The sequence below is a fragment of the Rhinolophus sinicus genome, linkage group LG03, assembly GCF_036562045.2.
Source record: "Rhinolophus sinicus isolate RSC01 linkage group LG03, ASM3656204v1, whole genome shotgun sequence".
In the NCBI taxonomy this organism is placed as follows: domain Eukaryota; kingdom Metazoa; phylum Chordata; class Mammalia; order Chiroptera; family Rhinolophidae; genus Rhinolophus; species Rhinolophus sinicus.
The window spans coordinates 10,924,138-10,979,052 of NC_133753.1; the positions used below are offsets into that span (position 1 = coordinate 10,924,138).

At 35.9% G+C, this 54,915-nt stretch overlaps 1 protein-coding gene across 1 annotated transcript; it reads left to right on the forward strand.

Annotated features, from left to right (window-relative positions):
• The first annotated feature begins 11,217 nt into the window (after nt 1–11,217).
• Nucleotides 11,218–52,018, forward strand: TC2N (tandem C2 domains, nuclear). The gene is made up of 12 exons (XM_019745207.2): nt 11,218–11,355; nt 25,352–25,474; nt 26,988–27,221; nt 32,898–33,065; nt 34,098–34,186; nt 35,388–35,463; nt 36,010–36,110; nt 36,412–36,528; nt 39,236–39,427; nt 45,610–45,724; nt 48,494–48,693; nt 50,851–52,018. Exons 2-12 carry the CDS (start codon nt 25,408–25,410, stop codon nt 50,959–50,961), a joined length of 1,470 nt encoding a protein of 489 aa, XP_019600766.1. The 5' UTR covers nt 11,218–11,355; nt 25,352–25,407; the 3' UTR covers nt 50,962–52,018.
• Nucleotides 52,019–54,915: the final 2,897 nt, after the last annotated feature.

Consider the following 54,915-nt stretch of genomic DNA (forward strand, 5'->3'; position numbering starts at 1 on the left):
TGTTCCTTTATTTCCCCATTCTGTCATTCCCACAGTACTCTCTTTGTCAACCAATCACTATGGTTAGCCTTGATACAGGAGAGAGAACATACAAGACCTTTGATGAGAGGATATTCAAAGAATTATGAACATGATTAAGCCACCACACCAGCTAATACATGTCCTTGTTTTTATGACCAGTTGAGGTGAGTTTTCTGTTGTTTGTGACTGAAAGCATCCTTATTGATACAGTTAGCACCCCCTCAGCTGGGGACAGAGGAATGGAATGAATTACCAGTTCTCCGTCACAATGCCAATTGTAGCATGATTACCAGTCATTTACGAGTAATTTAATACCAAGGTTTTGAAGCTATTTACTTTCTTCTTTTACAAATTAGAGCAGAATCAAGTCTACCATTATAATAGCATGAGAGCCATTTATCTTAATGCTAGTAGACTTCTCTAAATGGGTGATAAGGGGATGGAATCAGAGCAAGGATATGGTACATGGGAACATTACTCCTGGTTGAGTATTACTGGCCTGGATGCCTCTTTTAGTAAAAGTTGGTAGAATTTCAGAGTTCATGTGCTCAGGGTCAAATTCTTTTCCTTCTCCACGTATGCTCCAATTAAGCCAGTGAGGTTAAAGAGTTGTGATCACTTGTGATAGTCTCTTTATATTTCTGATGGCCTTTCTGTGGGCAAGTGAAGGAATAAAGAAATTCTTTATGACCGTCTGCATTGTCCTGCCCACAATGAACTCTATCTAGTAAAACAAATTGTGTGTAAGTGTCCACTGCGTAAGTCTCAGCACTTGGTCAGGCATTACAGATATAACGACCTTAAGGGGTGGTTCTCTAGGAACCCCAAAAAATAACTAAGAGGCAGTTGTATATCGATGGGGGGAGGGGAGCACGCCTTAAAATTAAGTATATAAATCAGCCTTTTAAAGCAAAGGGGAGTGAATGAGAGCTGAGCATTCAAGATGCTTCCCCACCGAGAAGGGGCAGCTGCAGGTCACTTGATCCTCTCCTCCCAGCCACCTCTGACTGGACCAGGGTGAACATCTGACCCAGGGGTGCCCAGCCATAGACCAGCCAGCGACCTGTGCCTTGTGTTTGGTCCAGCTGAAAAATATTAGCTGAGCCCATCAGATTTCTCTCCTAGGAATCCAGAAAGTGAAAAGCACTTATTATTCTTAGGTGGTAGGTCCTGAGGGCAAAGGTCTAGTAGATTTGCCCTTAAGGAAGTCATTGTGGAATTGGATGTGGGCTGCAGCTTTGTGAGGGACTAGAGACTCAGAGAAGCTGGTGGGGATGTACAGGTGTGCAGAGAAAAATAGCCTCTGTGAGCTGACAGGCTGAGAATTGTCTGGGCTGCCTCAGGTTCTGGAATCTTGTTCAGATTCCTGAATTCCTGTATGTTCCTATCGTTTCCTTACCTATGTTAGGGCTGGGATGAGAATACCCCGCTTGAACTAATTTGAGTGGGTTTCTGTTACTTGTAACCATCAGAGATCTGTTCAGAACGAGTCAAGAATTCATAGAAGAAATGGTGACTTCAATAGGCCTTGAGTAATGAGTTGGTTTTATGTAGAAATAGTTCCTGTGTCCGGACTTTTTACCAACCAGGCCTGTGGTTTCATGAAAGAGCTTGACCTTTAGAGTCACACACAGCCTTGGGTTCCAATCCTGCCCCCCTTGATCACTTCTTTGCGATCTTGGAAAGTTACTTATCTGTAAAGTTTAGATAATAATACCTACTCTGCAGGGTGTATATATAATGTTTTAACACGGTGCTTGGCATGTGATAAGCCAGTGAAGAATGGATGCTATTATCATTCCAAATATATTTAGATGGGAGAAAGAAAGTAATTTTAAACCCTGTTCTCAATAGTGTAAAGTGGTTTTGATTGAGCCATTTTGTATTTCTCAACATTTTTAAGTGGCTTTATATGTTTGGGGGGTGTGGGTGTGTGTGGGGTGCGGGTATGTGTGCTTGCATGTTTGTTTGGCAAGGGTATTGTTTGCCTCCCCTCTCCCCCTTTCCTATTGAAGCTGTAGTCACTATGTTCTTGGCCTCGTTATCGATATTCATCAGGCATGTGGTATGAGACGAACAGGGGCGATGAGTTGGTCAGACTGCCAAGCGTGTTCATGTTTTGCAGGAAACGCCAAATGGTTTCCTGAGGGGATGTTTTTCAGAAATGGCAGGGTATGCTTCACTGGCCCTCCCCGACCCTGTCCTGTCCCTCGAGTGCTGTCACCTTGTCGGGCACGATGATAGCTCTTTAAAACCAATGCATGGAGTGCTGTCGAGCTAGGCTGGAAGGGTGTTTGCATTGTTGTTGGTGGTTTTTTTTCCTTCTGGTAAATGCAGCCCACATCAAGTAGGAAATCAGTGACAGACCTCCCACATTTCCTCAAAAACTATCCCAACATCATCAGTCTGTCATAAACTGGAAGGGTGGAGGAAGCTAGTGAAAGGCGGGGAGGGGTGGGGAAAGAAGGAATGTCTGAAAAAATAGGATTATAAAATGTTTTGAGGACCACCCCCCACCAATGCTTCTAATTCATATAAAGATATGAAAAATACATACTTCAAACTAACAAATTAAGATATAATTGTCATAAAAATGTGTCTTTGGGTATTTGGTTCATCTGCCAACCACATTTATTCATGAATTCTCCTTATGGAGTTGGAGCAGATTTAAAGGGAAGGGAAGAAAGTCTTGGCATCCTAAGCTGCCTAGGGATTTTGCTGGGCGTATGAGTTTTCCTAAAACTCTGATAAAAGCAAAAATCACAGATGATGGACTTCAGTTTTTTTGTGTGTTTTTTTCAGATAGTGCTTTAGAGTTTTATTTGCAAACAACCATTAACATTGAGAAGTAGCCTTCTGAAGAATTTTTAAATCTTTCCTCTGCTGTGACAAATATTTAGATTTTACATCTACCCAAAAGGATAGAAAATGTCGAATAGAATTTTATTGAGGGTCCAAAGATGATCCTCTAACTTCCCACTAGCCCAATTGGTGCCTTCTAGTGACCTGGGAGGAGACTCCTGGGCACACTGTCTGGAACGCTGGGGCCACAATGGGGTAAGAGCACCTCCTCCACCATCCCAGAAAATCACATTTGGAGGGTATGTCAGGTAACTACTGCTGTGTAACAAACAGTCCCAAAATGCCATGGCATAAAGCAGCAACCATCTATTATTTCTCACCTGTTTGCTGGTCAGCTGGGGATTAGCTGATCTCGTCTGGGCTTATCTGGGATAACTCTGCTCGATGTCCCTTGTCCTCGTTGGACCAGCTGGCTGGCCCAGGCAAAATATTCTCATGGCATTGGCAGAGCACAAGAGGGCAAGCAGAAACATTGTAGCCCTCTTCCAGCCTAAGCTCAGAACTGTAACACTGTTACTTCCGCCAAAGTAAGTCCCAGGGCTGAACTCATAATCAAGAGGTTGGGAAATATACTCCACTCCTTGATTGAAAGGAACTTCAAAGTCATAGCAAAGGGTACGGATACAGTGAGGGATAAAGCACTGGAGCCAATACTGTAACCTACAGATGGATGCCTATCACTATGACGTACCCTTCGTAAGCGGAACCACACAGGTTGTCTGCAACTGTGACAGGCCAGTCTGTTCTGTGCTATTGATGGTGGCTGTCATAACTTGATGCTATTAATCACTCAATATTCCTCCCAGCTCCTCTAATTTTTGTTCCACATCCCTCCCCAGGCAAGCTTCTGATTATCATTTCGCTTCCTATATGACTGTTTCTATAGCATGTACTGCTTTGAGCATAAGATGCAAAGGTCTGGAGCCTGCAACAGTTCTATTCCTCATGCTATATTAACAGACAGGCTCTATTAATATTAATAGACCTTACTGTCTATGTCAGTGTCTAGTGAGACGGACAGAGTCTTCTTCAACAGAGTTTAATTTAATATGCAAAAGGAAAAAAGAGGCAGGTTTCTAAGATTGAAAAGCTGAATGTCAGTTTCCCTACTATGGTAAATTCACACTAGGAAGCCAGGGGGTAACTTAACTAATCACTCTCTCTTGGGGAGACCTCTGCCAAGATATAATCTTTACCCAGATTTCTGTAGTTCCTATCTACGACCTTTTTCTTTAATAGTAGAAGGGAAGGGAGGTACAATTCTCGTACAGGTACATCTTCCCATTGGACAGCCCAGCATGTGCAAGGTGATTCAGAGGGCTTCAGTCAGGGAAGACGACCCACTGGAGTATTACTGATATAAGAATCGAAGATCTTACAGAGTTGTGGGAGAAACTGGGAAAGTAAAGACCTGGAAGTGGGAAAAGGATCAGAGAAAAGTCACTAACCAGGTCCCAGGATGGGCTGGTGCAGGTAGACCTGTAGGGTCAGAAATCGCAATGAATATAGGAAGTTCGGCACATCTAGCTGCTGGAGTGGCACCCAGGAGAGCTGTGGCAATTCTATGGGTAGCTGTCACCTCTGTAAGTCTTCAGCCGGGCTCAGGAGGTGGGCCTGGGACTCTAGTGGTCGGCAGAGCCAGCATTTAGGAAGAAGAGCGAGACGTCGGGAGCAAGGACAAGCCCAAGCTGGCCCCTGCCAGCATCTCTGTGTCTGTGCACCACGGTATGTACTCAAGGGGATTTTCAGAGTAATAGCTGTGTTTCACGTCTACCGTCCACATCTTGTCCAAATTCCTCTGTTTGGTTCCAACATAGAAACATGGGAAAGAAGGGTAGTTTCAGCTTAAGCAAGTTGACACAGTTGAAACCATTGCACACAGAGTCCAGAAAAATGCAGTTATTTATTTCATATGTGAATTATTTCTTCCAGTCCAGGGATTTACATGTTTCTCTACTTTATTCAATGAGACTGGGGGCTTTTAGGCTGGAATCCTAGGGCAGAGGGCAGTTTCATACCACATGTTCCATGCATCTCTCATCGTCTCTCAGACCGGCTTCCCAGCCTGTCCTGTTGGTCTTGTAGTTGGTAGAAAATCCTCTCTCTCTATTTTTTTCCCGAATCTTCCTTCTTCTTTTCCTCCTTTATAACCTTCCTTGGACCCCACTGGTTCTATTGCCTCCTGTCCTAGGGGCCGAATATTTTTTGTGTAGGCCTCCACTATCAGCCTTCTGATGCTACCGTGTTTCCCCAAAAATAAGACCTAGCCAGACCATCAGCTCTAATGTGTCTTTTGGAGCAAAAATTAATATAAAACCTGGTCTTATTTTACTATAATATAAGACCGGGTATAATGTAATATGATATGATATGATATGATATGATATGATATGATATGATATGATACCAGCTATATAATATACTGAAATAAAACATAATGTAACATAATACCAGGTCTTATATTAATTTTTGCTCCAAAAGATGCATTAGAGCTGATTGTCTGGCTAGGTCTTATTTTCAGGGAAACAAGGTATTAATTTTTGCTCCAAAAGACACATTAGAGTTGATTGTCCAGTTGGTCTTATTTTTGGGGAAACATGGTATGAAGTTTCATTGATTAATGGGATTTGGAGGATGGAAGGGCTGTGGGGTGAGGGCATTGAGAAAAGAGGCCCTCATCATGATTAGGTCTCTTGGTGGAGCATCTATGACCAGCCATTTTTCCGTTGGTACCTTAGCTTCAGTGGGTGTCAATTACCCAGAAAAGAAGATGATAGAAGGGGAAGAAAAGAAAAAAACTCATCCCACCACAAATGCCCCATAGTTTATTCAACAATGCGTCCTGTAGATTAACATACAAACTCCTTCGTAAGATTTTCAGTAGCCTACAGAGCCTCTTTTCTCACTCCTGTCTTCGATCACTCCTCAATACGCACTCTATTGTGGGAGACACTGGACCTCCTGAAGTCCATTCAGGGAACCGCCTCAAAGTGCAGGAAATAGCTGATAAAGATGATGAAGATGTTATGGTGACTCTATGCTTGTTTTTAGGTCAAGATGTCAGCATTCTGATCAGGTGGCCACCTGAGAGAGAGAACAAAGAGCTATGTATCCATAAAGGTGTTTTTTTTTTGAGAATATTAAATCATGTGTTGATTATACATGATAATGGATGATACACAAGCTTCATTCTCATTTAAAATTTTATCTAGTACCATAATTCAATTTAATATATCGCATAGTATGTGCCAACAATCATTAATAATCAAATAAACTCCATGACTCTGCTTGGGTGCCCCTTTTAATGGTGAACTCCAGGTCACAATACAGTAACTATCAATTCAACTACACCAAGGTTTTTGAAGACAATGGCTTCTGTGCCCAAGCACGTTGTAAATAAATTTCAAATGGAACCTGGCATCACCCTGAAGGAATTCTAACTTCACACTGTTGGGATAATTTACCAAGATGGCTTCAGCGTCTAGACTGACTTTACATAGCACATTTTTAAAAAGACACGTGATCAGCCTTGTGATCAGACTGTTACATTTAGCAATCAACAGCATGGGTACAAAAAAATATCTACATTAAAACCCCGTTTTGGAATGCTTTACACTTTCCACAGAACAGAAACTAAAATAACCTGTTACACAATCAGTCACAAAACCGTCCTTTAGTTTTTTGCCCATACACATGAGTACAAGGTCAGACAATTAAATTCACAAACTTGTTGCAACGATGTTGCTAATCTTTTTTTGATATCAAAGGGGTTATTCATTTTGAATTTGTACCAACTGGAAAACAGTTAACCAAGTTTACTATTTGGAAGTGCTAAAAAGGCTGCATGAAAAAGTTAGACGACCTGAAATTTTTGCCAACAATTCATGGCTCTTGCATGACGACAGTGCACCAGCCCATATGGCACTGTCCGTGAGGGAGTTTTTAGCCAGTAAACAAATAACTATATTGGAACAACCTCCCTACTCACCTGATCTGGTGCCTAATGACTTCTTTCTTTACCTGAAGATAAAGGAAATGTTGAAAAGAAGACATTTTGATGACCTTCAGGACATCAAGGGTAATACGATGACAGCTGTGATGGTCATTCCAGAAAAAGAGTTCCAAAATGCCTTTGAAGGGTGGACTAGGTGTTGGCATTGGTGCATAGCTTCCCAAGGGGAGTACTTTAAAGGTGACTGTGGTGATATTCAGCAATGAGGTGTATGTAGCACTTTTTCTAGGATGAGTTCGTGAACTTAATTGTCAGGCCTCATATTATCTAAAACATATCTTCTTTGTAGCAGCTAGTCAGTCCCTGCCACCACTGTGCTCAGCTGAGTTCACAAATCTGTTGTAACCTGTAGCTTTCCTGTCACTTCTCTGGCTCTCCTCTCCTGCTAAGCTTTGTTTCCTGGCAGTGATTAAAACCTTCTGCCACTGCCATAACTACTGCTGCTGCTGGAACTGCCATAGCCACGTAGGTTTTGTGATTTGGCAAAGTACTGGCCTCCACCACCATAGGAACCAGAACTTCTGCCTCCAAAGTTTCTTCCTTCCATAGGTCCAAAATTTCAAGACTGACTGTTGTAACTGCCCAAGTCACTGTAGCTTCCATCACCTCCGAAATTGCTTCCATCATTACCAAATCCATTTTAGCCATCGCCACTGCCCCCATAACCCCAAGTATTAGTAGTTCACACAACAAAGTTCATTTTTCACTCACATCACAATCCATTTAAGATTAGTGAATGGTGGGGGAGCTTTATTCGATGAAGTTAATCAGGGACCAGAAATTCTTCCATCTGGTCTCATTATCAGCTTTAGCAATAGTTAGCAATGGTTTAGCAATGGGCCAAGATGGTCAAGGAATGGCAAGAGGGAGAGAGTGGGGAGAAGGCTCACTAGTTCTTAGTTGCCTGGATCCAGTAGTGAAACTCAACTCCTGCTCAAATTCCATTGGTGAGATCTAGTCACATGACCTTACCTAGATGTAAGGGGAGTGGACAAAGTAGTTTAGTTTTGTGCCCAGAAAGAGGAATCGAGGTTTGGTGAACATTTATGACTCAGCTGAAATGTCACTTTCTCTCTGAAGCAAGTGCTTAGAACTCTACCTGGTACACTATAGACACTCAAAAATGTTTGTTGAACAAGTGAATGAACGAATGAGTGAACACCTATGTCTAAGCTTTTGCTGTTATGTTTTTCTAAGGCAGAAAATGGGAATGGAATAATTTGAGGGAAAGCAGAAATCTGTCCGCCCCTCCCGTCGCCACATTGTATTTATATGACCATTTATTTATATTTGTGAAATTATTTCACAAGCACTGTAGGAATTCATATTCTTTTAAAGATTTGTTTTTCCTTCATTCACCAAATTAAATGCCTTCTATGTGTCAGGTGCTATGCTATGTGCTCAGGAAACAGCTGGAAGTCATAATTGCTGTCCATTGGGAACTCGCATGGAATGAGTTTAGTGGGAAGAGGGAAAAGAAGCCAATAATCAGAGTTATTGTGTAGGTGCCATGATAGAGATATGGACGGATTGTGGCAGGGCTGCTGACGAAGGGCAACTAACTCACTCTGGGATGGGTGTTGTGGAGTTTTATCTTCCGGAAGAGGTGGTATTATACTTCAGCTGAATGAACATGAATTTGCCAGTTGGTACCAATAAAATAGAGGTAAGAGGAACAGTAGTGCAAATTTGGTGATGTAGGGGACTGCAATTGATTCAGAAGGTCAAAAACGTGTGGTGGGGATAGTGGGAGCTGAGGCTGGAGAGGTAGAAATCAGTTGTAAACCGCACTGAATGAAGAATGAAAAGGGATTAGGACAGAGATTAAGTGAGTCGTCTTTATCAAAGAATTAATATGCACAGCAAAATCTAAGGAGCACAGTTATCTACATCAACCCAAATCTCTTTTTTGCCTCAGATCTGCCTCAAATAATATGACATTAATATTTAAAAATTAATGTTTAACATTAAAAGGAAAATAAACAACAAAGAAAAACCCACTCAGAATGTTGCAACAACCATCATTTTGTGGGAAGAGGTTTAACACTGGAGCACAAAGAAAGGCATACAATATCCACCATTCATATCAACATAGCCTTGCCTCTGAAAGTGGAACAGGAAGGAGGCCCATTTCAAGAAAAACAAAGGAAGTGGTTTCATTGTTTTCAAAGAACTATATCTGTTAACAGTGGATTTTTCTAAGGAAGCCTTTTTAGATGGAAGATGGAAGAAAATTAAGAACAATTCGGGGAGCTCTTGGGACTTGTGCATCAGTGAGGAGGTTGTTCAGTTAGGGAAGCAAGGACTCAGTCACATCCAATAAGCATTACTGAGCATTCACACGTTCATTCATTCTTCATTCATTCAGCACATTTGAGTGACGCTTTTGTGCCCTGCACCATGATGTCAGGTGATGCAGATAGTAAAAGATACGAGTAAAGGTCTTTGCCCTTGAGAACTAACACATGAATCTAGAGTTTCTAACCAAGGATGTGCTGTACTTAAGAGTCAAATGGGAGAGAGAGATATCTTCCATTTGACGCTTAAGTAGAGCACATTATATATATTTTTTATATAGTATATATTTTAAAGGCCTTGGAGTCTGAAGTCCAGAGTCAATCTTGACTCTGTACTTGGGCAGCTACTGTTTGTTTGACCCTCAATATTTTCAATTGTAAAATGAAGATAATGACAATTACATCATAATTGTGAGGATTGGGATGACTCATGTGAAGCTTCGTGTAAACAGTACAGAACTTTGCAAATATTTGTGATAGAGTGCAAAATTATTGAAAGTGAATGTACTAGGACTTTAAAGCGGTGTTTATCAGAGTGTGTTGGTTGAAACACTAATGCCCCAGAATGAGTTGTGTGGTGTGTAAGGGAAGCACAACTTTACCCTCTTAGGGTTTCTGGCTGGAACTGAAGTAAAATGGCTTAGATAGGTTAACAGGAGCAAAGCATACAGATTTTTACATGTACATGGGAGCACCCATTGGAAAATGGAGACCCAAAGACGCAGTCAGAGGTGGACATTTATTTATACACTACGTTGGATCAAGAGTAGTAAATAGTGAAAATGGGACAAAACAAAGGGGCAATTTATTGTGAAGTGACTAAGAAGGTAAGGGTCAGTTTAACAAGGTTTGTTTGTATAGATTTCCCTCATCCTTGACTCCCATCTCTGGTGTAACGTTTCTTTCCTCTTGGTATCCAAAGGACAGAGGATGTTTCACACCAGAATTTCATCTGCTTTCAAGAAAAAGAAAAGTCAGCGGGCTCTTCTTGCATCTTCTGTTTTCCAAGTGCCTTTATCCCAAAATAATTCATATGGTAAAGTGGCATGTTTGGGGGTGGCATATTCTGCCACCCTTCAAGTCAAATAAATTTCGGAAATGCAAGTAAAACAGAACTCTTAGAACTCACGTAAATGCATCGTCAACAATGAGAGCAGCTATGTTTCTTTCCTCAGATTAATTTGACCTTGGGGTCTACACCACCCCCTTTCACCCCCTACTCCAGCATCTCAGAGGGCCTGGAGATTAACAAAACCCACTTTGGGAAAGACTGCTTTAGAAGAAGAAAAGTATTACCTCTACTTCAATTTACAATCCATCTGCCTTTAAAAGTCGAGCTATTCATCAACAGATAATGTAGAAGTTCTTTAATTTTCCAAGTACAGAGTTTAGATTCCCACCACGGGAGGCATGAAGAGTAAGGACCAGCCAACTCCTTGCTAGGGTGCTAGAGGGGATTCCAGCTCAGAATGGGCGCGGGGCTTTGCAGTGGATACCTTAGATTTCTTCCAACATACCTACTGCTGGCAAGGTAGTAGTAGATGCGAAACCCCAAAAGTGAGGAGATGCAGGCTGATTCTCAAAATCATTATAATTAGGATGTAAACACTAAAGTCCATTAACACAACTAAGAAAAGGTTCTCTGCTTCCAAGAGGGTGCAGAAATATCTCTGCGAAGAGAGCCTGCTCCTTCCTTTTCTATTCAGAGAGGCTCATCAGGTCAGTGGTTTTCCCTCTATACCCCTTCTATCTCTGATCTCTCTTCTGATCCCTCAACACACTCCAAACTTCGCCCGACTCCACGTTGGACCTTTCCAGAGGAAAAAGCAGAGAGTTGGAGCTGGAAGAGAGTATGCGAGGAGTCGAGGGCGCAAGCGCAGTGCACTAAGGTACGCGGGCGGAGGGCCCCGCCCACCCAGGGCCCCGCCCACCCTCCCGCGGCGAGCACATCCCGCCGGGCGGGGCCAACCTGCGGGAGGGGGCGGGGACTCAGGCGCTGCTGAGCGAGGTGACTCGATTCCCGCGGGCTGAGACGGCTCAGCGCCACTGCTTGGAGCAGGTAACTCGCCGCGGCCGCGCGGCGCCGCCTCAGCGCGGAGGGTGACAGGGGCGCCCCTGGACTGCGCGTGGAGCTCCAGCGGAGTAGGGAGCCGGCGGGCTCAGGTGCGTTGCGTGTCGCCGGCCTCGGGCGGCCGCTGCGCTGGTCTCCGGGAACCGGCTCGTGGGGTTTGGGTAGGTGGGTGGGGGGTGAGAGCGGTCCCAGCCTCATCGAGGTGCCCCCTTACCCCCAGCCTCGCGAGGCTGAATGTGGAGCGACGGTTCGGCATGTTTTTTCGTCTCCTTTTTAAAAATTATTTTAATGTCGCCTTGGTTGGGGGCCCAGGTGACTGCTCCCGCGTCTCCTCAGCGACGCCTGTTCTCCGGAGCCCTGAGGGACCGGACTCAGGACCCCTCGACAGCCGCGATCACCGTGGCCTGAAAGGCAGTGACTCTCCCTGTGGGGCAGGGTGGGCTGTGGGGCGATGCTGGGACCCCGCCCTGCCTTCTCCGGCCCGCCCGGTGGGACCCCCGCACCGGAGGGAGGGGAGACCCTGTGTCCCGTGGGGCCGGCCGCGGGCTGCGGACGACGGGCCCCCTGGTGGGCTCTGGCGATAGAGGGCAGCGAACTTCCTTTGCCAGGAGAGTCCGATGAGAACTGAGTAGCTGAGTGTTTTTATCTGTGATGTTTGTGAAACTTCTTGAAGAGGTGAAGGAGTGTTAAAATGTTACTTTCCTATGGTTTTTGCAAAGCATGAATTATCTACCGAGACAGATTTTAAATTTGGCGTCTATTCCAGTTTTTTTCTCTCTTGCTTTGCTATGGTTTCCTTTAAATAAGGGAAGATACTTGGATGAATTGTGGGGTGTACAACACACAGACGTCCAGTTATATAGGCAAGATAGATGCCAAGCCAAAAACATTGATTCCTTTAGAATATTTAAAATACAGCATGTGAAGAGTTTGCTTTTGTATTTAAAATATTATACTGATTCTCACCTCATGTAGACAGTTAATAGAGTTCTGTAAAAAAAAAAAAAAAAGCCTGGAAATATGAGAGTTAATAACAACACCCCTTGTTTACCGATTTCATATTTTGATATGTAACTTTGTCATGGTTAAAAATTGCTTTTTCTGGAAGGAAATGTTGATATTGCTTGCTTTTGAGAACTGGGATTCGAGATTTGCTTTTATTACCTTTTGTATTTTGTAGTTTTTGCTAATGACTACGAGTTACCTTCGTAACTGGAGGAAATAGACTTCATAAAAATTTGCTCTTTTTTAACCCTTTAAGAAACATAATTTAAGGTATCTTGTATTTTATTGGCTCCTCTTGGATTATAATAAATTCATAAATTTAATTTACAAGTAAAACTAACAAATTGAGAGACTAACTCAGGTTGAGGGAAAAATGAGTTTGAGATTCTTGCAAGACATCTGGCAGAGATATCTAGTTGGCAATTTAATACATTGGTGTCGGGATTTTCTGAAGTCAGGATCAGAGTTGTAGATTCTGGAAGCATCTGGATTGTGGTAGTTAATTTTGTGAGGCTGGAAGAAATTAATTTTTCAAGTAGAATACAACAGAGGAAAGCAAAGGATGAGAAACACCAATATTTAAGTGAGAGGTAGAGACAGTCAAGGAAACTGAGGAGCACTCAGGAAAGAAGGAGGAAAACTAGCAGACAGTGGTGTCATAAAAGCCAAGAGAGGAAAGAGTTTTAATGAGGAGAGAGATCTCAGAGTCAGAGGAATCAGGAAGATAGCTGATAAAGTGCCTATTGGCTTTGCCAGTTAGGAGAGGGTTGTTGATCTCAGCAAACATAATTTAAGTAAAATTATGAGGATGGAAGCCAAATATGAATGAATTTGAGGGTTGAATAGAGGATGAAGAAATAAAGATAGTGAGAGCAGAATCCTTATTTTGAGAAGCAAAGATTAAAAGGAGTGACAGGGTGGTGAAAAGGAGTTTGTATTCAGATTGGAAAGAATATAAGGAAAGTACCTTTATTTTAAAGTGCATTTCATAGCATTGTTCTCTCATGGCTAAGCAGCAGAAGCTGAGAGCCAGTCGCTGAGTGTATTGATAGAACTACAGGATACTATTATAAGAAAGTATTTCATCTCTCCCATTCAAATTATGAACACTATTTTAGGGTATTTTGGTCTTTTGGGTTCAGGTGTTGTTATCAATTTTAAAGCCACACTTTAACAAACTGCATTGGATTGTATTTCACCTGAGTTCTAGTACTTTGATACTCCCAACTCACTTAAGTCATATGATTCCTTCATGATATCTTCATAGATATCTCAATGACTCATCTAAAAATCTTATATAGGAATCATACACTTGGACTAAATCAGAACCCATGAGGCATACATCAGTTAGGGTCTTCGCTTCAGTTCTTATGCATTCAAGGGAAAATGCTCTGAGAGTAAACTTTCTGTATAATTAGAGTTCCACTTCAATCTTCATTGAAAGTTTAATTTTTTTTCAGATAAGTAGTTTTAGGTGTATGAAAATATGAAAAGAATGGTTAACATTGGAAAAGGCCAATAATCAAGGGTTGACGAGATTGTAGAGAAACTGGAACTCTCATACCTTCTTGTAGAAGTGTAAATTGGCACAATCATTTTGGAAAACTTTTTGGCAGTATCTCCTAAAATGAAACGTACACGTAAATTATGCCCAGACTATACCTGACAAAATTCTAAAAAATGCAGATTATTATAAAGTTTAGAAAACAGATCAGTGGTTACTCAAGGTTGGGGACGATGGAAAGTAAGGAGGGATGGGTTAAAAAGTGCTATGAGGAAACTTTGGGAGATGGTGGATGTATTTGTTGTCTTGATTGTGAAGATACTTTCATCAGTGTATACATGTGTCTGACTCATTTAATTACATTTTAAATGTGCAATTTACTATAAGTCAATTGTACCTCAATAAAACTATAAAAAAGAGTAAACAAAAATAGAGAGTGGAAGAAAACACACCACTTAAGTGTACAATTGACCCTTGAACAACGCTGGGGTTTTGACCACCCACACAGTCAAAAATCCACCTAAAATTTTTGATTCCCCCAAAACTTTACTAATAGCCTCCTGTTGGCCAGAAGTCTTGCCGATAAACATAAATAGTTGATTAATGCATATTTTGTATATGTACTATATACTGTATTCTTACAGTAAAGTAAGCTAGAGAAAAGAGAATGTTAAAATCATAAGGAAAATACATTTACAATATTTATTGAAAAAAGCCACATATAAGTGGACTTGTGCCGTTCAAACCAGTGTTCAGGGGTCAACTGTATTTCTTTTAAGTACTGTAGTTATCTTAGAGTGATGGGATTATTGGTATTTTTCTTTTTCTTCATATAGTTTTCTGTATTTATGATATTTTCTACAACAACCACGTATTTACTTAATTTTTAAATGAGAAATTATTTCTTATGTGCAAAACAGTACTTTGACACACCTACAGAATTAGGAATACAAATAAAATAAATGCTTCTGTACCCATATCATACTTTAGAAATAATACCTAGTCAATATTTTTGAAGGGCTAATTATATCTTTCTCCCTGATAGTGTCTTTCTCTTTCCACACTCCGTGATTTTCTATATAGTTTTACTATATACTCGTATGTATATCATTTAGTTTTGTCTATTCTATCACTTTTTTGGCACACATTATATTTGTGAGATTCATCTGTTGATGTGTATGATTTGTTTACTTTTAAATGCTGTACAGTCCCTTGTATGACTTTACCACTGTTAATCCATCCTCCCGTTAATGGATATTTGGGGGAGGGGAGGGGTTCAGTCTTCTTTTTTTAATTTAATTTTTACTTTTTGCCATTAAAAACTGTGCTGACCATTCTAATTGATGTCTCTTTGTGTACGTATGCAAGAATTTCCCTGGCTTTTTACCTGGGAGTAGAGTTGTGGATCTTTAGTTTTGCTAGATAATAAATTGTTTTATAAAGTGGTTGCACCAGTTTATACTCTGACAAGCGGTGTGTTAAGTGTTCACTTTGTTCCCCTTCTCAGCAACATTGAGACATTTGTACAACAACATTTGTAATTATCTGAATTTTTTTCTTTTCAACAGTCTTGTGGGTGACAAATGGTACCCCATTGGGAGTTTAATTTACATTTCCTTAATTACTAATCATTTTGAACCTTTTATAATTCCTCTTCTGTAGGATGTCTATTTATGTCTTTTGCCAGTTTTTTTTTTTAATCATTTAAAAATACCTTTTTAAAATTGATTTCTGGAAGTTTTTGTTTGTTTGTTTGTTTTTTAAATATGTATTCTGGGTACTAATCCTTTGTCAGTTAAAATGTGGCAAATATCTTTTTCCTAGTCAGTAGCTTGTCTTCTTACGTTATAGTGGTTTCTGATGGACACATCCGTAGTTTAATGGAGTTGAGTATGTCAGCCATTTTCTTATGATTAGTGCTTTTGGTATCTTGTTTAACAAATATTTCCCTTCCCTGAGGTCATAAAGATAGAGTCTGCTATTTTTTTCTAAAAGCTTTAAAATGTTGCCTTTCATATTTATGTCCTTAATCCATGTGGAAATGATTTTTGTGTGGTGTGAAGTGGGGGTTCAGTTTTTTTTTTCCCCATGTGGGTAAGCTTTTTTCCATCGTCATTTATTGAATATTCTGTTTTTCCTGCCAGTGGTCTGTATCATACGTTTTTCTCAGGTCTCCTTGCTGTAATCTTATTTACTTTAGTTGTATAAAGAGCCTCGATATTTAAGAGAACAAACACCCACCCATGCTTCTTAAAAACTAGACTCCCCTTCAAATCTATGTTTAATTTCTTTTCTGAAGTAAACTTTTAATTGTAGTATAATGTATTATTTAAGTCTTAAATATCTACAGTAATCACAAGTAGTACGGAAGCTGCTTTAATGTAGACTGTCTAGTTTTTGCAAATCCTGTCCTAGCTCACTGGAAAATTTTAACTTGAAAAGCTAATAGAGGATTTTCATTTTGGGAATATAGTTAAGATATTTGGGGAAACCTTCACACTGAAACTATAGCCAAGAATAGTGTATTTAAAAGAAAATGAAAAGGAATTGATATGTCAGAATCCAAGAGAAAGCTGAAAACCTGAGAGACTGAAGGAGCTCTTAAGTCTTACCTGTTCTGAGGGAGTTTGCTCAACTCCGGGAAGTTGATTGGGTTTGAGTAAGAACTTGGTAGATTTGCAGGACGGGAGGTAGAAGTCAGCCCGGGGCTCATTCAAGGTAAGCTAACAAGAGACTTTCTGCCCATAATTCTGGGATCCCAAAGGTCTGTGTTATCATGTAAAGGATGAAAACTCACTCTGTATCCTTCAAGGATCTGCAATGAAAGTTGCCTCGATGCCAAGTAAAACAGAGGGGGGGGAAAGCCTGTCCTTCAGAAGTTGCAGCCGTCAGACCATGAAAGAAATTCACATCATTGCGGTGGTCTAAAAAAGCTTCAAAATGTGAATTTTTGAAAATCTTTTTTTTTTTTTTTGGAGCTATAATTCACATACTATAAAATTCACCCTTTTAAAGTATACAATTCTGTGTTTTTTCATATATTCACAAAGTTGTACAATCATCATCACTAATTCTAAAACATTTTCATCACCCCCAAAAGAAACTTTGTACCCCATTAGAAGTCACTCCTCATTCCTCCCCCACCCAACCCCTGGCTATCACTAGTCCACGTTTTGTCTCTATGAATTTGCTGATTCTGGGCATTTCATATGAATAGAGTCATACAATATGCAGTCTTTTGTGTCTTGCTGCTTTCATTCAGCATAATGTTGTTAAGGTTTATTCATGTAGTAGCATGAATCAGTACTTCATTCCTTTTTATGGCTGAATAATATTCCATTGTATGAATATACCACATTTTGTTTTTCCATTCATTAGTTGATGGATATTTGGTTTATATCTATTTTTTGGCTATTATGAATAATTTGCTACGGACATTTGTATGGAACTATATTTTCCATTCTCATAGGTATATTTACCTAGGAGTGGAATTTCTGGGTCATATGGTAGCTGTTTAAATTTTTGAGGAACTGCCAAACTGTTTGCCAAAGCCGCTGTGCCATTTTTCATTCCCATCAATAATATATGAGGGTTCCAGTTTCCCAATATCCTTGCCAAGACTTATTTTTATCTGTCTTTTTAATTATAGCCCTCTTAATGTGTGTGAAGTGGTATCTCATTGTGGTTTTGGTTTGCATTGCCCTAGTGATATTGAGAACCTTTTCATGTGTTTATTGGCCATTTGTGTTCTTTGAAGAAACGTCTATTTACATCCTTTGCCCATTTTAAAATTGCGTTATTTGTGAAGGCATGAATTTAAAATCATCTGGTTAGCAAATACAAATATTCTCTGTAGGAACATACTCACATCTTTGGCTTAAAGTTTTGAGGTCAATGAATATTGTGAAAGATAGCCCAAATACACACGGAAATAAGACAACCTGAGCAAGAATCAGCAGAAACAATGGATAATTAGAAGTAAATTTACAAAAGCTTTATGTATTGGAATTTCCAGTCATAGATTATTAAAATAACTATGATGGGCTATTTTTAAGTAAATAAAAGACAAGTTTAAAAATACATGCAGGGAACAGGAGACTTAAAAGTAACAGAGATCCAGAGATTGTTGAAAAGAACAATAATTTCTGTCAATGAAAAATGCAGTAATAAAAACTCAAAACTCATTTTTCCTCCTTACCGCACCCCTAAAACTCATTTGTTGAGTTTCACCATAGATTAAGCAATTAGGCAAACCCCAAGAATGAGTGAACTGGAATATAGATCAGATCATTCAGAATACAGCGCAAAGAGACAGAAGTGAAAAATGTAAAAGAGATTGAGACACATAGAAATTAGAATGATCAGAATGAGAAGTTATAGTGAGAAAGTCTAATAAATTGGAATTTCTGAAAGAAATAGAGAATGGGCAAAGCAATATTTAAAGAAATAATGAATGAGGATTTTTCATTCCTGGAAAATCTACTAGTACTGGTGGAAAGACCAATCCACAGATTGGTTATTCCTTGATTGCTCAGTAGTATTTCATTGTATAGATAAAATGCAATTTGTTTATTCACCTGTTGATGGATATGTGATAGTTTTCAGTTTTTGACTATTTCAAATAGAGCTTCTGTGAACACTAGTGTACAAGTCTTTGGATATCTGAGTTCTTTATTCCTGAGTAAGTACTTAGGAATGGAATGTCTGCATCATATAGTAGGTATATGTTCAAGAAACTGCCAAACCATTTTATATTGCCACCAGTTGAATATGAGAGTTCTGTTTGTTCCACATGCTTATAAACACTTGGAATGGTCAGTCCTTGCATTTTTATCTTTTTAAAATAAACATTTAGTATTATTTCATTGTAGTTTTAATTTGCATTTTCGTAATGACCAATGGTGTTGAACATGCTTTCGTGTGCTTTTTTGGCCATTTGCATATTTCTTTGAGAAGTGTCTGTTCAAATCCTTTGCCTATTTTTAAATTGTGATGTTTTCCTTTTTATTGTTGAGTTGTGATAGTTTTATATATTCTGGATATAAACTCATTATTGGATTTATGATTTGCTTATTTTTTCTCTCAGTCTCTTAGTTGTCTTCATTTTCTTGATGGTGTCTTTTGAAGCACAAAGCTTGATTTTGTTTAATTTTGATAAAGTTTACTATATCAAAATTTTCTTTTATTGCTGTGCTTTTGGTGTTATACCTAAGAAATTATTGCCTAATCCAAATTCACAAAGAATTAATTACTCCTGTTTTCTTTTAGGAGTTTTGTAATTTTAGCTCTTACAATAAGATTTGTGATCAGTTTTGAGTTAATTTTTTGTGTGCAGTGTGTGGTAGTCATCTCCTCCAAATTCTTTCTTTCTTTTCCTTTCTCTGTCTCTTTTATTTTTTATTTTTTTGCATGTGGATAGTCAGTTGTCCCAGGACCATTCATTGAAAACACTGTTCTTTTTAAAGTCTCTTGGCACCTTTGTTAAAAATCAATAGACCATAAATGTAAGGGCTTATTCTGGGCTCTCAGTTTTGTTCCATTCATCCTTATGCCAACATCAGTCTTAATTACTGTAGCTTTGAAGTAAATTTTGAGTTCAAGAAGTATATCTTCCAACTTTGTTCTGCTTTTTCAAGATTGTTTTGGCTGTTCTGTGTCATTTGCGTTTCCACATGAAGTTTAGGATCACTGTAAACTTATGTAAAGAATCCAGAAGGGATTTTTGTGGGGATTGTGTTGAATCTGTAGACAATTAGGGGGAGTATTGCCATCTTGATAATATTGTCTCCCAATCCATGAACATGGGATATCATTCCATTTATTGAAGTCTTCTTTAATAATTTTCAATAATGGTTATAGTTTTCAGTGTACACGTCTTGAACTTCTCTTGTTAAAGTATTCCTAAGTATTTTAAGTTTTTTTTTAATGTTATCATTAATGGAATGGATTTCTAAATTTCAGTTTAGATTGTTCATTGTTAGTTTATAGAAATAAAACTAATTTTTGTATATTAATCTTATGTCTTGCAACTGTCAACTTATTTATTACTTCTAGTGTTTTTTTTAGTGAATTCCTTTGGCTCTTTTTATTAGGTTGTTGCAAAAGTAATTGTGGTTTTTGCAGTTATTTTTAACCTTTTAAACCACAATTACTTTTGCACCAACCTAATATTTGTAAGATCAAGTTGTTTGAATAAAGAGAGTTTTATTTCTTCATTTCCAGTATGGATGCCCTTTATATCCTTCTAGTCTAATTGCTTTTGCTAGAATCCTCAGTACAGTGTTGAACAGAAGTGGTGTGAGTGGACGTCGTTTTGTCTGGACTGAGAGGGAAAGCATTCAGTCTTTTAGCGGCTACTATGATGTTTACTGTAGGTTTTCATAGATGCTCTTTGTTATATTGAGAAGATTCTCTTCCATTCCTAGTTTGATTAACTTTTTTTCTTTATCACGAATGAGTATTGGGTTTTTTCAAACCTTTTTTGGGGGGCGAGGGGTATCTATTGAGATGATCTTGTAGTTTTTGTCCCATATTCTATTATATAATGTATTACATGAATTGATTTTCAGATGTTAAACCAATCTTGCAATCCTGGGATAAGTCTCACTCGGTTATGTACATTCTTTTTGTATATTCCTGGTTTGCTAGTATTTTGTTGAGGATTTTTGTGTCTGTATTCATGAGGGATATCCATCCTTTCACTTTTAACTTATTTGTGTCTTCATAAGTACATTTTTTGTAACCATCATATACTTGGGTCATTCTTTTTTTATCCAATCTAACTGTCTCTGCCTTTTAATTGTTAAAGTTAGAACATTTAAACTTAGTGTGATTATTTGTGTGATTAGATTTTAAATTAATCATCTTACAGTTTTCTGTTGATCCCACCTGTTCTTTGTTCCTCCTCGTTCAGTCATCTTGCTATTTGTTTTCTATTCATCCCAGCTGTTCTTTGTCCCCCACTTATTTTTTTCTGTTTTAAAAAAACCACTAATTGAGAATTTTTTTGGTATGATTTCATTTCATCAACTTTGGGCTTATTAGCTAAACCTCTGTTTTTTATTTTATTTTAGTGGTTGGTTTTGGGTTTTTAGTACATATCTTTCTTTAACTTTGCATGGTCTACCCTCAAATGGCATTTTATACCACATCACATCTAGTACAAGAACCTTACAATGGAATCCTTCTATTTCTCCCCACATCACCACGTTATTTTTGTGTAAGCATCAATAATCTTTTAAAGACATTTAAATAATAATCTTATACATTTATAGCCATGGTGCTCTTGTGTAGATTCACATTTCCATCTGGTATCATTCTTCTGCCTGAAGAGTGTCCTTGAACACTTCTTGTGGTGTGGATCTGCCGGTGGTGCATTATTTCAGCCTTTCTGTGTCTGGAAAAGGCTTTATGACCCCTTCCTTTTTGAAAGATTTTCTCCCGGTGTCAAATTCCACATTTACAGTTTTTTTCCTTTCAGTACTTTAAAGATTTTGCTCTACTCTTTTCTTGCTTATATTGTTTCCAGTGAGAATTATGCTGCTATTGTTTCTTTGTTCCTAAGGAGTATATAACACGTCTTCTTTTTTCTAACTGCTTTTAAGATTTCCTCTTCATCACTGGTTTTGAGTTGTGCTATTATGATGTTTGTTGGTGTAGTTTTCTTCGTAATTCCTGTGCTTGGTGTTTGTTGAAGTTCTTAGGTAGATCTGTGGTATGTAGTTATCAAATTTGGATAATAGTTTCCAAATATTTTTTTCTTTGTATTTATTCTTTCAGTCTCCTTCATGGACTTCAGTTACATGTATATTAGACTGCTTGAGATTGTCCCATGGGTCACAGATGCTCTTTACATTTTGCTTTCTTTATTCTTTCTTCTCTCTGTTTTGTTTTGGATAGTTTCTCTTACTGTATCTTTAAGTTCATTAGTCTTTTCTTTTGCAATAGCTAATCTGCTGTTAATCCTATCCGTTGTATTTTCCTGTCTCAGACAGTATAGTTTTTATTTCTAGAAGTTGAGTTTTGGATCTTTCTTTATATCTTTCATGTCTCTACTTTTTGAACATATAGAATCCAGTTATAACTGTTTTAATGTCTTTAACTGTCTGTCAATTCTGGGTTAGTTCCAGTTGATTAATTTTTCTCCTCATTATTGCTTATAGTTTTTTGCTAATTTTTTGTTAATGTTTTATTGGATGCCAGACATTGTGCATTTTACCTTGTGTACTACGTAGTTTTCAATTTCTGTAAATATTTTTTGTTTGGGGAGATAGTTAAGTTTCTTGGGAATAGTTGGATATTTTTGAGTCATGCTTTTACAGTTTTATAGGTGGAAGCAGATTAGTGTTTAGTTTGTAGTCTAGGGCGATTTATTCCCCACCACTGAGGTAAGACCCTTCTGAGTACTCAGTCACCTGTGAATTACAAGGTTTTTCCAGTCTGGTTTGTGGGAATGGCGTGACCGTGTTTTCCCGAAAATAAGACCTAGCTGGGCCATCAGCTCTAATGCATCTTTTGGAGCAAAAATTAATATAATACCTGGTCTTACTTTACTATAATATAAGACCAGGTCTTATATCATATCATATCATACCAGGTCTTATATTAATTTTTGCTCCAAAAGACACATTAGAGTTGATGGTCCTGCTGGGTCTTATTTTCGGGGAAACAGGGTATTACTGACCTTGGTGAGTGCTCATTATGGTTTTTGTCATCGTTTCTGGTGGTTTTCCTCCAGCCTTGTGTAGCTTCTTGGTAGGCATGCTCTGATCTGTGTTCTGCTGAATACATGAGGGGGACCCTCTGCTCATGTCAGGTTCTCTCTGTGTGCACCTCTGTACTGTTCTGTCATGCAAACTCTAGCTGCCTTATTCTTATGCATGCAAATCAATGTGTTTCCTTTTCTGCATTCCTCCCCCATGTTCACCAACTCATTTGGGATGACTTAACGCCATCAGCATGGAGGACCTTGCCCCCAGAAGTAGGAATCATTTTAACGAGTTGTCCCACATTCCCTTCATGATTAATGTGAAGTATTTGCAAGCTGACTGGGGTCAGATTTGTAGTCCGATGAGCATGTTACTTGTATTTATGTGAGCTGGTTATTGTACTTTGTTTCCTTGTCTATTGACTACATATTTGCTGAGTTCCAGCTATATTCCCAGCATCATACAGGGTGCTGAACGTTAAATAGAAAGTGAAACAATATTGTTTCTGGACACTTTATATTCTAGCAGGGGATAGAATATAAAGTCTCGGGTCTCAGGAATGTCAAAAAAAATGTAATTATTTTCTTAAGTTCACTAGATGTTTAGACATGAGAGAAATTTATATGACTTGAGTGGTGAAGGAGTGCTCTAAACTGGGGCCAAAAAGGGCTTTTGAAAATGTATAAATTTTTTAAAACAGAAATCAGTTATAATATGTAATGGAAGAAAAGGTGCTATTGTAAGAGCTAAACAAATTTTATAGGCATATGCTTAACAAGAAAAGTTCAAAATTTATACTATAAGGAAAACTATGAAAACTCCCAAAGGTACACAGATTTGAACAAATGTAAAGATATACCTATTTATGGGTAGAAAAACTCAACATCCTAAAGATGTCACTTTTTTCTAAAACAATTTATAAATTTAACATGAACCCAGTGAAAGTACCATTAGATTTTTCCTCCTAGGGCTAGAGAGGTTATAAAGTTCATTTGCAAGAACAGACAAGCAAGAATAGCTAGGAAAACCCTGGAATTGCAGATCAATACGGATGGGAGGCTAGCCCTACTAGATATTAAAACATATTATAAGCCTTTATAATTAAAAATATGTGGTATTGATGCAGGAAAATACAGAGCAATTGAAGGCAATAGAAAATACAGAAATAAATCCAATTGCGTGTAGCAATTTAGTCAATAACAACAGCAGCATGCCCTCTCTCTCGCTCAGTCTTTCTTGCATAGCAGAAAACACCATCATCAAAGTAAAAAGACAGTTACAAACTGGAAGAATGTTGGCTGCTTATATCATGGACAATGGGTTAATCTCAAATGTATGAAGATCCTTTAAAAATTAGTATGAAAAGAAGTGATAGCTTTATAGAAAGATGGGCAAGAGATAAGAGCGAGGTCATAGAGACAGATACTGGTTAGCCTTATATGAATAGGTCCCCAGCCTCATTTCTTATGAGAGAGATGCAAATTAAAACAACATGAGATATCATTTCTTTTTTTAATCAGGTTGGCAAAAGTCCAGCATTTTGACACTTTGCTGGTGACAGACATAGGTACTCTTCATACATTGCTACTGGGAATGCAAATTGGTGGCACAACTTCAGAGAGAAATTTAACAATATTAAAGAAAATTACACATATCTATCTACCTTTTGACCCAGTAGTCATATCTCTAGGACTCTATGTTACAGATATACACTGGGAAATATCTGAAAATATGTGTGCACAAAGATACTGTGTCACTATTTCTAATAGCAAAAGACTGGAAACAATCCAGATTTTTATCTTGATTTGAATGAAACAACTATGAAAAAATTTGACACCGTAGGAGAAATTTAAACACTGACTGGGGAGTGTTTAATAAAATATTTTAGATATGATAATTCTATTATGGTTATGTTTTTAAAGTAGTTTTAAAAGATATTTGGTATGTTAGCGTCCATTATAGTTACTATTTGTTTTGATGCTGAAATTGATCCATTTTTAGCCTCTTGAAGTTAACTCGTGAGGTCCTTCTGCCACATCTTTTAGAGAGAATTACTTAAGTGTTTATGGATGAAATTATATGATTGGAATTTGTTTCAAAAGAATCCAAAGGACAAGTTGAGTGAAGAAGTAGAGCTGAATTAAGATTTGCCATGAGTTGATATTTAGTTTGGGTCATAGGGTTACGCTATTCTGTGTTCTTTTGTATACATTTGAAATTTCCCATGCAAATGTACAAAGTTTAGGTAGGCATAAATGAAGCGAGTGCATTTAGAAAAAAGTCATTGAGAGCAAGGTGGGCAATTGGACATGAAGTTCTCATATAATTTTATATTTCTGGTGAATTTAAAACAGACTCCCTTTATTTCCAGTATATCGTGTTTGTAACTTAGTTTGCTGGTAACGTGTGTGTGATACAGTGATAACAGATTTTTTTTCTATTAGTGTAATTCTAAACATTAGACTAACTCATAAAGTGTAAAGTTATTTATTGGCCCCCATTATGGGCCTTTGGGGTTTACAAAAGAATTGATTTGAAGGAAATGAATTTTTTCTCATACTTTTTTAAGAGTACCGTATTATCTTTCAAATTTTGCTTGGACGTTAATTTAGATAAACGAAGCTAAAGAGAAAACTGAGTGGAATTTTTCTTTTTTTCAGATTTGACATTGCGATTGTTCATTTAGTAATTTTTAAGCATGTCATCTTATTAATTTATAAGGAGCACAGGTTATACACAGTTACATGTAGGAACAAAAATTTATTTTGCTGTGAACATTTGAGCTTCTTAGAAAGACAGACGATATTTGTTTAGTGATACCTAATGGCATTAAGCATGATCATTTTAACTTGTTTTCTATTCTACCAACAGATTAATATTAAAATTGGAAGCTTACATATTTTGCTGGATATTGGAAATTGAATATAATGGCAACAGAGTTCATAAAGAGTTGCTGTAGAGGATGTTTCTATGGTGAAACAGAGAAGCACAGCTGTGAGTTTGTTTTGCTTTGACTTCAACAAACATTTAATGTTTTCTTTACTTGTGGCATTTTGTAGTATAAGGATAAATGAATCGCATTTCCTAACTTTGTGGGGGAGGCAGAAACATAAATATAAGGCACAATAGGTAAGAAAATACCCTGGAGTATAGGGGAAAGAGAGATGAATTCAACCCAGGAGACACCCTGGGGCAACACCACCAAGAAAATGGCTTTTGGAGAGGAAAGTCTGAAGAGGATTTTAGCCAGCTGAGTGGGAAGCAGGAAGTAAGAGAAGGTGAGGACTGCACATGAGTGTTCCAGGTGGATGGAATAGTACAGGCAAAGGTGGGCAATGACGAGTGGTGGTGTTTGGGGGACAACGTACTCTGGCAAATGTTTTAAATGTTTAAAAAATGCCTTTCGTGAATGACCCAAGGGGAGACGAGACCCATAACTTTATCAGACCCACATTTATCAAGGACTCCTGGAGATCTCCCTTTCCGTTGCTTGGTTTCCTCATCCCTTCAGGGTATGACTGGAGCTTTATTTTACATGGACTCTTTCTGGTATTTCTTAGTCTAGAGCAGGGGTGTCCAGATTGTGGCCTGCGGGCCAACTGCGGCCCGCGATCCATTTTTTACTGGCCCGCAGCAAATTCCAAAAATATATTTAGTTTACTTAAATAAACCAGGTGAGGCAATACGTACTTCACCTCAAGTGAGTGGCCCGGCTGTTTGTGTATTTTACCGAATATGGCCTTTGGTGAAAAACGTTGAAAAAAGTTTGGACACCCCTAGTCCAGAGCATAGCTTCCTAGTATATTTGAGTACAAAGGCTTCTTTTTTGCATGAAAACATTTCTTACATTCCTGCACAATGGTAGTTGTATTTTTATCCATTCTACAGACAATACTGTTTATACCTAAAGATTAACTCTGGGTGTCCCTTACCTCCCTGTCCTAAGTCACGCGTTTTAGGAATTACGTATTGTTCTAGAGAATGGAAAAATAGGTCAGGGAAGCTAGCACAAGGAGAGTTGCTGTTACATTAGGTTATGTGTATTTTATTTTGTGATTTGGTGAAGATTGACCTTTAGCTTCTTTCCAGAATTGCTTTATGTATTTAAAACTGCTGTTAATCATTAGTGTGACAACAAGAATTGCTTTGTTGAGAATATTTTTAAACGACTAGATTTTACTTGAAAGTATTGTGGAATTAACTACAAAATAAACTTGTCTTCCATCTCTGAGCTCTTGTGGGAATGAGACTCTTGAAAATCTGCTTTTACCATTACGATAAGTTAATATACTTTGACAAGAGTCTATTAATTGGCTCAAATATTGGCTGGACAGAATTAATGTGGAGCCCAGAAGTGCTTGATAGGACCCAAGAGTAGTTCATGTATCAGCAGTTTCTTCTAAAATGATTAAATAAGTACCAAAGCATGTTAGGTTTAGATTATTATATATAAATCTACATGCATATTGTTAATTTTTTCTTTTTTTCCCTCTCCTTTTATATGCAGTTTCCGCGGAAAATGACTTTAAAACAGCAGTCTCAAATAGTCAAAATACTACTGTCTGTATAGCTCCATTGACTTCTGTTCCTGTAAAGCCTCAGCTGGGCTGTACTGAAGATTATTTACTTTCCAAATTACCGTCTGATGGCAAGGAAGTACCATTTGTGGTGCCCAGGTTTAAGTTATCTTATATTCAGCCCAGCACACAAGGAACTCTTTCACATCTGGAAGAACTTGAAGGTAAACAATAAAATGGCATGGTTTAAAAATCAACAGGCAGCATTTAAATGTTGTTACTGCTACTATTTTGTTCTTTTGTATCTTCAGCATAAAGATGTATTTTTATATGCAATTTTACCTTTTGCTTTTTATATGTTTTGCTCTTCCTGTAGAGGAACTTAATGTGCAGTATTTTTGAAAGGTCCCATTATGAAATCTGATCATAATACAACACATTTGTATGTTGATTTGGCCTTTCTTAAAGGAATAATATAATTATTAGGTTGGTGCAAAAGTAATTGCGGTTTTTGCAATTATTTTAAACCTTTTAAACCGCAATTACTTTTGCACCAACCTAATATAATGCATCGGTTACCCTTCACTGATCTAGAAGGGGAAAAAATAGAGGAATTAGTCTGTATTTGATCAGTAAATATAGTAAACATTCCTATCTACTATTTTCTAAAATTTTGTGTGAAGAGACATAAGGAAGCGATGAAGTAGTCCTTCTTCCTTCCCGTCTTTCTTCCTTTTCCATCTTTCTTCACAAAGATGATTTATAGACTTCCCAGGCTATAAATAAACTTTAATCTAAATCTAAATACACTTCTCAGTCTAAATAGCTGCTTGAATAAGGTAGATGCTTTGGCTGAATTTTGTCTGATATTGTAGAATCCAGTGGACTAAGGAAGAGGAAACAACATGTAACTCTTGTGGTATTTTAAAAATAATTTTAGTACATTCAAATACTGTCAGTCATTATGATTTTTTCCCCTCAAAATTTTATTATGAAAAATTTGAGACATACAGAAAAATCTGAAAGACCTTAATGGTGAATAGCTATACATCTATCACATAGATTCTTTCATTTACATTTTACTGTACTTGTTATCACATTTCTGTCCATCTATCCATTCCTCTGTCCATTATTAATCCTTTTTTTGGTGGGGGAGAATGCATTTCAGAGTAAATTGTGGACCTCAGTACAACTCCCTCTTAATACTTAAGCATGTGTATGTGTCATTGACTAGAGTTCATTATCTGTTTAGTTTTCTTCTTTCAACATTAACTTTATGTACCATGAACTGCCCGTTTTAAGTACGTATTTTTTCAGTTTTGACAAATGTATATACCAATGTAATCCAAATCTTATCAAGATCTAAAATATTTCTTCAAATATTTTTTTCTGCCCCTCTTCTTTCCCTCTTCTTCTGGGATTCCACTTACTCATATGTAGAACCGTTTGATGTTGTTTTTATGTATCTCTGAGACTTATTTTTTTTCCAATTTTTTTTTTCTGTCATCTTCAGATTGGATAATATTAATCTATTTTCAAGTTCATTGTCTCTTTCGTTTGTTATCTCCATTCAGCTGTTAAGCCAATCAGTGAATTTTATATTTTAAGACATTGGGTGTTTTCGTCGTAGAATTCACATTTGGTTCTTTTTTATAGTTTCTCTGTCTTTGTCTGTGATTTCTTGTTTTGTTTTGTTTTGTTTTTCATTATTGTGAGCCTGTTTCTTTTATGTCTTTGAGCTTTAACATCTTTTGTCTGCTAATTCTACCATCTAGGTCATTTAGGTTTAGAGTCTGTGTATTGTTTTTTCTGTGAGAATGGGTTACATTCTCCTGTTTCTTTGTGTTTGAGGTGACTTTGGATTGTATTCTGAATGTTGGATGTTATGTTGTAGACTCTAGAATCTGTTATATTACTCTGAGGGTTTTTATTTGTTTATTTTTTTCAGCAGGCAGTTAACTGGGTTGGACTCTGCAACTTGGTTGGTGGCAACTCTTACCTCAGCTTAGTTTTATTATCCTTAGTTGGAGGCTGTCCCACACATGTGTGGTTGAGGGATCAGCCAGATATTTGAGCAGACTTTACTCCCAGAATTTGGGGCTCTCTTCTTTCCAAGAGTCCCAGCGTACGTTCTAGCAGCTGTGATTGCTCTGAAGTCTGCCTTCTGGTTTTTCAGGCCACATTAACTGGATTTTCTATTGGAGTTTTACCTGCCTAGCTCAGTGCCAACTATGGCCCTCTTGCAGGCTAAAAGTTGTTAAAAACGGGTAACTAACTTTGTGAGATTCCCTTTTTTCACAGCGTCAAATCCTATCCAGAATCTGCATTGCTTTTTTGTTCACTTTCCAGTGTCTTCACGGTTTTTTGTTTGTTTTATTTTTGGTCTAGAGTTTAGTGTTGTTGTCTACAGGAGAGTTGGGTCTGGTAGGGATGACTGGTTTTTGTTTTTTTTTAAGAAACAAGGAAAGATGATCTTAGTGCCTTGTTTTTCATAATCAGTAGTGTCTTTAAAAAAATAGTTTTTAAAAGCTCTGGCTCACAGGATACTATGATCAATTGACTTTTCTCTTTCATACTTGTTTAACAACACTGGTATTAAACTATATAAATAGTTTTGTAATTTGTTTTATTCACATCATGTATTATGAACATGTTTTCATATTCATTGCTTTTTAATGGCTCCATAGTATTCAATCATATGGACTTACCATAATTTATTTAATAAATTCCCTATTAGAGTAGTTTACATGTTATTTTCATATTCAGAAAACAAGTAAGAAATATCTACCTGTGTGATAGTTTTTCTTTTGTCTTTTTTTTTTCCTCCTATCAATAGAACACATTACTTTTTGAGTGAATGAGTTAGAAATTGGTTTATGCTTATAGGCTCGCTGAGGATGTGGTGAAGCCATCTGATTTTTAACATATTGGAGAGAAAATTACTTTATATAGCTAGAGTCAAGAAAGTATTCCTGGTACCTAATTATAAAAGTCAAATGTGTGTAAGCTGTATGTGTGAGTGATGGGCTGATGTGGAGATTGTGAAAAGATAGGGGAGACCATTATCAATAATGACTAAAATTATGTTTCAAATATTTGGAATTCGTTTTGTTGCATTGCTTATTTGCTAATGAGTCTGATAACAGCTGTAGCTTACCGCTTTGATAACAATTCTAGCATTATTTTTCTGTGCCTGCTTTATTTATTATCTATCTACCTACCTATCTATCCATCAAGAGAATGCATTTTGAATTAATATTGAAATTTTAAATAGTGCTTTTGAGAGGTGTAAGCAATTGTGTAACTTTACATCTAGTTTTATAGCACTGTGGTTCTGTAAATTCCTCTTGAACTTAAAAAATGATATCACTGTCTACTGAGGGGCAAATTGGAATTTTGTAGTGGCTTACTTGCAAAGGAAAAATAAAATCAGAATATTCTTTTTCTAAGTATAGCATATAAAGGTAGTGAGTCATTTTTGGTGCTACCACTCTTGACAGTGCTATTCTCGTTACCATAAACAGACGGTTATAGCAGCGTTTGTGCGCTGAATGATTTACACGTTAGCCTCTAAGGGTGCAGGCTCTTTGTAAGGCTCTGGCATCATCGCTCCCTCTTGGCACTCTTCTGCCTGCGTACAGTGCTTGGACTGGACACATAGGTATTTGAACCAGGACGAGGATAAAATCTCACTTCATAACCCCGTATGTTTTCTTTTCTGAACTCGGTGTGAAGCTACCAGTTTTGTTTAGCCTAAAATTCAGAAAAGAGTAGTTTATAGTGTGGAGTCTGTTTTAAGTGGGACAAAAAGAATTAAAACATGGCAATAATTTAAACATTTGAAAAACTTTATTTTATGTGTATATATTATTTCCAATGTGATGATTAGCTTCAAAAGGAATTTGATCTATTGTTTCGTCCTTTAAAAACTGTGAAATATAAAACACATGTAGAAAAAAGGAACAGAAGTATACAGCTCAGTGGTTTATTATAAAGCAAAACATGTGTATAGTCACCAGTCAACGAAATAGCTTATTACCAGTAACCCCAAAGCTTCCATCTTCCCCGCTTTCGTTCATTCCAGAGTAATCAATATCCCAGTAGTTATAATCATCACTTTCTTGCTTTCTTAACTTTTTACCACCTAAGTACATATTCCAAAATATTATAGTTTAATTTTTTCTGTTTTCTGACCTTTATATAAATGGAATTTATGTATTCTTTTGTTTATGGGTTCTTTCATTCAACATTATGTTTGTGAAATTCATTCAAATTGTTAATAGCTTCAGTTTGTTTTCATATCTGTATAGTGAGTGTATTTATCTGTTCGATTGTATTCTAAATGGCATGATATACAGTAGTGTTTCTGTAGAGCATTCTGTAAGGTATTTTTATGTAGTAAGTATATACTACAGTTCATCTATTTGGCTGTTGCTAAACATTTGAGTTTTTTCCAATTTTTGGCAATTATGGATAATTCTGCTTATGAACATTCTTGTACATATCTCTTACCGCACATGTGCAAGTATTTCAGTTGTGTGTATGTCCCAGGATGACATTATTGGATCATAGGGTATAAACATCTTCTGCTTTAGTAGAAATTAGCAAACTGTTTTCTACAGTGATTGTATCGATTTATATTTTTACCAGCAGAGTATGATAGTTCACACTGCTCTGCTTCCTTGTAACCACTTGGTATTGTCAGGCTTTTTAATTTAACCATTCTGATGAGCAGGTAGTGGTATCTTATTGCAGTTTTAATTTACATTTCCCTTATGGCTAAGGAGATGGAGCACCAGTTCATGCTTATTGGCTATTTGGAGAGCTTCTCTTCTGAAGTGCCTGCTTAAGTCTTAAGCCAATTTATATATAGGCTTGCTTGTCTTTTTCTTACGGATTTGTGGGAGTTCCTCATACTTGCTGGATATGAGCCCTTTGTCAGTTATATTTGTTGCACATATCTTCTCTCACTGAATGGGTTAACTCATCTTTTAACAAACGGGAAATTTCAGTTTTAATGTAGTTCTGTTTATTAACTTTTTTATGATTAATGCTATATTCTATTTCATTAGAGCTATAATCCACATGGAATTAATTTTTTGTGAATATGCTTAGTTGGGATGAAAGATTTTTTTTTCTTCTTCTATCAATATCCAATTGTCTTACCACCTTTTAGCAAAAAAACATTCGTTTCCCACTGTTGTGCAGAGCCACATTGATTATAAGTCAAGTGTCCATAAAGTGGGTGTCTCTTTATGGGCCTTCTATTCTGTTCCATTGATCTTATAATTATGCCAAATTCTATTCTTAACACCCAGTAGAGCAAATATTTCAATCTTGTTTTTCTTCTTAAAGTTGACCTTTTTTGGTCATTTTTGGTCCTTTGTGTTTCAATATAAATATTTTTCTATTCAATTTGATTTCTAACTTTATTGCATTGTGGTTAGAGAACATATTGTGTGTGATTTCAATTGTCTGAATTTTTTGAGACTTGCTCTGTGTATCTCATCATGTGGTCAGTTTTTATAAATGTTCTGGTATTTGTGAAAAGAGTACATCTCCAAAAGAAGAGGATAATCTAACTTAAAAGATATCCTTTGTATAAGTAGAAAAATAAAAGGAAACTGATTACAAAATACAGACTTGTCCACATTTAGGAATATGGACAAGAAAATATGCCAAAAATTTACCAGACTGTCTTGAGAACAGGGTTCATGGCTGATTTCTGGCAGGATACGCCACACAGAGCTCAGTAACTCTGCTTATTTTTTTTTTGAGATATCAAATGCATTTGAGTTAGTATTACTCGAGACAAATTTTTTTTTCCTTTGCCTTGAATGGTGTTGGCTAATAACTTCAAGAAAATGATGTTGTAAAACTTTAGAGTCATTTGCTTTCAGGATCTGCCAGAGCATCTTTTGGAGACCGAAAGGTAGAACTTTCCAGTTCTTCCCATCATGGATCCAGCTATGATGTATATAACCCATTTTATATGTATCAGCACATTTCACCAGATTTGAGTCGGCGCTTTCCTCCTTGTTCCGAAGAGATGAGATTATATGGATCAGGTTTGAAAAAAGAATTGTTTTCCTCTTTGTGTTTCTCTTTTAACAAATGTAGAAATCAAATTAAATCTAAGGCTCTGGAAGAAATTATTCTTATTATGAAAAAAATTTTAAAATAAGAGAAAAGCAGTCTTCAGAAGTGATGTGATGAACACCATGACTTCCTTGTAGTAATATATGTAATTAAAAAAATTGAAAGATTCGTAAGTTATATGTGTTAGTAGTTCCAAATTCAATTTTATTTTTCCTTTTTTGAAAATTTTGTTTACAGATTATTTTGTAAATTCTATAACATATTTACTAGCTTTTTCCTTTTCTGCACTATTCAGTAAAAATGATGAATTTGGAAACTCATGATATGATTGGAAATGTAAACAAAGAAAATAGAAAATGCCTATATGATTTTAGAACTTTCTTAGTTTCATATTTGAGACTACATCAGTTATAGTCCCTCTTGTATATATATCACAAAATTCTCAGTTTTTCCTGTCTTTTATCTATCTATCTATCTATCTCAGCCCTGAATTCAGGATGAGGTAATAAAAATAAAGTGGAAGTTTTTATTTAAATATTTATTTCGACACTGTGCTAGAATATACAGTTAGTATACAGAGTTCCATTCTTCCAGTATTTTACAGTTTAGGAGGGAAACTAGAAATACAGGAACATATAGGACTCGGTATTGATTTTTTTTTTCTTTTGTAAGTGCTTATTAAATAGTTGAACTACATTTAGCACAGAGGACTTATATCCTCTTAGATTTTTCTTCTGGGGTGAAGAATTGGGGAATGTAAGGAAAAAGAATGAATTTTCCGAGCTTGATATTTGATGTGGATATGAAAATGCATTGTTTGATTTATATTGGTTTCTGTTTCAAACAAAAATAAAAGAATTGAAAAAAAGTAATTTTAAGTTCATTAGAAGGCTTTATCTCTTATGTTGATTTACATATAATATTCATGATACAAATTAAGTAGAATTCCAGTGTTTCTTCTTTGTTTTAAAAAAAAGTAATTTTCTCATGTACCTTTGTAGTCTGTGATTTAAGGACCAACAAACTCCCTGGTTCCCCTGGGCTAAGCAAGTCTATGCTTGATCTTACAAGTTCTCAGCGGTTCATCCAGGTAAATTGTTTATATATATTTAATTATATTCGATAATTTATTTTCAAGCTAAAAATTCAGAAATGTATGAATTACATTAGGGACTACATGTTATATATTTTTTGTAGATGTATCTATTCTAATATCTAAAGAATAAACACTTGGTATTTCCCATGTGCACTATTTTAGGAAGACGTCACTTGAATACTAAAAGGCAGTAATTTTTCTTTCCTTTTTTTTTTTTTTTTTTTATGAGTCTTACATCTCTCAGTTCGTACGCACTCAGGCAATTGGAATTTAAAATGGTATATAGTTAAAAGTGCTTATTGATTTAACTTTCGTTATTGAAAAAAACTACCTAGTTAGTAAAAATTAGTATTTCTGTTGAGATGTAGAACTTTAGGTATTCATTAATATTAGCACATTGTCCTTCTGATTTTGAAATAGAATTGAGGCTATTTTGATATTAAAAATATATATGTTTTTTAATGCAAGTAAACTGTGATTATTATTTAAAAATTAGAAAGTAGACTTAAGCAAAGTAAAAAGACAAATTACTTGTCCTATAACTGAGAGAAAATATTGTTTATATATACTTGCAGACTTTTTTTCATGTGAATATATACACATATTTTATTAAAATGGAAGTGTATTCTAAATAATCCTTAATCATCCCCAGTTGAGTTATTTTTTGGTAGACTTAATTCTTTTTAGTACCAGTTCTTTAACATGCATAGAATTGTGTGGCGAGCTTGTTAAAATACAGATTGCCAGGCTTCACCCCCAGAGCTTTTGGTTAAGTAGCTCCGCAGTGGAGCCTGAGTTTGTATTTCTAACAGTGGCCCAGGTGATGCTGATGCTTCTGGTCCAGAGGGACCCTGCTTTGCTAACTGCTGCTTTGCAGGTTTTAGGTAACAGGGCACTTCCAAATATATTCTGATTTTTATTAATAGTTTCAAGTATGAAACATAAGTAGTCATCTCTTCCTCTTTACCAAACCAAACCAAAACCAGCAAAGGCTTTCCCATGTATTATCTAGTCAGACATTTAGGATTTTCCTGATAACACACAAGTCTTTTTTCCTCTCTTCTATCTAAAAGTGGGAAATTCTGATGAGTAACACTGTCAAAATGTTAGCATGCAGTTTGATACGAGGGTATGTATTTTTTCAGAATCCTTAAAGTCTGATACACAATTTCTGACTAAAGAATTTCATTTGTAGAGACATGATTCATTGTCCAGTGTTCCCAGTAGTTCTTCGTCGAGGAAAAATTCTCAGGGGAGTAACAGAAGCCTGGGTAAGGAATAAAGTATTCTCTTTTTAATATTCTTAATGGGATTCCTTCTACCCAGTAGTAATTTGAAAGTATATATGATAAGGTAAAAATACTCTAGATGACTATATCTGTATTGGCAGTGTTATCTGCATATGAATACACAGATCAGATTGTTTAGTTTTCAGTGTTAAGGCATGAATGAAACTTTTTAAAAAGTAAAGCAGTTAAATATTGTTTCTTTGTTTTTAACCATATAGTGAAAGAACTTCCTGAAGCATACAGTATGAAGGCCATATCAATGTTATTTGGGAAAGTTTTTCTTTGTTTTAACTTAAAACCCTCAGGTTATAATTGGGTTAAGTTTTTAAGCCATGTACTTTTTATAGTTTATCTTTCGCCAGCACTTCAATAAAACATTGAAGTGTGATTTTTGTCTTATTATATTGGCAACTTTAAAAAATAATTGTAGCATTTTTCATTTGTACCCATAAAATTAGGTTGTATCAAACGTACTTTGATTAGAAGGATTGCATAGCTTTCAAGCATCTTTGTCCTTTTACAATTCAGATACTATCACTCTGTCAGGAGATGAAAGAGATTTGGGGAGATTGAATGTGAAAGTGTTTTATAATTCTTCAGTAGAGCAGATCTGGATCACAGTTTTACAGGTAAGTTATAGTGAATACTAACTTGTCTTACAAAAGAAAACAAATCTATAGGTATGATGGAAGTATGTTTGTTTTTAACCTCAAGAAAGAAATTGATGTGATGTCTAGAACATTAAATGTCTAATTATTTTGCTTAATTTTTAATGTTAAATTATTTTAATGTAGCTGAAACAAGAGATCTCAGTAGACTAAGGTTTACTTTTACAGTTTTTATCTAAAGTCATTAACTCAAGAAATACATAAAATATTTGTATAGTCAGCGTCCTTTGTAAAATTCAAAGTGTATTTTTAATTTTTTTAGTGCAGAGATTTAAGTTGGCCCTCTAGCTGTGGAGACACCCCTACTATTTCTGTGAAAGGGATGCTAACATTGCCCAAACCAGTGCATTTCAAATCTTCAGCCAAGGAGGGCTCCAATGTAAGTGACTGTTTGTGCTTGAATATTTTTTATGTTTTTCTTATATTTGTTATTTTAATTGGAATAAGAAAGTGTTTTATTTGGGGGAAACTACAAATTATGCACCCCTTGCTTTTTAAAGACTATTTTGAGCGTCAGAAGTATGTTATATTTCATTGTCCAATATTAAAACGCATTTTAAAAGAAAATTTTAATCACTAAAATATATAGAAGATGAACATTATCTAAGAAAATTTTACTTTTCTCTTATGAAAGGAAAATATAACTGGAAGACTTACAATCCTGAATTTGGTTTTACAGATTTTAGATTTCAAATTAACTTAAATATATATCTCCATATTTGTCTTTTGATATGGGTTGAAAGGTTAGGGCTTTTCCATGAAAAAGAAAGGTATCTTCTATAAGAACATATTTTAAAAGAAGGTAATTCAAATGACTAATAAACATGAAAAAAATTTACTCTCACTAGTAATCATAGAAAAAAAATTTCAATTGCATATTGCTTTCTCTTTATTTTCTATCTTTCTATCTTTTTTCATTTATTAAAATTAGGAAAAAATTTGTAACTACTCTAGAACATAAAACTTTCTGGAAGTTATTTTAATAACAATACACATCAAACCCTTAAAATATTTGTGCTTTTTAACATAGTTATTCTACTTGGAATCTCTTCCATGGAAATAATGTTTTATATATATATCTTTATATTTTGCTCTTATGTATAAAGTATACTTGGCAGTTTGTTCATAATGGAAAAGCTGGAAATAATGTAAATGTCTAAATGTCTCATATAGGGGAGTGATTGAGAAAACTCATGGAATACCATGTATGTTAGTTTCCTAGGGTTTTTGTAACTGAATACCACAAACTGGATGGCTTAGAGTAATAGAAATTTATCTCTCACAGTTTGGGAGGAAGTCTAAAATCAAGATGTCAACAGTGTTGGTTCCTTCTCTGAGGAACCAACTCCTTTCCCAGCTTCTGGCGATGGCCAGCAATCCTTGGCCTTCCTTGGAGTCACTCTAACCTCAGCTTCCGTCTTCACGTGATGTTCTTCCTGTCTCTCTTTGTCTTCACATGGCCATTTTCTTATAAGGATACCAGTTACTGAATTAGGGGTCTCTATACTCCAATAGGACCTCATCTTAACTTCACTAATTTCCAAATAAGGTCACGTTCTGAGGTAATGGGGATTAGGACTTCAGCATATCTTTTTGGGGGGATACAAATCAAACCATAGCACCATGTAATAGAATACGAGGCAGCTATGAAAAAACGTTTAGGAAGAGTTTCTAAGGACATGGGAAAATGTTCCTAATAAGCGAAAAGGCAGAAGTCAAAATTGGGGTGTGTGTGTGTGTGTGTGTGTGTGTGTGTGTGTGTGTGTGTGTGTGTGTGTGTGTGTATCTAACTTTATGAAAATATGCATTATAGAAAGTCTAGATGGAAATAAATCTTAACTTTGGTTATACTCCTGACACTTACAGATGAACACTTCCTGAATTAAACAATTTTACTTTTTGCTTTTCAAATAAAACTGAGTTAATTTAGGAAAAGATAGGGAAAAATGTTCTCATTAAAACTTGCATGGAATACTACTTTTAAAATGTGTTATTTATCAAGCTGTTTGTGACACCCCTATTGTGGCAAAATGTGAAGTAAACCAGCATACTTGCTTCATTTGTAAGCTCATTGCATTTGAATTTAAAAATTAAACATTTTATGTATACCATATCATTGGTGTGATTCTATGGCTTGAGACTGGAAGAAAAAGAAAGCTTAAGTGGTTGGGAGGCTCTCAGAAACACAATTCTGCCTACACAGATATAAACAATTACAATAGAAGAAAAAAATATCTAAAATATTGTTAGTTGCTCAGATATCTTGCCTTTTCAAATGTCAAAAGAAAACGCTCCTTTTCAAAAGGATGCACTAGGGACTGTGTGTAGCCAAGAATGGTCTAGTGTCAAGAAGACATTAGCCCATGGTAAGCCAAGGTTTTAAACATACTAAAAGTAACAAAAAGAACATTAAACATATTTTGAGCATGGAAAAACATGGACTTGTGTGGGGTGGTTATTTGTAAGAGAAGGTAGAACTTTATACTCATATTTTCCTTTGTCGTCTTTGTTAAGGAGATTGATTTTTCAGATCGGAAAGAGTGGACCAAACATCACCAAAAGAGAAATTGAAGCCCAAGATAGGTGGGAAGGACATTAGACAAAGAGTCTCTACTTTAAAGAAAAAATTCAAGTTTCTTAACATAGACAAGTTAGATTTGGGGTACTGAGAGAGCTCGCATGAGATTCTTGAACCACTCTTATTTACTGTGAATTGTGGTGAATGGCTGGAAAGATGCTCCAGACCAAAGATCGAAAACAGCCTAATTTTCAGAAAGGGGAAAAGCTGTATTCTGGTACACTTGGTGTTGACATTGATTTGAATTCCTGACTAAGTAATTAAAAGGATTTGTGAAATTAAAGGCAGCATTGTATCCAGGATAAATTCTGGAAAAACAAGGCATGGCCATTTTCATTTTCATTTCCATTAAAAGATATTTTTTGTTGTTTTAAAATTATTAAATCTACCTTTCCCAGATTATAAAATGTTATTTTTGTTTACTTTGTAATGGCGTATCACCCTATTTTCAGTCCTTTTATTTATATCTTTTATATTTTCTTGGGTTTGTTTTTGTTTTGTTTATTAGAATTTTGAATTTATGGAAACCTTCGTATTTGCCATTAAACTCCAAAGTCTACAAACTGCGAGGCTTGTATTTAAGATTCAAACCCAGACTCCCAGGAAGAAGACCATTGGAGAATGCTCACTGTCACTCAGGACTCTTAGCACACAGGAAATGGATTATTCTTTGGATATAACACCAGCTTCAAAAATTTCTGTAAGTGACAGCAGAATGTAATGTTAAAAGTCAATTACACTTTTAGAATTACTGGATGAGTTTGTGTTTGTTGGAGTGTAACTTGAACACTCTAGAATATATGAGACGATCAAGAAGACGCTCAAAAAGCAATAATAATAGTATTAACAATGTCATTGTTTAATATTTTTTAAATAATTGATAAAAAGAATAACAGAGTCCCTTTTCTTTCACCATTGGAAAATAACTTAGGATGACCTTCTCATACATTTTGATTAATGCTTTATACTTCAGGAGAAAATAACCTTTAAGTATGAATAATTTTAAATTATTAATTTTTTAAGGTTCTTTTTAGTAGCTGGTAACTTAGGAGAAGTAGGAAATGATCTGAAACTCCCAACTCAATCAGACATTGCCTTGAAATAGATTAGGAAAGTTGTTTTAATCATGAGTAAGCTGTATGTCCAGGAATTGGGTAAAATGGTGGTTCTTACAGCTGGTATTTTTTTGTAAAGAACTTCTTTATCTATAGTGCTGATTTATTTTTGAGATCTGATGTTTGCTTCTCTGAACTACCGTGTTTCCCTAAAAATAAGACCTAGACAGACAATCAGCTCTAATGTGTCTTTGGGAGCAAAAATTAATATAAGACCTGGTTTCATATTATGTTATATTATATAAACATATATGTCATATATGTTTCATTATATGTTATGTTATATATTATATAATATATATTATATTATAGTAAAATAAGACCAGGTCTTATATTAATTTTTGCTCCAAAAGATTTATTAGAGCTGATTGTCCAGCTAGGTCTTATTTTCGGGAAAACACGGTAGTTGAACACTGCCTTTAAATTGTTCAGAAATCCCCAATAATTTAATTATATAGTTTCTATGTCAAGATAACATGCACCGTATTTTGCTGTGTATAATGTGCACTTTTTTTGCCCAAATTTGTGAGGGAAAAATAAGGATGTGCGTTATACATGGGTAGTACTAATTCTGTATATATATAAATGTTTTTAATTCTTTTATTTATGCTTATGAGTTAAAAGTATAACTCTAGAAATCAATAACGATATCCGTATGCAAAATAATACCCTGGAATACGATAATTGGTTTTGGTGAATTAACGACAAACTTGCAACGACTAAGAGTTCTTGGCCTTTTATGATGCGTAAATATCGTGAACTTGTTACTGGTACATAAAATTTCTTGTACCTTGTATCTGTTCTTGTGTTTTGTAATTATTTGGTACGTGAAATTTCTTGTACCATAATATATTGAAAAATAAATGCTAAAATTCCTTTATAACACAGAAAACAAGTAACTAAATGTAAACAAATAAAAGTTTGAATTGAAAAATTAAAATGAAGGATTTTTTCCCCTGAAAGTTTGGGCCCAAAATGTCGATGCGTGTTATACACTGGAGCGCATTACAAACGGCAAAATACAGTATAGTGATCAGCCACAAGCTTTTATAAGGTCAAACCTATATGTGATTTTAAATTTATATAGGATTTATGTTTTACCTACTTAAAAAATACTTAAGATGACTTGAAGTGGTTCTCAACCCTGGCTGCACATTAGAACCACCCGGGGAGCCTTCAAAAAATACCCACACCTAAACCAATTAAATCAGAATATTTTGGGGGTGGGGCCGGAGGCATCTGCAGATTTCCAGATCTCCCCAGGTGATTCTAAGGTGTAGCCAGGATTGAGAACCACTGAATTGGAGGGAAAATTAGGGATTGAAAAAACAAAGGCTTACTGTAATTGATCAAGAAGAATGGAAATTTCTTGATAGTTATTTCTTGTCTATTATTTTCTGTCTCCAGCCCCAATGTGTTTTCTTTATAGCATTTATTACAATTTATAATTAATTAAGTTACTAGTTTTAAAAAAAACTAAGCTTGAGCATCCATCGCTTTCTTTATATTTTACTGTACTCTTAGTAAAGGGCCTGTCATATTCTTGGCATTGAATATTTGTATGTAGATAGATATGAAAGAATAAATGATGAATGAAGGCATGCTAAATTACATTATTTTCTACTAAAATATAGCAAATGTGATTTGTAACTGTGACAGGAGTTTGTCACTTGCATTTTTGAAACGAGCTTAGTAGACAATCTGCAACCATATTTTATAGAAGGCACAAATATACTATTCAAGTGGACAATGAATATATTAAAACTTAGTAAGACTAGAAAAATACATCAGTTTGGTATCTCAGCAAAGGTATTTTCTGGGGAATTGAGACATTATAATCTTATCTGCCTTGGAGAATCTGAATGAATGGTATGGTTAGGTTTCTGGCAAACTATATTTCACTTATCAGAGGTCTTACCAACATTTGTATATCTGTTGTGTGCCAGGTGCTAGAGTTAAAAGTATAACTCTAGAAATCAATAACGATATCCGTATGCAAAATAATACCCTGGAATACGATAATTGGTTTTGGTGAATTAACGACAAACTTGCAACGACTAAGAGTTCTTGGCCTTTTATGATGCGTAAATATCGTGAACTTGTTACTGGTACATAAAATTTCTTGTACCTTGTATCTGTTCTTGTGTTTTGTAATTATTTGGTACGTGAAATTTCTTGTACCATAATATATTGAAAAATAAATGCTAAAATTCCTTTATAACACAGAAAACAAGTAACTAAATGTAAACAAATAAAAGTTTGAATTGAAAAATTAAAATGAAGGATTTTTTCCCCTGAAAGTTTGGGCCCAAAATGTTGGTGCGTGTTATACACTGGAGCGCATTACAAACGGCAAAATACAGTATAGTGATCAGCCACAAGCTTTTATAAGGTCAAACCTATATGTGATTTTAAATTTATATAGGATTTATGTTTTACCTACTTAAAAAATACTTAAGATGACTTGAAGTGGTTCTCAACCCTGGCTGCACATTAGAACCACCCGGGGAGCCTTCAAAAAATACCCACACCTAAACCAATTAAATCAGAATATTTTGGGGGTGGGGCCGGAGGCATCTGCAGATTTCCAGAGCTCCCCAGGTGATTCTAAGGTGTAGCCAGGGTTGAGAACCACTGAATTGGAGGGAAAATTAGGGATTGAAAAAACAAAGGCTTACTGTAATTGATCAAGAAGAATGGAAATTTCTTGATAGTTATTTCTTGTCTATTATTTTCTGTCTCCAGCCCCAATGTGTTTTCTTTATAGCATTTATTACAATTTATAATTAATTAAGTTACTAGTTTTAAAAAAAACTAAGCTTGAGCATCCATCGCTTTCTTTATATTTTACTGTACTCTTAGTAAAGGGCCTGTCATATTCTTGGCATTGAATATTTGTATGTAGATAGATATGAAAGAATAAATGATGAATGAAGGCATGCTAAATTACATTATTTTCTACTAAAATATAGCAAATGTGATTTGTAACTGTGACAGGAGTTTGTCACTTGCATTTTTGAAACGAGCTTAGTAGACAATCTGCAACCATATTTTATAGAAGGCACAAATATACTATTCAAGTGGACAATGAATATATTAAAACTTAGTAAGACTAGAAAAATACATCAGTTTGGTATCTCAGCAAAGGTATTTTCTGGGGAATTGAGACATTATAATCTTATCTGCCTTGGAGAATCTGAATGAATGGTATGGTTAGGTTTCTGGCAAACTATATTTCACTTATCAGAGGTCTTACCAACATTTTTATATCTGTTGTGTGCCAGGTGCTAGAGATACAAGTATTAACGGCTTGAAAGGACAGATTTCAGGCTATCCTGGACAAGCGCATTTATATTAATCAGTGCGAATGTTTCATATTGGCCAAAGCAAGAATAGTATGCTCTGTTTCCTGTTGATGAGGAAAATTGGTGTTCTAATTGTGACCCTGAAAAAGCCTCATTAATATACCCATCCTCCACTCTGACAATTATTTCACCCTGAACAGGAGAGCTTTCATGTACAGCTAATATTTTCCTCAGTATAGAGTTCTTGACCTTGACAAATAGTAATGTAAGTATTTACTTGGAAGCCCAAATTTCTGTGTTGAATAATGTGGAAGAGACAAGGTTTGCCTGAAGAAATAGCTGACACTTATGGAGACTTACTATACGGCTGACTTGATCCTAAGTGATTTAGTGCTTACGTCAGACTTAGGAGCCTGCTGCTCTTTTTATCCCTCTTGTGGAGACCATGGCCTTGAAGCCCTTGCCTGGGGTCAGAGAGCCAGTAGCTGGGGAGCCAGGATTTGAACGGAGGCATTCTGATTCCAGAGCCAGCTCTTTTACTAGGTATTGCCCACCGGAGGACATATCCTTAAACATCACCAGATCATGGTTTTCTCTAATTATGCTTAACATTTCACTTTTAACAACAATTCCAGGAAGGCTTACAAAGTTTTCTTTAAAAAATGATACATTATTCAGGAGCAGAGATCATATCTTCTATCATCCACAGTTTTGTGTTCATTAAAGATGCACTTAATATATACCTACTAATTGATTGGAATTTTAATTTTTTTGGTTCGTATGAGATTGAAAACAACTTTGAATAGCTTTTTCATGATCTGAATAATATTCTGCAACATAAATTGAAGTTGTGAAATAATCTTGGCAAGAAAGCAATGGTAAACCCATTGCCAAATGCTGTTCTATTTTATGAAAGTGAACTCTGCAAGTGTGTATACTAAGAGTTCTGCCACGTGTTTTCGTAAGTGTTATTACATTGTAGATACAAAACCATAATGAAAAAAATAATGAAAAATTTAATCCATGGTTTCCTTTGTGTTTTTGGAAACCGTAAGTGAATGTATTGTTTTTAAATGCCAGGGAAAGCCTCATTTTTTTAATCAGCCAAGGTTTTATTTTATATATGGCTACTGAATTAGTTCACGTGAAAATATTTATTAATCCAGCCTTATTCTGGTTAAAAGTAAAAACAGTACATTCACTTATTTATTAGAATTCAGCGTTTGTTGCCCAAATAGACAAGGTTTATCATCATTTTAGCGTTTTTAAGGGGGAAATCTAACCTCAACAGTTGAGTTTATGCCTTTAAGTGATTCACTTTTCACATGCGTGTATCTTTTGATTTCTTATGGCATGACTAATTTTAAAACACAGAATCATGTTTTAGGAAAAGGCCCAAGATTCAGTCAATGGCACATACCTGGAAAGGTTCTTTCTTAGTGAGCCAAGAATCAGTTTTGGGGGAACACTGGGCGATTATCAAATACAAACTTCGTCATAAAGTGTCATTCAGCTGTGCTGTAGCTTTGTTGGAATCAGTACTAGCACAGACGTTTGAGTCTGTCTACGCTGAGTCCTGTGAGATCTGCTCACATTATGTTCTTGCTTTAGTCCCTTACTTACTCTTTTCAACATGTGAAGAGTAATGTTTTTGAGTTTTGGACAATTGTATGTTTCTCTCTTATTTTTCACTCCAAGGACCTTGGAATCCACATAAGTAGGCTGGCTTGTGCTCTACAGACAAATTACCAACTTATTCTGCTGTCAGTCAACAGTACTGAAGAGCACATTTTAACTCTCCCCCTCTCTTAGTCTCCTTCATTTTCCCGTTTGCCTCAGGTTTCCTCTGCCTTTCTTCTTATTTACTGCCTCGTCACTTTCACTAGCATTCTGCTTGCCAGCTCTCTTCTTTGGCTTGTTTCCATTCAGCAGAGTCATTCACTTCTCAGTCCAAAAATCTGTTCATTGAAGTAATCCTTCGTCTTCTGATTTGGGTAGCACCTACTCTGATTTCTACAATGAGAAAAAATAGTAATGATTCTCATGTATAACATTTTCAAATCATATTTCATATGTTCTCAAAAAAATAATGCAAATGACTACATTTAAAGTCTGATGAAAGTATGCTTGCTCTTTTGGTGTTTATTTCACTGGTATTTTCTCTAGAAAAGCTGCTTGGGAATTTAATTTGTTTTTAATTTGAATTGCCTTTTGGTCTCCTTGATTTTGACAGGTCAATATATAGTTGTAACTTGCATTTTCAGAATCCATGACAGTGAGAACCTCATATTTATAGAATCCATGACATTTATCTTCTAAACCTTTTCTTATAATATATAGCTTTGTGGTGTCAATAAAAAGCAGTGATGTCAAAATTTCTGATCTTAGCTCTTTATTTTTGAATTTTTGAAATATCCCAAAGCTTATTCTTAACTACCCAATGACACCTTTTTGATATGCAGGTTTGCCACGCAGAACTTGAACTGGGGACGTGTTTTCAAGCTGTCAACAGCAGGATTCAGTTACAAATTCTTGAGGCACAGTACCTTCCAAGCTCATCAACACCTCTGACTTTGAGTAAGTATATCAGTGGTTCAAAGTAGGTCTTCAGAAGATATTAGTAAAAGATCGTTTTTTCCCCTGCATTTCTTACAGTGGAGATTAAAATCTTAGTTATATTTATTATTCAACTTAAATACTTATCTTTTAACTTAAAATCACTTTATTGAATTTCAGATTTTAGCCATTGTGTCTACCTTACTTAATCCACTGGTCTCTTAATTCTTATCCAGTTGTGACCTCCCTGCAGTTGAGGTAGGGTTTCCAGAAAGGAATTCCCACCCGCTCTCAGGAATTTTTTTCGCTTTCCTGTTCCCAAATCCCAAGATATAAACTGTTGTTTCCACAGAGTGACGGCCGATACTACCAACCACCTGGGTTCAAGGAGCCGATTTTCCTGATTTCCTGACCAAATTTTCTCGGGATTCAGGAATGGAAAAGCGAAGAAATTCCTGAGAATGGGTGGGAATTCCCGCCTGGAAACCCTAATTTGAGGCTTTTCTTTATTTTTTTCTTCATTAGTTAATTTAGGTTGAGTGTCCAGAAGACTGTCAGATATGTTTCACTAGCCTCAATAATTTATCCTCTTTTTAGGTCTGTACCCTTCATTGGATAGTTTGCTAGCTAGAAAGTTAATTTTAAAAAACCAGAAATATCAAACACAACCCTTGAAATGCTTGTTTCTCCTTGCCCTTTGGGCACAACAGGGCTTCTGATAGTTTGGTTGTGTAGGCCAGTTCACAAGGCCACTCTAGAGCTGGAGTTTTGATGTCAGACCTACCTAAAGGGCTTAGAGTGGAATAAGAGAACTCCTTTTTCCTCCGAGAAGAAGAGAAAATGGGGCCGGCCCGGTGGCTCAGGTGGTTGGAGCTCCGTGCTCCTAATGCCTAAGGCTCCCAGTTCGATTCCCACATGGGCCAGCGGGCTCTCAGCCACAAGGTTGCCAGTTCGACTCCTGCAAGAGATGGTGGGCTGTGCCCCCCTGCAACTAACAATGGCAACTAGACCTGGAGATGAACTGCACCCTCCACAACTACGATTGAAAGGACAACTTGACTTGGAAGAAATCCTGGAAGTACACACTGTTCCCAATAAAGTCCTGTTTCCCTTCCCCAATAAAATAAAATAAAAAAGAGAAAATGTTGGGAGGCAGGCAAAAGCAATGGATGTTCACTGCAACTAAAGAGACAAAATAAATACAACCAAGCGTTCAATTCAAGAAGCTAGAAAAACAGCAAACCCAAAGGAAAGTAGATGTAAGGAATTAAAGCCAAAGTTGAAGTTGATAGATACTGAGACAACAGCAAAAGACATAATCAATAAAACCAAAAGCTTTTTCTTTGAAAAGATCATTAAACTAGACAAACTTGTGGTAGGTTGGATTAAGCAAAAAATAAAGCATGAACAAGGAAGAGGACAATTTCAAATTCAGAAGAGATTCAATAATAAATAAGACCATACCATTTATAACTATACCAATCGAACTGGGAGTTCGTTTGAACATCTATATAAAATAAGTGATTTTCTAAGGAAAAGAACTGTTGAAGTTCTCTAGAGAAGAGTGAAAATCTGGGGAAAACAAGAACTATGTAAAGGTCGTTACAGAGCTGCCTCTAATAAAAGCACCCAGCCAAGATGACTTTACTGGCAGCTTCTAGCAAACTTTCAAGGAACATGTGATTCCTATTCTATGTAAACAGTTCCAGAGCATGGAAAAAGTAACTTTATGAGGTTAGCATATTTTTGATATCAAAACAGAAAGAATAGTACACACACAAAATAGCTATAGACTACCATCACTTATATAGATAGAAGGAAAAAATCATAAAATAAGAAATAAGCAAATAAAGTCCAACTTGGCATTAAAAGAATAGGCATTAATAGACCAGGACTACAAAGGGTAAATTCTAGGAAACAAGGACTATGGTAGGAATCTACAGGTGTGATTTATTACATTAGCAGGTGTCTTCCTTTAATCAAATTACCAATGATCTTTGTTTTGTAAATCTTACGTTTTATAAATCTAAAGTGAGGAGGTCTTCATCCTCACTTTGCAGCTCCCTCCTTTTTGGAAGTTCCTTCCTCATTTTCTCACCTCCCTGGTAACCTCAGCTCTATCTGAGACTTCCTCAAGTTAGTCGGACTGCTCTTTCTGCTTGAGCTGTAGGCATTGTGTGTTAGACTTGGGAGAATGCTTAGGTGAAAAGCTATATAAACCTGAATTTCACCCAGTGCAGGTCCCATCTCGTAGGAGTTGACTCTCCAGTTTCTTCCCGCTTTTGGTCAATCTTTAGTGTCTTAAACAGTTGTTTTTTATATTTTTCCCAGAGTTTATAATTATTATCTAAGGGAAGGTTAGTTTGTACAAGCGATTCTACCATTACTGGACGCTCTACGTCTCAAATTTATTTAAAGAATAGATTTTCTCTAGTGGGCATATGTTTAACTTCTGGAGTCTCAAGTAAAGATAAAATTGTGAAAACAAATATATAAAATTTTATAAATATATAAAATTAGTTGTGCCTACAATTCCAGCCTTTAATGGCATTCAGGTTAGAAGATTAAATTCATTTGAGGTGACAGTAGTTAATGATAAAATATGATAAAAATTATCAAGTTTACTAGAGCTGTTTTCTGGTACGGCAATAGCTAGCTCATCAGATCTTTAAAAGTGGCTTATTTATATTTTTACAACAAACAATATATAGATGCAAACAATATAGCGATATATATCTTTACATAGTATTTTCAATAAAATTTTATATATCCAAATTTCCTGTTTTTTAGGTTTTTTTGTGAAGGCGGCAATGTTTAGCTCAGGAGAGTTGATTTATAAGAAGAAGACACGCTTATTGAAGGCCTCCAATGGAAGAGTAAAGTGGGGAGAGACGATGATTTTTCCACTTATACAGAATGAAACAGACATTAATTTTCTCATTAAGCTTTATAGTCGAAGCTCTGTAAGAAGAAGACACTTTGTGGGGCAGGTTAGTAGGGAGTTTTTATCTTAAATATTTTCCTTGCACTTTTGTATGCATTTAAACAGTTGGTTAACAACAGGAATATAGGATAAAATTGAAGTTTAATAGAATAAAATTCTTCAGCACCGTAAGTTAAAATTTAGTGTTACCACGAAAATCAAATCTTGTCAGACTTTTTGCTTTAGTATATATATTTGGAGCAACCAGGCTTATCTTAAAATAAGTGGGTTTTTTTTCAAATGACCTTCACATTTTTATTTGGGGGTAAAATAAGTCTTTTTCTGAGCTTTTCAATTTTAAAAACTATAAGAAAGATCAATTTTTCAGTACTACTGACTCACTCCTTGTGAAGGAGGGAACTCTATTTAAATCAAATTTTGTAAGGCTTTTGATACCCAACCTTATTCTGTTTCATGTTTAATTTAATGTTTAACTCTGCTATTAACTGAATTATGTTAGATGTGAACTTGCAGAAAACATCAGTTTTAACAGTGGTTGTGATATTATTTTGATAGTCAATATTGGTGTCTAGATTAATCTATTTAAAAATTCTTAGTAATTTGTATAAGATAACATAACACTTGCCAATTCTGTTGAAACTTGTTTCCTTTCATGGTTTCCTTTAGTCTGAGTGTACTAGTGGTAGTTGTCCATTATCTTTTATCATAATTAGAATGGTTTCACTCACATTTAAATTCCAAAATCCATATTATTGGTTTAAAAGCCTCTACTTGACAACAGGATGTTGTTAGCAATTTACGTGAAGTCTTCAAATTACATGTGAATTTTCAAAGATTGATATTAACTCTGACTCACTTTACCTACAACTTTTGTAAACAATTATTATAGTTTTGTTCTTCATTTATTCTTATTCAAAAAGCGTTTAAACTCAAGAATTCATATAACTAGCATACTTTCAAAGCCATGAGGCTTATGAAGTGAATTCAGTTAAGGTTTTCCTATATCATCAAGCCTCAACTATCATGTATGAGTGGAATAGGACATTTACTTGACAGTGATTTTCGGGATAACTTTTTTGGCGATTCTACTTTCTCTGTTGAGATTCTAGTTAAGAATAATAGTTCTGGAAAGCTTCTTGCTGGTGGTCATCTGTTCCCCATGTCTTCTCTGGTGTCCTTAGGAGCCACCAGGATGGAGTAGCCAAATGTGGAACCAAGGTCTCCCACTCCTATACTAACCGAAGCACTCTAGTGTTGTTTGTAAGATTTTATTTGAAGGAAAAGTTCTTCAGAACAAGAAATTAAGGGGACAAAGTTTAAAAACCATTGACTGGCCTGCTTTAATGTCTTTATTTAAAAGAATTAGAAGCTAAGTGTCAGAGAAGTGAATTCCAAAGTAACAGCATTTACTAGTTCTAGACCTGAGGTGAGAATTCAGGTTTTTTGATCCCTTGTGCACTTTACCCCCATGCTGTATAACCATTGTGAGATCTTCTATTTGCATAATGCTTTACAGTTTCCCCCAGTTCATTCACATCTATTATCTAAAGTTACATAAGTGATAGGTACTATGAAATCATTTACTGTGGATCAAGAATGACTTAGATTTCAGTGAAAATGATAGTTTTATTTAATGTACAAGATGCTTAAAAATGCACATTCCTTACCAATCTAAGACATGATTAGTCTGAGTTAATCTTTACAAAAATGTTTTTGAGAACATTTGGGATCAATTTTAAGTTGAGCTTCTAGATTTATTGAATAATAATAGGATACTAATAACGGGGGAAAATAATTTTGTAATACGTCACATTGAATTTTTAAATTGAATTGGATCATACAAAATAGTCTTCAGAGTGAGTAAATAGGTTAAATGTTTTCCCATTTAAGTTTCAAATAGAGAAATCAAACAAATGTTTGGAAAAATGAAAAGATGTTTAATTGAAAATACGTAAACCAAACTTCCAGTTGTCTCTCATTTACCGTGTTTCTCCGAAAATAAGACCTAACTGGAAAATAAGCCCCGGCATGATTTTTCAGGGTGACATCCCCTGAACATAAGCCCTAATGCGTCTTTTGGAGCAAAAATTAATATAAGACCCGGTCTTATTTTCAAGGAAACATGGTATAATAGGAATAATAACTGTGAGAACTCAGGTGCCATTGTTCTGTTAAGCGAAATAATTGTACTGTTCCTTTACAGATCTGGATAAGTGAAGACAGCAATAATATTGAAGCAGTGAACCAGTGGAGAGAGACAGTTACAAATCCAGAAAAGGTTGTGGTCCAGTGGCACAAACTAAATCCATCTTGAAGATTTCACATATTAATTTGCTGAAGAACTTGACATTCTTTTAGAAGACTTAGGATTTTTAATTTGCTACCAATGAGAAGAGACAAATCAGTAGATATGTCAACTCATTTGTGGACGTCATAATTCTAAGTATATGACAGATCTGATAGAAATTAAACTTGATATGAATTATGTCAGATATCCAAAGTAAAAAAAAAATGTTTTAAAACTGTGCCAAAATAGTCAATGAAACAAAAGGGTAGTATTACTAGGGCAGTTAAATAAATTATAAAATCAGTGAGAATATCAACCGTGGATAATTATTGCCACCTTATGTTTATGGTTTTTTTTAAAGTTTTACCTAGCTATTCAAAATCTAGTACTGTTAGACATTTAGAAAACTTTACCACTGACTATTTCAGTGCTAGTCGTCATTGATTGTATCTTGACTTCAATGTTTATGTCTCGCTACGTATTTTCTCAGAAAGCAAAAATGAATTGAACTACTTCAACTTCAATATTTGGGGAAAATTTGTGCCCTGTGTTTATCATTTCTGACCCATAAGGTAGCATATTGCCACTTTGTAAGCTATTGATCGCCAAGAAACTTCAGATATAGAAAACTACATTTTGGCAAGAAGAATGAAAACATCAGAGGTTGAAGTTTAATTGGAAATTCACTATCACACGTTTTGCTATGTGTTTTTCCTCCCTCAAATATTTTACTCATTGTTTTATTTGAAGTTGAAGTAAGATTATCATGTATATGGCCCATCCTAATGAGCAGAATTAAATGAGCTTACAAAGCAAATTTGATATTTTGTGATAATCACTTCCTTGTTTTTAGTTTTTTAAATATAGATTACTTGTTCTGTAATTCACAATGTTAGAGTATTTTCCTATTTAAAAAAAATCACTATACCTGATCAAACTTTGTAGCAAATAAATATGTTCTATTGCAATTTCTCTCAGATACTCATTAGAACTCAGTGTGTGGGGATAATTGCAGTTTAGTTGGCCATACAAGCTATGGCCATCAAGAACAGCTGTTTGAGGAAATAAATAAGACCATCCTTGATCTTGGAAAATTTGACTTTATTTTTGCTAATGAATAGACCGAGTGCTCTGTGTTCATGGTCTTCCATTTTTCTTTCTCTCTTAGCTTATCTCGAACATGCCAAGAAATAGATGGTGATATTTTAGGCCAGAAGTGTACTTTGCTATAGCTTAAGCATGCCCTCTTCATTCTAGTTATATTCTGTGTATCTTATGAAGATTTTCCCAAATATACACCGAATCCCCCTTTTCCTAGGTATTACCTCCTCAAGCTATACATGCCCTTTGCTTTTACTACCTAGCCTCATGGTACACTGGTGGTGTTGACAGGTACTGTCCGCATTTTGAAATAAATTTTTTTTTTTTTTTTTTAGATTTGTGAACAAATGGGATATTGATCAGTATTCACATGGCCTTATACAAGAAATCACCCTGTGGGGGGTAGTCTTTTGAATCTTTGAGACAACTGGCAACTATTTAAAAAAAATTTTTTTAATAGACTTTAATTTTTAAAGCACTTTTAGGTTCACAGCCAAATTGAGTGGAAGGTACAGAAAATTCCCATGTAACTCCTGCCCCCAAATAGGTACAGCCTCCCCCACTGTCAGCGTCTCACACCAGAGTGGTATGTTTGTTCAGATCAGTGAACCTACATTGACACATTACCACTCAAAGTCCATAGTTTATATAAGGTTCACTCTTGGCATTGTACAGTCTATGAATTTGGACAAATGCTTAATGACAGGTATTCACCAGTATAGTATCATACACAGTAGTTTCATTGCCCTAAAAGTCCTCTGCAAATGCAACTATTTTGATAGGCACACAAGGAAGAGTATTAGCTTTTAGATAATAAATAGCAGACTTTATTGTTTTAAGAAATCAAGAATTTTATTTGGGCAGTATTTATGTTCTATTAATGCTTTCAATTCCTAAATTTATGATATGTAGTCAGATGTTTAATTCAGTTTTTAAGTATTTAATTTTTAATATTTTTACAATATGTGTATAATGTATAATTTGAGGGAAACCTATGACTTCTTGGTTTCTTGTATGTCTTAGAATCTTAGGTAAATAAAACAATAAAAAGAAAACCTTTCCATTTAAAAGTTCTTTCAGTTAGAGAAGTATTGACACACTAAGATCCCAAATATTTTAATTCGTGTTTACTTCAGCCTTTTTTCAGGTGAAGAGCTACTGAATAGAAATAACATTCTGGTTGTTCCTTTGAAGCTTTACGTGGAAATATAAAAAGAAACACTCTTAATAGCTACTCATTATGAGAAAAACTTAGAAATGGGTAATAAAAAATGAGATTCCAAGCAAACATCACTTCTTCTGTATTTGCTTAGGTGTTTCTTGACCTTTGCTCACTTATAACAAAGGGAAGGGAACCAAGTGATGCTGAGTGACCAGAGAAAGCCATGGAAAGGTTCATATTCAGAGCTTATAGATTGCACAGCGCTGTTCCCTGGCACTGTATTTACTTACAAGCTTTCAGATGAATGCAGTTAAATGGCTGCAGCCCATGTCAACACATAACATCGCTCTTTGGCTTTCATTTAGTTTTGCGTGATTTATTTAGCATAGCTCATAGAGAAATTACCACTGAAGTCTTTCAGTTCTAGCTCTTACCACACTATTAAGAAGGAGCCAGTGGGATTTTGAACATACGTTGTACAATTGTGGTCTGAAAATAACCTAAACTGAACTTGTGTTTGAATACAGTTACGGGGATTTCTCTGTTACTAATGTACTGAAACTATATTTCCCAGCAAAAATTCCACTGTTTGTTTAATCAAATAATTTCCTGTTTATGAAGAATTTCAGAAATTTGCAATTAATCTCAATTTTTTATGTCATAGCAGTCATGGATATTTCGAAAATACACTTCTCTTCTCACTACATTATCTCTCTGGACAATCTCATCTACGCCCATGGCTTCAAATGCTGTCTACTGGCTGAAAGACTGTCAAATTTATATCTCTACCCAAATCTTGCTATTGAGCTCCACTGTCATTGGGCTAACGTGGATATCTTCCCTGCACATATCCTAAACCAAACTTTTGATTTCCCATTCCTACCACAAATCTGGCCTTCCCTGTTTCCCATCTAAGTAAAAGGAACTACCGTCCACCTGGTTGGTCACTCCAGAAACCAAAGTCACCTTGGAACTCTCTCTCTCTCTCTCTCTCTCTCTCTCTCTCTCTCTCTCTCTCTCTCCTCCTATAACGTAATCATCCTATTCCGAATTATACATCCCAAGTAGCTCTTGAATCCACCTACTTCTCCACCTCTACTGTAACTTCCCTAGTCAAAGTCAATATCATCTCCCTGTAACTGGTCTTCCTGCCTCCCTCTTATTTTCCTCTAATCCACTCTCCATCCAGCAGCCAGAGTGACGTATTTTTAAAATACAGATACGATTATCACTCCTTAGTTCGTACTGCTCTTGGTGTGAAGTCCAAAATCCTTAACACAGTCTGCAAGGCCCTGCACAGTCTGAGCTCTGCGTGCCATTCCGGCTTCATCTTGAACTGTTCCCACTGATTGGTTTTCAGTTCTTGGAAGATAGTACACCTCTAGCTTCCTTGGGATCCTGACACACGGTGTTTCGTCTGTGTGGAATAGTATTCCTCTTTGCTCTTTGGTGCCAGCTTAAATGTCTGTTCTCAGAATTTTTCTTTCCATCTTAGGTAGTGTTAGGTCCTGGTTTCATATATGATTTTCCCTTACAGCTTTTGTCATAACTGTGATTAAATAATTACATAATTTTTATCTAATGTGTCTCTTGCACTGCAATTTTCATGAAAGCTGAGTCATGTTTCCTGTTGCATTCCTGAGGCTAGCACATTACCTGGCAAATAAGACGTACATAGTAAGTATTTGTTCACTCATTCATTCATTTAACTGATAGGC

What these genes read in the sequence shown, in the direction of transcription:
- TC2N (XM_019745207.2), top strand. Translation starts at nt 25,408, where the DNA reads ATGGCAACAGAGTTCATAAAGAGTTGCTGTAGAGGATGTTTCTATGGT. An exon ending in ACATCTGGAAGAACTTGAAG is followed by an intron (nt 27,222 to 32,897) that starts GTAAACAATAAA and finishes ATTTGCTTTCAG; the next exon opens with GATCTGCCAGAGCATCTTTT. An exon ending in GAAGACACTTTGTGGGGCAG is followed by an intron (nt 48,694 to 50,850) that starts GTTAGTAGGGAG and finishes GTTCCTTTACAG; the next exon opens with ATCTGGATAAGTGAAGACAG.